Below are 60,948 nucleotides of genomic sequence, written 5' to 3'. Positions count from 1 at the left end.
ACCCGGTTTGATCCCCGTTCTCCCCATCCATTAGTTGCATGTTGAAGTGTCCTTGAGCAAGGCACTGAACCCCCAGTTGCTCCCCGGGCGCTTCGCTGCCGCCCACTGCTCCTTAATAACTAAGGATGGGTTAAATGCAGAGAATTTGGTCACAGGGATAAATAAAGATTTACATTTCTTTCTTTCTTTTACGTGAAACACCAACAAATCTCAGTTGTCAAATTGCTTTTAATCCAATTGACTACATGTGTGTGTAGGAGGCAAATCAAGAATTAAATTGAAGTCTCCTTGCTGGATAAATACAGGTGCTGTTGGCATATTTCTAATTACATATATACACTTAAATATTGACCACCAAAACGTCTCCATTGTTCACATACATTCAGTCAGGAGAAGCTGTTGAAAGAAGCCAAACAGAAGTAAAGGGTAAAGGGAAAAGTGAAGGACTGTGCATGAAATAGTGGACGTTCATGTAAAAATCATGATATATTAATATGTTCTCGTTTGGCTTTTGTCCATTTGAAACCAGAATAAGTTACACATCACGGACTCTGAAGAGGAACGCGTCGTCTACCTCGGCATGAACTGCGTGTCCCTCGGTGCTGATGAGCAAAGACATCCCGAGTCGCGCACGCTCAAGTCCACATTCAGTTTCACGTACGCAAAAAAAATGAAAAAAATAAGAGTTGACACTTTTGAGAAGTTCTTTTTGACGCATCGGACAGACGCGACGCTCGCAACCACCGCGGCAGAAGGTTACAGATGGAAAGCTGTGAGCGGGGTTGGTGTGGACATAGCAGTCCTCCACACCACACACACACACACACACACACACACACACACACTAGACACCATTTTTTAAACATCCTGATTCCGTGTGGGTTACTTCCTAATTCTCTTGTTGGATCTGAAACCCCGAGGATCAAAATCAGTGAGGGTTGTTTTCGGCCTCTGAGCACGTCAGACATTCGTCTCCTCTTCCTCCAGAGGGTATGCGCTGCCCTGCGCTCTCGCCTCCAGGCGCACATCCTGCGTGGCGGTGCTCACGTGAGTCGCGGCGCCTCTGTGTGGCAGGAAAGAGAATTGCAGGGCGTGTCTGCTTTTGGCGGACCCGCCTCTCCCCGTCCCGTTGCTGTAGCAGACGACCAGTCGGCGGTTCTCCTCGGCCGCGGCGGAGCGAGCCGAGTCGTTGCCGCCGCCGGGGTCGCTGGCGTTGTTGTCGTTGTTGTCGCGGTTATCGGGGAGATTTCCGGTGGCGACGCTGCCGCTCCTGATGTGCGGCGTGTGGCTATGGGTGTGGCGGTACTCTTCGTCGATGTCCTTACCCAGCTTCCACCGCTTCCACTTCTTCAGCATCTCCGACTGCACCTGAGGGAGGATGGCAGCGCGGATAGAGATGTACGATGGAGATGAAGTACGCCGCGGAGCACTTCATTCGGTGGACTCGCTCTCTTGCCAACATTTAAAAGTTTGGAGACGATAGACGGACGACGTCGTGTCCGTCTCACTTCGTAGACAAAAGAAGTGGAGCTCGGACAAAAGTGGAGCTTTCAGAGATAGAGAGGGCCGATAAAGGCTGGAAACAGACACACTGATGATGAATAATGTCTCATTTATCGTCTGGACTAAAGAGAAAGGAAGGAACCGTGGCAATAAGAGATTACATGAAGGTTGTGCTTGACATGAGAACACATGTGTCTCACCTCTTTGTTGACGAAGCAGTACAGAATGGCAACCAGCAGGCCCTGAAACAGAAGGAGGCGCTATTACAACTATTATCAACCAATACCGCGATGTCACTGAGACACATGAAAGAGCTGTGTCTCATATCGCACTGTGAAGACACATGTCGAGTTTAGTTAAGCTCTACAACTGAAGAGCCCTGCTCACAGATAACCACGGATGTTATTAACAATGCAGGTTTCTAATTAATTAAAATAAACAGAATCTATTTGTTTACATTTCATTACATGTCACAATAAGTGCATCGACCTAGAGTACAAATTCAGAACAACAAGAATCAAGAAAGTAACATTTCTTCAAGAAAGTCAAACTACAAAAGTACCATGAGTAATACCATGAGTAAAACCATAAGTAAGGGCCATTTCAGTGCCACTGAGTGCTAATCTGCTTTTTAAACCAGATATAGTCGGGAAAGATGTGTTTATAGCTTATATGCCTATATGAGCAGAAATATTTGTATGGGCCCTTTAATTTGAATTAATACATATAAATACTATTTAATTTATTTGATGTGATTATCGCATATTGTAACTTCTAAAATCCTTGAAGTCAGTTTTTTGTCCTTTAAAAAAAAAAAAGACCATAATTCTGAGGGAAAGATGAGAGCTCGTGCAGCGCGGGTGCTCGTGGACCCGTCCTCCAGCTCCAGCCAACAGAACACGGGTATGAGGCGAGGGGCTTTGCAGAGAGGCCTGAAGGGTCTGGGACTTTGGGGATGTTTGGTTTTATTACTTATGAAACATAGTTTACTCTCACTGGCTTCTCCAAAGTTGCCTACCCCAGCGTTAAGCTAATCATGCACAGTACAATTGGTCAATTTAACACTTACGAGTATATTTTAACAGTCAGCCAGTGAACATATGGTCCCTTATCTTTTGAGTGTTAGTTAAAGTAACACTGAACATTGTGTTAGCATTTCAGATTTAACGCAACTCTGTTAAGAGTTATTATTTTACTCTACACTACACTGAGAAGTGTTATTTTGATTAACACTCGTCCGAGTGTCTTTCCAGAGTAACAGTGCACGTTGTCATCACTGGGAGTTTTACTCTGGCTTTAGTTGTAATAACTCAGAGAGACAATTCACTTTAACACTGAATTTTTAAAACCGGGGAATTAACTGTGTGTATTGTAGATGAATCTATCTTCCGTATGTCGGGTTCTGACCTGGAAAGAGTTGAACAGCAGGTCGCAGAAGAGGCGGATGAGGCGCAGCATGGAGCCTTTAGGGACGGACTCATCGATGACGAAGGTGAAGAGGATGGCGTGAATCCCGAGTAAAGGAATTAGAGTCAGAGTGGACTTTGCTAATCTATATCACGAGAAAGCAGAGAGGTTAGCCACCGCAGCATCAGGTCACAGGCCAGAGGTCACACTCAGGTCACACTCACCTGAACTTGTAGTCAGTGTATCTCATCTGATGGGCTCTGAGCTTGGACATCAGGATTTTGATAATTCGTATGAATATGAAGAAGTTAATCTGAAATGAGAAGACACGGGGAGTAAAGCTTATACCAACAAATATGCAAAATATGTTCTTCAGATGTTTAGATGACAAAATGGGAAGGAGAGAGACGCCTGAAAATATCTCCAGCCTCTCTGTGCTCTGAAGGATTTGAACTGTCACACACACACACACACACACACTGTGATCTAGTGCAGACCCTCTCCAATGACAGAGAGCATTAATTATTACGGCACTCAAGTTATAAGCGCTCCAAATTTGGTAACGTGTGTATGTTGTCCTGACGGATGTGGTTGTGTGAATGTGTGTGTGTGTGTGTGTGTGTGTGTGTGTGAACCGGTTGTGTTTGGCATTGCTGGAGGATGAGACGCATCGTTACGCAACCATACGGCAACTATTTAAGAGATTACGATAAAGAGGAACAACTGTGTGACTTTCGCAATGCAGGAAACACAATATTTCAGCGTGTGTGTGTGTGTGTGTGTGTGAGCACACGTACGCTTCTGCATGAGGTCACAAAGGTCGCTACTGTTACTGTACACTTAATATAAGTGTGTCCATCCATACTTGTGTTTGTCTCTATGGGAACAAGAGGCAGGAAACACACAAGAGGGATTCCACAGCTTATTTCTGTGTGTGTGTGTGTGTGTGTGTGTGTGAACACCAAAGAGGCTATATTAGAATAGTCTATGGCTCTGTGCGTTCATCAAAGAAGCCGTTATCAGATTTATCTATGATCTGTGTTTCTATTTCTAATTTCTTTTTTTAACTTTTAATCTTAGACTTTACTGTTTAATAAAACAAAAGAAAAAAAAATCTTTAAATGTGTGCACAAAACTTTCAATAAAACACATACTAAGCACATATTTAAGAGTCTTTGTGTATTTAGAAAAGCGCTATATAAGTTAGAATTATTATTATTACTGTACAAGAAAAAAAATTGTATTGCAATACAAAATAAAAATTACTTTTTGTTCCTTCTATACTTTGTAAATGAACTGCGGCTCTTTAACAGTTTAGCTCCACGCCTTCCTTTTTGTAATAGTTGTTTTCATCCTGTCACACCATCTCGTCAATCCAACTCCCCCCACCTGCCTCTGATCACCTCGTTAGTCCCTCATTCCCTTCACCTGGTCCTCACCTGCAGCCCATCCCCTCATTAGTCCCTCACTATTTAGCTCCCTCACTTCCACTTGTCCTCTGCCAGATTGTCTTGTGTTTTCGTGCCAAGTTCACCAGCGTTATTAGAGTATATTCCTGACCTGCCTGTTCTGACCCTGCCTGCCCTGACCTCTGATTCTCTGCCCTGCCCCTTTTTGGACATGTTTGCTTTTTGGACTGATCTCCCGGTTTTGACCCAGCCTGTTTCCAACCAAAGACAGTAATCTTTGTTACTCCTGTCTGAGTCGTGCTTTTGGGTCCACTCTAATAGCGTCGTGACAGGCTCGTTATTTTTAATGCGGCCGTGGACTCAAACCATGAGTAGGCTATTGTTATATCATTGTGAAGTGCTCTGCAGTAAGAGCCTGACACAGAGTCATGTCATGGCTATTACTCCATAAAGTAGTTATTAGCTGCACTTAACTTCAGCGAGACCTTCTGTCGACACAATCTAAAGTACTCAGCCGGAGAGACCGTGATGTTACGCGTGTTGAGGAGCGGACGCTGGGAAACCAGGTGTCGCTCTTAAGGGCAGAAATGTTTTACTCAACAACTTCTGTGTGATCTGCTTTCAAAGAAGCACACGCACACAAACACAAGGATAGTCGGCGAATGTGAGCTGTGTGTGTGTGTGCATCGGTAGCTCGCGTGCCAGCACACTCTCGACTTGACTTTCCTTCATCACATTGTTCAACTGTGAGACGGAGAATATGAGACTGAGGAATTGAGGATATGAGGATACAAGAATATTTTAAAATGAGAATATGAGGATATGAGCATATGAGGATACAAGAATATTATACAATGAGAATATGAGGATATGAGCATATGAGAATATGAGGATACAAGAATATGATAACATGATAATAGGAGCATATGAGGATATGAGCATATGAGAATATGGGGATATGGGGATATGAGGATATATAAGGATAGAAGAATATGATAAAATGAGGATATGAGCATATGATGTGAGAATATGAGGATATGAGGATACAAGAATATGATAACATGATAATAGGAGCATATGAGGATATGAGCATATGAGAATATGGGGATATGAGAATATGAGGATATATAAGGATAGAAGAATATGATAAAATGAGGATATGAGGATGTGAGAATATGAGGATGTGAGAAAATGAGGATACAAGAATATGGGGATATGATTATTCAATTCAATTAAATTCAGTTTATTTGTATAGCCCAATTTCACAAATTACAAATTTGTCTCGGAGTGCTTTACAATCTGTACACATAGACATCCCTGCCCCAAAACCTCACATCGGACCAGGAAAAACTCCCAAATAATCCTTATGGGGGGAAAAAAAGGGAAGATTATATGAGGATATGAGAATGAGGAAATGAGGAAATGAGGATATGATAATATGAGGATATGAGGAAATTAGGATATGAGGCTATGAAGATATGAGAATATGGGGATATGAGAAAACCAGATTCAGACAGTTTTACCAGATAAGCAAACACGATAGGAGAACGGATGATCCACCAGTATCCCATGTTGATATTCCTCTCCCAGCACCTACACACACACACACACACACACACACACACACACACACACACACACACACACACACACACACACACACACACACATTGTAGTTTATTGTTGTTATTGTTCTGATCTGTTCACGGTCTCCAAAGAGTCATCACATACATTATGAGCATAAACTCTCACAACTCAGCTCTTTAATTTGTTGTCGCCACTTAATTATGAAATGCTAATTCTGAAAAGCAAACTCACTCCTCGTTCTCGTACAGATATTTCACGGTGATCCACGGCAGCACGAAGATGAGCGGTGTGCCTGAGGATGACAAAAATATGAAAGTCAGCCGATAGAGAATCTGCGAGCCAAAGATTAATCTTTAAGAGCACAAAACTAATGTGTATAACAAGTGACAGTTTGCTCTTTATTCATTATGTAAACCAGTTATCAGGCCGACATGGTTTTACCGTGATGTTCAGCGTTTATTTATGATGATGTGTTTAAAATCTCATTATCCATAGACAAGTATTTATATTCTCCTCTGATGATAAAGACCTGAAAGGTCTCTAAATATTAAAATGTCCGCCTGTGTGAAGCTAAAATTAATCTAGCTGGGACATCGTCTGCTCCGCTGGCTGCAAAGACTCACACCGATTGGACGGTCCAGTTATTAATGTAACAAGTCAGTTATTTAGTACCTCCGCTCGGGGAGGACTTTCATAAACATGGAAAAAAATATGTTTTGAATTCTCAAGATAACGATATTAAATTAAATTACCATCTCGGAAGAGCGAGCTGAAAACCTAATATGAACATTATAAAGTATTTATGTACTCAGAGATAATAAGAGAATTGAGTTTTCAAGAAAGCAAATGATGAACCAAAGCTGCCCCGGGGTATACGGATGGCTTTTTATTTTGTATCCTGAGAGATTTTTTGAATAATATACTATTTTAATCACGACAACCACATTTTGAGATGTACTCAAAAGTACACTTTCAGTCTGTTATGATCATGTTTTAAATATATGGGCATCTGCTCGTTTATTTGTCTTTTTACATGTAGCTCAAGCAAAAGTTCAGTCAGGAAGAAACTCTTGACACGCCGGTTCATTCATGCGAAGTCTCTTCGTCTTATTACTCCATCAGCTGATTGGGGGCGGGCACAATGAAAGAACCAATCAGAGGCAGCGCAGTTCTGTAAGCGTCGTTTAATTAATCTTTTAGATATGTTCTCCTCTCTGCTGCTGTCAGTTGTCGTTTCTGCTCAAACCTCCTCCTCCTCCTCGACGACCCCCCCCCCCTCCTCCTCCACCCCGGGCTCCTCCAATCAGCGTTACAGCAACTCATCATCTCCACTCTACCCCGGGCTTATCCGAATTCAGGATGGAGTCCAATCGCCAAAAAGACATTGCACTATTTCAATATGCAACTGTAAATAAATTTAACTCTAAATAGTCTCTCCGGATTGAAATACCTGTTAACCCGTCTGGTACACGACTGACTTCCTGTTGCTGACGACTGTCTGCTACACCTGATCTACCTGAACCGTCTGCTTTGAGGTCAACATCCTGTTTACTCTTGACCAATATTTGTCAATCGGGAAAAAAAACACACCGCACAAACAGCGTCGAATAACCAGAGCAACATTACACTGATTTGTGTTTCTGGATACCGTATCTCATCCATGTGGGCACATTATAATAATGTCCTACTGCCCATAGATCAAATGATGCTGGAATGCCTTTGATCATGTTGACACATTGCTGAAATGATTATGATGATGCAATGATGACGTCAGGGGGCGTTAACTATATGTAGACGTCACCTGAGTGCAGCCAGGTGTGTTTGGCAAGAGAGCGGAAGGGCAAACTATTTCTCAAAGCGAGGATTTTCTGTTTAATATGAGTTTAATTTATGTTTCTGTTGCTCTTCTGCAATAAAAGAAAGTAATGCGCGTTGATTTGACTGACCGCTCCCCCACTCTCAGTCCCCCGTGTCAGAGTTGTGACCTTACCCCAGCCAATGGTCAGATAGATGTGGAAGTACTTCCTCTCGCTGAACACGGTGATGACGAGCAGGCTGTGCAGGTAGATGCCCTCCACCAGCAGCCAATAGTTGTTGGCCATCACGCTGTACTGCATCATCACCATGGCACCGCGGCACCACGTGACAGCCTGACACACACACACACACACACAGGACGGGGGTGGTGTGACTACTCACAGAAAGACACGGTGACATCTTCTTTTTCTTTGACATTACACAAAAGTTGTACGTTTTTAAAAGGCAGCGGCGCAGCACAATGCTCAGCTCTGACGTCTTTCATCACGAACCGCTCGGCTCACAAACGCCATTTGTTCCATTTGACATCAGATGTAGTGGAAATTAAATGTAGCAAGAAAGTGAGCGAGTGGAACTGGAAGAAATTAGTGTGGGCATTTCTTGATTTTATCTCTTCCTCACTGGCATCAAATATTTCAGTTTCACACGTTTGGATGTCTTCTTAATGAACCGATACACAATGTAGTATTAGGAAAGGACATTTATCGCAGAAGATAAATTACTACTGGTCGACGGGCTCAACTAATATGATCTGGAGAACAATAGCTTCTTCCTCCTAATCAGCACTATAAGAACTTATACTATTTTGCCTCATGCTAAACATATTGTTGGATAACTCTGATTAGTACCGTAACGTTGATTGCAAGTCTTGCGTTTATAAAAGTAGGCCAACAAATAATAAATTAACCATTATAACCATGTTTACACTAGCGACAGTCTGATATCCGTTTTTTGTCAATGCTCCATGAGAACGGCTTTTACTTTGGCCAAAGAGGTTTTTAATGTCGTCATTGTCAATCGTCGTTTTGTGATTCTTCTTTTTTTAAAGTATCGGTTGGGTGACCAGATTTGAGTTTGTGAAAAAGAGGACACTTCGTCTCAGGGGGGGGGGGGGGGGGTGCTGAGCGATTAACCCTTGTGTTGCCTTCGGGTCAATTTGACCCGATTCAATGTTTCACCCTCCTGTCGCCTTCGGGTCAATATGACCCGATTCAATGTTTAACCCTCCTTTTACCTTTATATTTACTAACATATTTTACCCTTGAGGTCAATATGACCCCAGCTATTACAATCTCCAGAAAATTATTAGAATTAATATTGTTTCCAAGTTTAAGTGTGAGGTACTTTATGTTTGTTTGTTGACTCCCGAAAGAACACCGACATTAAACATTGAATCGGGTCAAATTGACCCGAAGGCGACAGGAGGGTTAAATATTGAATCGGGTCAAAATGACCCGAAGGCAACACAAGGGTTAAACATCTCTTTTGTTCTGCCTGTTTTGTGATATACATGCCTAAAAGGAGGATAACTTTCGTGTATCTGGCAACACTGAGATCTGTCGACCAATGACTGTTCTCTCTACAGTCAGAGCTCGCGCAAGAAGGTGAAACGTAAGGGAGATACCATTTCCAAAACTTGTAAGGGGTAAATACTAGTTTGTGAAAGACCCAGAGAAACACAAATATCCGACGAAGCAAAATCCCGGACGTTTTTGGAATCTCTGCCAGACGCATTTTTTAGGTCTCAAAAAGAGGACATGTCCGGGGAAAAGAGGTCTGGTCACCCTAGGTTCAGGCACCGTTTAGGCACCGGTAGTTTTAAAAGTAACGGTTTAGCACCAGTATCGAAAAGAAAAAAAACGATACCCATCCCGAGCTAAACGGCGGCACACGAAGAGGAGGCTAGCGGCGCTGCGGTCGCTCTCACCGGTATGTTGACCCACGCTTGTGTCCGGCTGTCGTTGCCGCTCCGGGGGTCCAGCGTGAGGGACAGCAGGGCGTCTTTCACCAGGATGGACATGGCTTTCAGGATGAAGGAGGCAAACAGGTTCATGTGGATGTTGTTCCTCATACAGTGGAGCTTCCTGGAGACACACGGGGGGCAGTGTTGTGTTCACGGGAACACGACTCCCATTACCCAACGCTTTGCTGTCATCTTTTTCTCTTTACATTCCTTCCTTCTTGATTCTCTCATTCCCTCTTTGTGTTTTTTCTTCCCCTCTTCTTTACTTACTTTGTGTCCTTCTTGGTTAAATTTGTTCCCTTTTCCCACATTTCCTCCCACCTTTTATTAATTGCGTCTTTTTCTCTTTCTTTGTTAATTCTCTCACCACCTTGTTTCTTTTCTTCTCCATTTCGTATTCCCTGCCTTCCTTGCTCCCTTCCATTCCTTCTTTTTATTCTTCCTTCCTCGAGCTAACTTTCCTTCATTTCATTCAGCGCCTTCTTCTCTTGTATTTGGTCCCTCTGTCGTCCTCTCTATTCCCATCTTTCTCCGTTCCCTTTCTTCCTGCCCAGCTTTCCTCTTTTCTTGGTTCTCTTTCCCATTTTCTCATTGTCCTTTACCCCTTTTATTGTATAATTCCTTTCCTTCATTTTCTTCCTCTCTCCTTTGTTTCCTCCCGGTCGTGCACGTCGTACCTGAAGGTGATGAGGATTCCCAGGGCCAACAGCAGAGCTCCCAGCGAGAGTGAGTAGCCCACTGTGTACATGACCCGTAACTGACTGAGGATGCGGCCGTACTGCTGCTGCAGAGCCAACAGGAGACACAGAGTCAGAGGCTTCCATGCATTGCCCTCATACCCACACACACACACACACACTGTACACACACCTCACCAGGGTCGTCCTCACACTCGCTGGTATTCTTTTTTGCCCAGTGGCCCTCTTCATTGCAGAATCTGTAGACCAGACCCTGCTGGACTGTTCACACAGAGAGAGATTTTTGTATACGGATGACATGTTTACCCCCCAACGGTTCAAAAACCGCACAATATTTGGTTTATAGGACAATACATTCTATGTGACCTTATCTTGATAATCATGACGGTTCATTGTTCGCCTTCCAAACAATAAGTGAAATAAAAATTCTCCCAGCAGCTCTGGAGGTCACAAATAACACATCACAACAACTTCCTGGATTCTCCACTGGTTGCCTGGCAACTGTTTTTCTACATGAAATAGCCTGACACCATATTAAACTCCAACTTGACTTTTTTACACCTTTTAATAGCCGAGCTGTAGAGGTGCTCCGACTTTATTAGCTTTGAAAAGAGCACATTTCCAGTCTGTGTGCTTAGCAAAGCTAATTGGTTGTGGTGTCATGTTTACAATGCAGACACCAGGGCTGTGTCTACCGGACACTTGAGCACTTGGAGCACTGACTTTCAGTGCTTAGGGCGCCACACTGAAAACACCAGCAGAATTCAGTGCACTGAAAGTACCCGGATGGCGCACTGCAAACGGGCAAAAAATGTAGTGTAAAACGATGGACACTACTGGCCCTAAACGGGCGCCATCTTGGCTACGTAGCGGAAGAGGAGGAGCCCTTTCGCCAGCTTTTCATTTTATTTCTAAAACAATGGCGGACGAGATGGCTACGGTAGCACAAGCGGTAGACCACGGAGGCTCCTGCCGCGATTGTGGAGGTATCGCAGTTTCCACATGGGGTGGAGAAAGGGGTAAACAAGGGACACAAAGAGGGCAAGAAGTGCATTCATTTTGTCAGTTTAAGTTTCGCGGGTATCGCAAGCAGATTTGCGTACGTCACTCCCGGCTTAATTTCGCGGGTGCCGTGAACAGATTTGCGTCCGTCACTTCCGCCAAGTGGTTAACGTAAGTGTTCCATTCGATACAGCACTTATCAGCGACGGAGTGCACTGTATTGCAGTGTACTTCGTAAAGTGTCCGGTAGTAGACACAGCCCAGGTTTCAATCTTCACACCTAGCAAGAACGCTTTTGTTTAATTCTTTTCTTTCATTGTTCTGAAGTTGAAACTGAACACACAAAATCTAAATACCAAACCTTTGTTCGATGTCATTGTGCCAAATGTTTTTAAACGTATAACAGTTTAGCCCCACACTTTCCTTTTATTAGATGTTTTCATCCTGTCTATCATGTCATTCCAGATCCTGCTTCCCATCTCGTTAGTCCAACTCCCTTCACCTGTTCTCTCACCTGCCTCTGATCACTCCCACCTCGTCAATCCCTCATTCCCTTCACCTGGTCCTCATGCCCGTCTCACCTGTTGCCCATTCCCTCGTTAGTCCCTGTCTACTTAGGTCCCCTCACTCTCAGTTGTCCTCTGACAGTTTTTCTTGTGTTTTCCAGCCCTCGTGTGTTACATATTGTGTCCTGATGATACTTTGAGTAAAGATCATTATTTGCAGTTCTATCTCCGTTCGTGTCAATCGGTTAACCCTAATACTCCCGTGACAAAGCGTCTATTTGCTTCAACATTTTGTCCGTAGAACCGTATAAAGTATTGAAAAATGTCCATCACAGATGGCAAGGTGACATCTTCAAATGTTTTTTGTCGAGAAATGCAAAAATATTGACTTCATGACGATGACCCTAAAACAGAAAAAAAGAAGCCCCTGACATAGTGGAGACTAGCTCACTTTCACCTTTCTCCCTGTCTCCAAACCACCTGCAGGAAACCTGAACATGAAGAAATAACCCATTCCACATGTGAAGAGCTGCTATGAGTAATTGCTGTTATGTATTTGGCGCTCCAAGGTAAACTTTCTCAGAAATCTCCACGGGATGTTTGCCTCCCTGGAGACACAGCGTGGAGTCTTGTCACCACTTTCCGGTGCACAGTAGAGTGACATCTGACTACATACGTGGCCCCTACACACCTCTAATGCTTCATTCACTCTGAAACTATTGTACACCATTTTTAAAACGAAGCTTTCATTGATGCTTTCTTTCATCTCGCTGTCTACCAAGGACATGTACTCTGAATGACTTGGGATAAAGAACCCTTTCAACCTCAACCATGCACCTGGACGGACGCTGTATTCTTGCATTCCTCGGATGTTCTGACCTTCTAATTCAATGAGTGGAACAAGGGATATATTATCGGCTAAACACTCTCGCATCCAGTAGCTCTCATGAAGGTATGTTCAAGAGCAGCTCGAGTTTGAAAGCAGGAGTTTCTTCACACAGCTCCAAAAAACTAAACAGATTTTACTTAAATGCACTTTGTGTATTTGCACTCTTTCAATTCAATTCAATTCAGTTTATTTGTATAGCCCAATTTCACAAATTACAAATTTGTCTCGGAGTGCTTTACAATCTGTACACATAGACATCCCTGCCCCAAAACCTCACATCGGATCAGGAAAAACTCCCAAATAACCCTTCAGGGGAAAAAGGAAGAAACCTTCAGGAGAGCAACAGAGGAGGATCCTCTCCAGGATGGACAGATGCAATAGATGTAATGTGTACAGAAGGACAGATTTAGAGTTAAAATACATTCAATGAATATGACAGAGTGTATGAATAGTTCATAGTAGGCATATTCCACGATGGAGACCTCCACGATCCATCAGGCAGATGGAGGTAGAGAGGAGGAGTGGGCGGAGTCTCAACAGTGGGCGGAGTCTCAACAGGGCAGTGGCGTAGTTGGTAGCAGGAATTCCACAACCCAGACCTCGATGATCCATCAGGCAGATAGGATCTATGCCGTCTCCCACTTTGTACTGCGACCCATGCACAACAATTTCCCGTTGGCATAATGAAGTTGATCTGATTTGAGCACTGATACCTTTACGGTACCATGGCAGGAACCACGGGCAGGAGACGTTGACAGTGGTCCCCGGGAGTCCATCAGGCCAGCAGGCGTACAGGTCAAAGGTCCGATTACACGCCAGCCCTGCAGTGGAGAGCAGATCTGTAAAAATGGCTCCTTGGCTCCTGAAGGCATCTCTGTAAGACACGGGCTCCGGCTGGGGCAGAGGGGCTCACCTGTTGTGGGGGGCGTGGCGTTGTGGTAGTTCAGGCACTGGTTCTTGTAGCTGCTCCACTGCTCCTTCACAAGCTCCAGGGAGTTAGTAGAGGAGACCTACAGGAGGACGCCTCGTGTTGAGTTTCAGTTCACAGCTGCCAATCAAAGACGCCGCTGGTTCTGTGTGTGAGAGAGAGAGAGAGAGAGAGACGTACCTTTGTGCAGCTGCAGAGCATAAGCAAGGCCAAGAGGAGACACACCTGGGACATCCCACTGACGCTGGGAGGGTGGGGGTCGGTGGGGGCCAGAACACAGAGGAGGCCCGACACATGAGGCGGCCCCGACCCCGTCTCACCGCCTTGCCTACACGCGATGGGGGAAAGCGTGTTAGTGTGAGTGCGTATGTCTGTGTGTGTGTGTGTCTGCATGTGTGTGTGTGTGTGTGTCTGCATGTGTGTGTTTGTGTGCATGTGTGTGTGTGCACATGTGTGTGTCTCTCTGTGTGTGTGTGTCTGCGTGTGTGTCTGTATTTCTTTCTGTGTGTGTGTCTACATGTGCGTGTGTGTGTGGGGGGGTGTCTGTGTGTGTGTGTCTGTGTGTCTTTATGTGTGTATGTCTCTGTGTGTGTGTCTGCATGTGTGTGTGTGTGGCTGCATGTGCGTGTGTGTGTGTGTGGGGGGGGGGGTCTGTGTATGTCTGTGTGTGTGCGTTATGGGTCGTTTATTCAATCAGTCAAATTAACAGAGATGCTTGAGTCATTAAAAGCTCTTGGTGTTCTTCAACTCAGTATTTGACTTATACAAACAGTGTTTGTGCATCTCGTGCAAATTGTACAACCGTAGTTCTTTTCTTAAATAATTCACTGCAAAATAGCCAGACAAAGGCACCAATCAACAATGCGATTGGCTGGAGACAGCGCCTTCAGGAAGAACAGAGCGTGACACGTGTGTGTACATGCCTACAGTCCCATGTGTTGTATCCCATTTCATTCTTACGGATACCCGTCGAATGAAAGCCACAACATCAAATCCAAAACAAATAGCGTGAACGGTTTCCATCCGCGGGTCGATTTTCGACGGCCGGTGCGTTTCCTGCGGTGCCGGTCGGTCGGTCGGTCGGTCGACCGTCTTCAGCGACGAAGTTGGAGAACAAAACAAAATCTGAAACGTTTCTGCAAAAAACACCTTGACAACGGAAATATTTTTGGCTAAAACGTTTCAAATTCCACTCTGTTCCAGTCTGCGTGCTGCTTCTGTGCACCTGATGATGATGATGATGCATCGGGCCGTGTGTGTGTTTCAGTCTGTGGCTGTATACCTGAAAGAGATCTATAACCGCACATCGATAGCCTGTTGTGTTATCACAGCACTAAGATTAGCGCCTTTATTTTGAAAGGGCCAAAGAGTAAACAACAACGCATGAGCTACGGACCTCGTGTTGTGACGGTAATAACCTTCCTCTCTCCGATCGCACGCAGCTGTTAGGACGAAGCAGTGGGACGGACATCCTGCAGGCGGATTCTCATGGCATCGATGTGTCTGCCGTGTATTCATTTAAGAGATTTATCCATAATAAATGTAGCAAAAAAAATGCGGCGCCGTGTTGTAAGAAAATTTAAGGACACTGAAAAGAAAATAACAGTGGGAAGTAATGTGCCACACACTGGCGGGAGATGTCACATCAGCTCTTATCCTTCCAGATGTTCTCATGAGAGAATGTGTGGAAATAAAGCTTCTGGCTGTAGATGGATCAATAGATTATATTAATGGATCATCAGATACAGACACACAACACATCTAATGGATAACATGTTAAAGAAAACATCTAATGGATAACGTGTTAAAAGAAACATAGAAAGGATAACATATTAAAAGAAACATATAAAGGATAACAAATTAAAAGAAACATATAAAGGATAACATGTGAAAGGATAACATGTTAAAAGAAACATATAAAGGATAACATATTAAAAGAAACATTGAAAGGATAACATGTTAAAGGATAACATGTTAAAGGAAACATATAAAGGATAACATGTTAAAAGAAACATATAAAGGATAACATGTTAAAGGAAACATATAAAGGATAACATGTTAAAATAAACATATAAAGGATAACATGTTAAAGGATAACATGTTAAAGGAAACATATAAAGGATAACATGTTAAAATAAACATATAAAGGATAACATGTTAAAGGAAACATATAAAGGATAACATGTTAAAATAAACATATAAAGGATAACATGTGAAAGGATAACATGTTAAAGGAAACATCTAAAGGATAACATGTTAAAGGTAACATATAAAGGATAACATGTTAAAGGAAACATATAAAGGATAACATGTTAAAATAAACATATAAAGGATAACATGTGAAAGGATAACATGTTAAAGGATAACATGTTAAAGGAAACATATAAAGGATAACATGTTAAAATAAACATATAAAGGATAACATGTTAAAGGAAACATATAAAGGATAACATGTTAAAATAAACATATAAAGGATAACATGTGAAAGGATAACATGTTAAAGGAAACATCTAAAGGCTAACATGTTGAAATAAACATATAAAGGATAACATGTTAAAGGATAACATGTTAAAGGAAACATAAAGGATAACATGTTAAAATAAACATATAAAGGATAACATGTTAAAATAAACATATAAAGGATAACATGTTAAAGGAAACATATAAAGGATAACATGTTAAAATAAACATCTTAAGGATCACATGTTAAAGGTAACATATAAAGGATAACATGTTAAAGGAAACATCTAAAGGCTAACATGTTGAAATAAACATATAAAGGATAACATGTTAAAGGTAACATGTTAAAGGAAACATAAAGGATAACATGTTAAAATAAACATATAAAGGATAACATGTTAAAGGTAACATATAAAGGATAACATGTTAAAATAAACATATAAAGGATAACATGTTAAAGGTAACATATAAAGGATAACATGTTAAAGGAAACATCTAAAGGATAACATGTTAAAATAAACATATAAAGGATAACATGTTAAAGGTAACATCTAAAGGATAACATGTTAAAGGAAACATCTAAAGGATAACATGTTAAAACTAGAATGGGCACTCGGTAGAGCGCATACCTTCGCATATCACAAGATTGGGCATTGAATTATGAACATGTTGGCATTAGTTGCATGGCAATTGGATAAAAATTGACCGTGCTATGGTAAAAAGAAGATGTTGACCTTTTCTTGACCTTGACCTTTGACCCGATCGATCCCAAAGTCTAATCAAATGGTCCCCGGATAATAACCAATCATCTCACCAAATTGCATGCGATTCAAGAAGATGTTGACCTTTTTCATGACCTTGACCTTGACCTTTGACCCGATCAATCCCAAAATCTAATCAAATGGTCCCCGGATAATAACCAATCATCCCACCAAATTTCATGCGATTCGGTTTACAACTTTATATGTTAAAGGAAACCTATAAAGGATAACATGTTAAAGGTAACATCTAAAGGATAACATGTTAAAATAAACATCTTAAGGATAATATGTTAAAATAAACATATAAAGGATAACATGTTAAAGAAAACATTTAAAGGATAACATGTTAAAATGAACATCTTAAGGATAACATGTTAAAGGAAACATATAAAGGATAACATGTTAAAGAAAACATCTAACAGATAACATGTTAAAATAAATATATAAAGGATAACATTTTAAAGGAAACATATAAAGGATAACATGTTAAAATAAACATATAAAGGATAACATGTTAAAGAAAACATCTAACAGATAACATGTTAAAATAAACATCTTAAGGATAACATGTTAAAGGTAACATATAAAGGATAACATATTAAAGGAAACATATAAAGGATAACATGTTAAAATAAATATATAAAGGATAAAATGTTAAAGAAAACATCGAACAGATAACATGTTAAAATAAACATCTTAAGGATAACATGTTAAAGGTAACATATAAAGGATAACATGTTAAAGGTAACATATAAAGGATAACATGTTTAAATAAATATATAAAGGATAACATGTTAAAGGTAACATCTAAAGGATAACATGTTAAAATAAACATATAAAGGATAACATGTTAAAGGATAACATGTTAAAGTGAAAGCACATATTTCCAACATGGTCCCCAGATGTTTAAAGACAAAGAACACATGGAGAAGACACAAGACCTTCAACATTAATGAGTCTGTTTCCTTCTTCAGGTTTCTATTTTCTATTTAGTATTCGTTGTTCTTGATAACACTGCATATGCAGCTTTATGAATAAAAGAATCAATTACACATTTTTTGTATTAACTCTTTGTAATTATCGGTTAATGTAATTTCATCTACGAACCTCCCTCGTATGCACAGACAGCAGCGCTAGTGCACATTTATTAATATTATCGCAATGTTTCTCCTCGTCTTGTTTTAATGATTTCTTATTTTCTGTTAACCCAGGTATCCATTACACCATCAGATAAGAGGCTCATTGTAGTCTGACCGCACCTAAAAAGACTCTTTTAGCCAGACGCCTATTAACGTGTGTGTCTGCAAGTGTGTGTGTGTGTGAACATGTGTCTGTGTGTCTGTTTTTAGTTAACCACAACACTAAGAAAAAGACTTCGGATAATCAGAGGACTTGATAAGCCTTATCGACCTCGAAGGCAGGTTTTATATTACACACTCACTCACTCACACACTCACACACTCTCACACACACACACACTCACTCACACACACACTCACTCACACACACACACACACACACACACACACACACAAACATTCACACTCACACACTCACTCACACACACACACACATACACTCACTCACACACACACTCCCACACACAAACACTCACACACACAATCACACACACACTCTCACATACACACACACACTCACTCACACACTCACACACACTCACTCACACACTCACACACACTCTCACATACAGACACACACACACTCACACACACACTCTCACATACACACTCGCACAGACACACACTCTTACTCCAGCGTGCCGTGGAATGAGGACGTCCTAATCGTTTTCCAAGCCTGTGTGAGTCTCTGTTTCCAGGGTAGTAGCACCTCAGGTAATTAAATCCTCACACAGATTTCATGCTTGTCATTTATTTATTTATACTTAAGACATTTTAAGTCCTCCATATGAGTTTTCTCTGTCTCTTGTTTTCTGTGAGTGAACATCAGATCGAACGTGCTTGAAGTCCATTCTTTGGGGGGTTTGTGTGGCTCAAAAGGCCGTGAGACCTTTTCTTAAAAACAACAAAAATCTTTTGGTGGAAGTAAAAACATAACAATTATTTAAATTGTGGGTATGATTTACCCAACACTAAATAAATATTTAGTCTGAGTGCTTTTTAGGCTCTGAGTTTGAATAATGAATTACTCTCATCTTCATTCGCTCGGCCTCTATTTAAACTTCGGCGGTTATTGAGCTCGTTGATGATCATCACGAGGAACACAGAGCTCAAGAGCTCAGGGGTTTGTTTGTCGTGAAGAAGAAAGAAAGAGCCTGAGATAGAAAGTGTGAAAATATCTGCTCAACAATGCTCACGGATTTGTGTGAGCACAATCATCCTCTGAGTCACAGCTCTCTCCTTTGGAATATGATCCTGAATTATGAATCAGAAAACATGGCCGGCGGACATACAAGCTTCTCTCTCTTCCTGTGTGTGTGTGTGTGTGTGTGTGATCATTATAACAGCTACATGTACTGAAACACACACACACATATGTTTGTTTCCCACCCTTCCTTCTCGAGGGGAAAACACTCGGAATAACTAACGTAACAAATGAGTGGTTTTTTGTTTGAATTCTCAACATTTATCCCGTGTTTTAAAAATCATGACCATAATCTGTGAGGACGTATGTTTCCTTCGAGTGCAGTTTCAGTTGTAGAGGAATGTCATTCTTCCGGAGAGCGGTTTTATCCATCAGTCTCTTTCATCTCTCTCTCTCTCTCTCTCTCTCTCTCACATTTGGTTCCTCGGTCCATATCCGTGAGTCAGAAGGAGGAGCGTGCCTCTCTCCTCTCACGCATCTACATTTACATTATGTTTCGTTTTTTCCTGGCGGAGAAAAAAACATTAAACTCAACCGAAAGGAAAGGCAGAAGTAAGTCGTGGAAATGTGTCACAGCTAATTATTGAGGGGAAAACCCCCGCTACTTATCACACATGGAGGATCTCAAGACGGTCAAATAGCCAAAAATGAAGTCTATGAGGAAAACTGAGCGTTCCACATCATCATGACATTGCATTAGGGTTACGCTTTGCTCCCAATGATGTTGTTTGTGTCAATAAGCCTCTATGCGATGGCTAATTAGGCAGAGTAGGGTCTGTCGAGGTGGCGGTGATGGAGCTAAACGGAGCGCTCATTATGTTCTCTCTGCCTCGGTGAGCCAATACCACGAGCCACGGCCCCCCCCCCCCTTATTTTTTACTACATGTTGTTTGTATATTGTAAAGGGTTGGTTCACCAACATGACACAAATAGACATTTTCTCACTTACCACTTTGTCGTATGTTGTGTAAATGACCTTTAGGTCGGCATGCAGTGGAAACCACGAACAGTAATTACAGCTCGACGGCTCATTTGAATCAAATCCCTCGAGACAGAATCGTTCCTATACATGTTTGTTTCATGAATGTGCTTATTGTGTTGTATATTGCTTCTGTCCATCCTGGAGAGGGATCCTCCTCTGTTGCTCTCCTGAAGGTTTCTGCTCTTTTCTTTCCCCCTGAAAGGGTTTTTTCTATTTTTGGGATTTTTTTCTGATCCCACGTGAAGTCAAAGGTCAGAGATGTCGTAATGTCCTAATTTGTGATATTGGGCTATATAAAATAAACTGAATTTAATTACTGTATTCCACTTACATATTCATTTTGGGTCTTTTCATACATTTCAATGTTTACTATTTCATATATTCTGAGTAAATTTTCTCTTCCAAGTTTATGACAAACTGACAAAAACGAGCCAATGTGATGCAGCAGTGAAACTTGTTGTCCTTCAGGCGACCTTGACCTCGACCGTCTATACTCAAACAACAACAATGGCTGACGACGATAGAGACAGAGAGCGAATGTGCGTGTGTAAAGCGGGTTGGAAGCCGCCCTCGCCTACAAAGGGTTAAACACGCCACCCAATGCACACATTCCATTTGTTATTTAAAACAAACGCACATATTCTATCTTATTGTATTGAGGAACTTTTTTTTATTCCTCTTGATCTTGTACATTGTCTATCTTTGTTGTTTGCTGCTACTGGCTGGCTGTGGGCCAATTACATTCTGTTATATAACAAAAATGACGATAAAAAACTCTTTATCTTTAATAAGCATTTGAAACAGTTTTGCTTCATTTTAAAACCGTCAATAAAGTGTCATATAAATAGCACCGCTATCCGTTTCTTTTTGTGGATATATATGAGAAATAAAGCAAATAAAGCACACAAAAAAGGAAATAAAAAAGAAATGGTTCGAATAATCATCACAACATATATTAAACAATTTGATTCGAGCAGTTTCCACCTCACGATGAACTCGGTGCTTTTCACATTTACTGATTTCATCTGTATTTTCTTCAGGCTGTTGTGACTATTTAATAAGAATAAATAATAATGGATTCCATTTGTAAGGCACTCTTCATCCAAGAATCTCACTATTTGGTACTTAAGTATTAATATTGCCCTTTATTTTGAAGGTGAAATGTCGCCGTGTCTTTTGTTTTAGTTTACCATGAGTCACTTTCATATTGTGTTTACCATGAAGTGAACTGACACACACACACACACGTGTGCTCCACGTTGCCTGAGGAGACTCAGACACTTCTCTGTTTAGCTTCCTGTCCTCAGTGACAGTGGTTTAGACAGATCAGGTGTACTTGGCTTGTGAGATTCCCAAGAGCATGTGTGTGGGGGGGGAGTGTTTGTGCATGCGAGTGTGTGTGAAGCTGTGTGTTATGGATAACCGAGGTGGGTGACGGGGGTGACTCAGAAACTGCTCCTTCAGCAGATGTCATGCTTCACAAACAAAGAATATATTTCTCTTTTTCCTCTCTCTCTCTCTCTTCCTCTCATCACAGCTTCTTCTCGACCTTCCCCCACTCTTCTACTTCGTAACTCTTCAACCATTCGGTAGCAAACACTTGAAGTGGAAAAAAATATATAGAAGAAGCGGAGAACGCAGCCTTCCTCATTAGTTCTTGTGTCCTGCTCTGAGGGAGTTGTGTGACCTCCTCTCTCCCATGGGAGGTCAGGACGATGTGAAACACACACACAGAGACGGCCTGTAGTCCTTTGGCATATTCACACATGTCCCGTACGTCCCTTTACTCACACACACACACACACACACACACAATCGTGGTACTTTCCTTTTCCGCCTGCAACTAAAGTATCTGTACATGTGTTTCCATTGCAAGCAGTTCTCTCCTTTATGGGTTCTCATATCTAAATGGTGGAAGTATTTTTGGCATCTCATGCTCAACAATCATCAACACTTCCACTTCATATCATTCTAAGCGCATAAAAAGAAGAACACGCAGCTTTGAGGCAGTGAAGTGATGACCACTTCAGGTATTCATGAACATATCATGAAACGTGTACGTCTTGTCTTCTGAGACACTTTCTCGTAGAACATCGAGAGAATATGGAGACATCTGCGTAGGAAAGAAGTTTGGATGCTGTCGATGTCCGAGCGGCTTTGAGCTGATTCGCCACCGGGCGACATTTAGGTCTGATTAGACGGCGACGCTGCAGTCTGAAGTGTGTGTGTTGAACACAGCGGCGTCCAGATGAGAGGCGTAAAGGTCGTGTGTGAGTGCAGGGAGGAAGGAGAGAGGGAGATGGAGAGCACATGGGGAAGAGGGAGGCTGAGCCAGTACATACCATTCTCAGTGTCCCGCCGAGAATGCCAAGAGCCAGACCCTAAATCCACAGCCATGTGCTCCCTGGACTCCTCCATAAAAAATGCTTCACAGATAACCACAGATATCCTGTTGGTTATTTATTATGCTTCAGCAGCGCATTGCTCCCACACACACCCTCTCTCCTATGGAAACAACAGCACACTGCCCTGCCCCCACAAACAATACTTACACAACCAGGGGAGTTAATAAGTAGAACATATATTACCTCGTGGAACCTGATGTGTATGTTCATGCAGCTGGAAACAAACACTGAAAGCCGAGGCCCCCCATTGGCCGGCCGGTGCCAGTGAGGGGAACGCCCCTCAGTTATAGCAGCGTTCCCCAACCTTTATAAATATGACGTAACAAATATGACATAACAAATCCGACGTAACAAATATGGCGTAAAATATACGGCGTAACAAATATGCTGGAACAAATCCAACGTAACAAATCCAACGTAACAAATCCGACATAAAAAATATGGCGTAACAAATACGCCGTAAAAAATGCGACGTAACAAATGCGACGTAACAAATCCGACGTAAAAAATATGCCGTAACAAATACGACGTAACGAATACGACGTAACCAATACGACGTAACCAATACGAGGTAACCAATACGACGTAACCAATATGACGTCAAAAAAGTATTCAATCTGCATAAAAGCAAATATAAAGTGCATAAAAATACAACCTTGACATGTGTCAAGAGACTCGAACACACAGACGGTTGTATTCGGTCATTTTTCAAAATAAAACACCTTTCAGACCTTGTTAATCAATAAAAAAACGTTTTATTAATTCTTCCTGTGCGGCCCGGTACCAAGGAACCCACAGACCGGTACCAGGCCACGGCCCGGTGGTTGGGGACCGTTGAGTTATGGGACACCTTTGACATTTTGGGGAAATACACTCTTACGGTTTCTCCAGCGTTAGCTGTTGCCGACTGTCATAGTGTTTAATCCCGAATTCATCTTGTCCACTAATGTGCGGCTGCCGGCGCGGTGTGGAGGTAGATTTGTGTCTTTATTACGCCAACAACAACAAAAAAGGTTTTGAGAGCAAATTTCTGCTTTCAATATAAAAAAATGCTCTCAATATAAAAATGACTATTCTAAAAAAAAATCTCTTTTTGTGAATATTGTTGTTAAAGCAACAAAAGTTAACCCAATAATATCTTTTAAAAATATGAAAGAAATTAATATTCAGGTTTTGGTCAAAGATATTAAAATATTCGCTGTTTTTGGCTGCTTCATATATACGATACAGACTTGAAATCAATCAACTCTCAGCAAGAAAGCAAATAATGGAATTTTCCAAAATATGCGCAATTCAGCATCATTTGACATTGTGTACTTTGACAATGTTGGCCGAATTATTAAAATGTAATCTATTCCTCATTATTTATTGAAAAACAATGACGGCGTGTGTGTCACATCCAAACTAACCACCCGACCTGCCTGTCATGCCTTTGCTATAGAGGTGCGCCTATACTAAACATGTGGCGACACACACTGTCACACCTGTGACAGCCGTAAACATGAGGGACACGAGCTGGGTCGACGGCCGCCTGATGCACGACGAAGAGCAAACGATGGCGGATAAGTCACGTGAACGGTGCACAGAGCCACACACAGGAGGCTCTCTGTGGAGCCTCGGTAGAGCACACAAGCTAACGCAAAAATATATAAGCGCAAGCAGAAAGAAGCTAACGGTCCCGTAGCGCTGGTCCCGTTACGTGGGCTGCTCTCTGACTCCATTACTCAACTAAGCATGGGTGCATGCATGCATGAGTGCCATTTAAAGGAACGGCAGCAATATTTTGACCACGGTAGCCTACAATGAAACACATACAAGATCATGTCTGGTGGGCAAACACACGGCTGCCTGGTAGCTACATTGACCAAGAGACAGAAAGTGGAAAATGCTGCGTAAACATCTGATAAAGTTGATTATAATAACATATATATATATATACACACATATATATGTTATTATAATCAACTGTGATGTATATGATATATGCATACAGATCAACACAAATGATACAATAAAGTTTGAATAAACTGAAAAGTGCTGTGTAAACATCTGATAATGTTGTTTAGAATAACACATATATACATATATTAATAAATACATGTGATATGTGATATACATACAAATCAACAACACAAATTATACAATAAAGTTTTTAATATACTGAACAATTACTGTATGTGTAAACATCTGCTAAAGTTTATTCTAATAACATATATAGTGTATGTGATATATATACAGGACTGTCTCAGAAAATTAGAATATTGTGATAAAGTTCTTTATTTTCTGTAATGCAATTAAAAAAACAAAAATGTCATGCATTCTGGATTCATTACAAATCAACTGAAATATTGCAAGCCTTTTATTCTTTTAATATTGCTGATTATGGCTTACAGCTTAAGAAAACACTAAAATCCTATCTCATAAAATTTTAATATTTCCTCAGACCAAGTAAAAAAAAAGATTTATAACAGCTGAGTGTTTGTCAAGGCTCAGGAAACCCTTGCAGGTGTTTCGAGTTAATTAGACAATTCAAGTGATTTGTTTAATACCCTACTAGTATACTTTTTCATGATATTCTAATATTTAGAGATAGGATATTTGAGTTTTCTTAAGCTGTAAGCCATAATCAGCAATATTAAAAGAATAAAAGGCTTGCAATATTTCAGTTGATTTGTAATGAATCCAGAATGCATGACATTTTTGTTTTTTTAATTGCATTACAGAAAATAAAGAACTTCATCACAATATTCTAATTTTCTGAGACAGTCCTGTATATGTATATCTGAGCCCATAAAGAAGATGATTTCAAGGGAACGGCAGCTGAACAACGTTCTTCAGAGCCTCACTGCCATCGTTACCTTTGAAAACCACGGCTTTTGTTGATGGGCGGATTTCAGCTGAATGCATTAAAATACAGGATACGTAACGGGAAAAAAATAAAGAAATATAATTGTGTTATCCAAGGTTAATCTGGATAACATCACTGTGGTTACCATGGCAGCAGTGTGAGATCCCCTCACACCTACGAGGTGTCTTGATGGGATTAAAAAACCTTTGTGGATGACTCTGAATCATGAAACCTGGATCTACTTTCAATTAAACAGTATATATTTTTCCAGTGTTTTCTTCTTATATTTTTCTGTTACTTGTACAAAACACATATATAGTTGTTGTACTATTATTTTTCAGAACATTATTATTACTACAATAAACAAACTAACATTCCACGTGTGAGCATCCGGATGACTATGGTACTTTTTAATAATAAGAACAGGGGTTAAGGTCAGGGCATCTTTTTGTGTCATTGTTACATAATCAAGTAGTTAGGGAAGAAAGAAATCGATGTTGGCTGTTGGAGGGAAACAGAAAAATAAATATAAGCCAAATAAATAAATAAGACTAGTGCATACTTCCTGTGTCTGTAAAAGGCCTTCGGGCTGAGGCCGTCTGAGAATAAACCTGAATAATGTGCTGATTACTGGAGCACAATAGATAAGCCAACACCATCTGTGTGTCGCCAGCTCCGCTCACTGCACTTCACTCCACTGGCAGTCCGTGACCTTTATTCTTCTCTAACCTATCATCACGGCTATAAATCAGTGCAGAACTCTGACTGATGCTGGGACACAAGACAGATGATGTCATCTGCCCCAAATATGTGCTTCCCGTCCTGTGCACCACATCAGTATCACAAACGGCGCCATATTTGGATTAAACCAGGCAAACTGCATATCGGTGACTATTAATTATTTAGATGGCATCCAAAACATGTTCTGAGTGCCTGAGGTTTGAGAGAGTTTGAGAGTCGGAGCGATCCGATTCGGGCCGGACAGCCAGATATTTTGGTATTTCTTGGTTTCAAACACTGCTGCATCAGCAAAATATATTATAGACCGTAATGGCAAGGTGAGGGATGGAGGGTACTAGTTTTCATCGGAGCTGTTGAATATAAATAATTTATTTACATGCTGTTGCACTTTTGTAAGATTTCTCTTCACGATAAATAACATTTTCCTTTCAAAATAAAATAGCATTCCATCGCCCTTCATCTCGGTAAACGCATTTCTAAACACATTCAGAAGATGAATATTAACTTATTACAAATAGATCTGGGTTTGGTTTCTATTGGGAGAATGTGTGCAAGCATACGAAGCGAGCCGAGTGAAAGGAATACATTCTTTGCTGTCAGATGAAATACATTTCAGATTTAGTGAACAAACCAAATTGGAGAATTATTTCAAAGCTAAATGGACCCATATGTGTTTGATGCCTCTTGAGACTCAGAGCTTGATCTCTCTCTCTTTGTGAAAGAGAGAGAGAGACGCACAAAGACAGAGTGTGTGGTGCATTGGTATCCCGCTCATGACTGCAGATGTACTTCTTTTAAATCATATTACAGATAATTACATTCATAAAGTTTTCTTCAGTGAAGCTCAAAGAGGTAAAAGCTAAACAACAACAAACTCAACTACATCTCTTTTTTAAATTCAAGCCACTCAAAAACATGCCTCCAAGTGTCATCAATTACCTGCTGACATGTCTACAGGATGTTTTGAAGGGTCAGAGGTCAAAATGTGGAGTTGGCATGAAGAAGAAACAACCTGAGCTTTGTGGATGTGACTTCTAATCAATATTATTTCACAGAGGGGTAATTAAATTTTTTCGAATTGGCTGCAATGCAATTTCAAAAGGCGCATTACGTTAAAAGCAATGCGTAACGCAAAAGAATAAAGGGCTATATTTATTTAATATGCAGTCGAGGGCTCCAGTGATCCAGTGAAGACAAACAAGAAGCCTTCTCAGTTTACCCGGCTTGTGGAATCCTGCAGGGAGTCCTACGTTTACAACTGCACTGCGGTGACGGTGTCTTTTCAGGCCTTCAGGCCAGAATGGAGTCAAATGTTAAAAATCGTTAAAGTTCCTGCACTTCCCTCACGAGTGTTTTCAATGATTCCGGCTGATTAAAGCTGTGTTTGCCGAGCTCATGTGTAGGAAGAGACCTCTTTCTCACAACACTCATTTTCTTGTGTCATCACATGAAGCCACAGTGTGGTACCAATAATATCAACGACGGCTCTTTTCTGTTCGAGTGCCATTAGCCTGAGACTGAAGCAGCTAAATGGACTTCAGCCATTGTTTGTGTTAATAGCTTCAGACATTTTGAAGCGCAGGTGTAACAAATACTATGATGTTGACTGTCAACTGCAGCCATATCTTATTCTGAGTCTAAATGTCATTACGGTGTCCAGGCGGGGTCATAAATATTCACTCCTTCCCCCATTCACTTCAATCAAAGCCAACTGAACACATTTAAGTAGGCAGTTGCTGTATTAGTATTATATTTTGGCCAATATGACACTCGGGTCACCTTTATTACATTTTGCCTCGTGAATTTGCAAATGAAACATTGATGCACTGTGTGTGGAAATCAATATTCCAGCGTGGTGTGTTATCGCCTTGTTTTCTTACACTAGCACACGAGCGGACTGCAAACAGCAGCGCCCGGTCTCCGGTCCGCGGTTTGCTCGGCTCAATTTGTATTCATTATCAACGTTGAAAGCGTCTTTGTTAACGTGTGTGTTTTAACCACGGATATGTGGGCTTCAATTAAAACCAGGATGTATTTTATTGGAGAAAACTGTCACCCTGCAGTGCTGCATTAATCACACGGTTGCAATTGCTTGCAAGTTAATGCTCAGGGACTCTGTCGTAGAAAACCATTCAAGAGGCAACGCTGAAGGACATTCATGTGGCACGCTATTCACTTCTACCACACACCACTGCTGCATGGTGACACACAGGACAGAGCAGTATCATCACATCCACAAGTTCAATTTAGAGCACCCATGAGTGCCTCTTGTCTCTATTGTTGGAATAGACCAAACCCTTAAAAACACATATTCCTATATAAATGAAGATGTTCTTACATTTTGTGAATGTGATGCAGTTTCCACTATCAGTGATCTAAATCTCCATTTTGAACCTGATGGTTGCTGTGACACAACTGTTCTGATCTCACGTCTTTCTTCTAAAAGTGGAAGTTCATAATTAGCGAGTTAATTTGAATTTCAAACCAGCGTCTTTTTAAACCCACCGGCCAAATCCTCCACTATGAGACGTGTGACGAAATGAAGTCATGTCACCAAAGGCAGTCACAGGGTTCATGTTGTGCAGCCAACTGTTCATATTTGTTCAGAGGGGTTTAATTGTCTCCCTCATCAACATCGGTAATGCAATCATCACAAGCCGAGGCCACGCAGCCACGCTCTCACTTAATTTCCTGGAAGATCCTCTCGACATGTCCTCTCGATAAACACGTAACGGTGAATTAACAACCCTGCACACACACAAGGAAACCCCACAGCGTATCTGTAGTAGCATAGTAATACAGCACACACGCTGCAGTGTATATACCGAAATGGGACTGAGAGGAGAGCTAGAAGACAGGGAGATGTGAGTCCACCCGTATGTAGAAACCCCCCCAGAGGAAGCAGGAGGAGAGGGCCGGAGGTGTTCTGTCATCTGAAGGAAATCGGCTCTGCGAAAGCATGTCCATTAAATGAAAACCAAAAATGACAACCAGTTAAGGAATGGCTGGGAGCCACGGGGGGCAGGACTCAAACGCGGATTGCCGAGACGAGGTCGTGGGATTCAAAAATAATGTATTTACTCGGCAAAACATTTAGAGACGAACTGACACAGAACAAGAGGTTGGCTAAATACACAGCAGAACGAGGCACAGGTGGAAACAATGAGGGCGGGGCTAGCAATCACACAGGTGGAAACAATGAGGGCGGGGCTAGCAATCACACAGGTGGAAACAACCAGGAGGTGGGCAGACAATCACAGGGACAGGAAGTGCAGGGAAACAGAGGACACAAGCAGGGACTTCAAAATAAGACACACAAACGCTTGAAAGACATATGATCACCTTTAAAAAAAAAGAAATCTAAGAAAAATATCCTGTGCTTTTATTTTGAAGGTTTCAAATAAAATGGATGCATGTTATAATATGAGAGAAACGTTCTTACGTACAATATTTCTACACTCAAATAAACAATAATCAAATGCAGAGAGAGTTATTTTACGATATGTTCGTGAGTAGTTTATATAACTGGCCCTTTGAGGGCAGCCATGAAGCTGATGGGGCTCACAGTGAAAATGAGTTTGAGCCTCCCTGATCTACACAAAAAGGGATTGAAAGTGTGTTAAACCCCTCCCCCGACAAGCGATTCTCCGATCAGAGCTTTGCAACCGTAACTATAAGCTCCTTCCCCACCAGGCGTTTCATTTAGCGATGAACTGTGGTTGAACATTGGTTTTGCACGTGGCCGTTTTGAAGTCTTGAGTTTGGTGTTTTTTTTGGCGTGAAGATGTTTCAAGGAGAAGTGACGAGGAGACATCCCTATACGGCGCCGGTAGAGTAGCGACCTGTCAATCAAAAGATATGCCCCCCCCCCTAAGGCATACGCCGCTTTATGGTCTCCTTTACTTAAAAATGGGAGACCATCGCGATGTGTAGAAGAAGACTTTAAACTAGAGACTGAGATCGTAAACTTCATTTCCTCAAAGACACTTCCGCATCACTCTTCAGAACCGAACGGTTCCTCCTGGGTTCAACGCAAACTGAAGGCGTGAGCATGGAGCTCGAGTAAGAGAACAATACTCATATACAAGGAGTTTGGGGTCTTTTTTTTTCATGAATTTAAAAACAACGGGTTTATTTATTATTAATAATATGCTAACTCGTCTGTATACACTCAACACTCGGCGATCTCGGCAATCCCAGCCAACTTCAATACACAAGCATTCAATGTATTTGCCAAACGCAAGGTTTAGTCATCGTCCTCGAAATACGAACAAACAACGCAATAAATCTAACCGCCTAAAGGCTCGTCCAACTATGTTTTTTTCTGATTAAGAGGCTGAATATTAGCCTCAGTCATTTAGCATGATGTCACGTATGCGTTTTTATGAATCACCGGGTAGCAGGAAGCTGATTTGATTAGTTTCTCTGCCGTGGCCAATCAGCTGTCCTGACCCTAACACCTCAAGGCCAACATCCAACCGAAAACAAATTGTCTCTGCCTCAGCTCCGCAGTGGGATTCCAATTCTGCGTCATGTGTGCAGAAAACAAGTAAACTAGAAAACTACCATTACTATATTTACTCACGGACGGTTTTCACCGGCCCTGGAAATGAAATCCCTGTCCTCGTCCACCTCGTCTCTCATATTTGCAGAATGGAAAGTTTTAAAAAACAGTCGACGGTCTCCCATGGGCCTCAGTGTTTTGCAGCGAATGCATGTCCAGTCACCAGTTTGTGTTTACAGTCACATGATCAACAAATCCTAATCCCCACACTGTCAATGTAACCTTTGTGTCAGAGCCGGTTCAATCTGACCGTTGCTTCCATAATCCCCCGATGTGGCTCACTGCTGTCCACGCTGCCTTCGCCCCACTCACCACTGGGGATGGAGTGGAGCCTGCGGAGGCTGCAGTGATGACACACCTGCTGCTACACACACATGTACACACTCAACAGGCCTCGTGATCTGCACGAGTCTGCCCCAAACGCCTGAAAAAGCAGGACTTTGTGTGTCTGTGTGTGTGTGTTTTATCTCCATGTGCGCACGCAGAGAAGAGCATTGATACGTGACTCAGCAGGAGTATTGCTTTGTCAACACTACCAATCAGGGTGGATCGAAAACTGCTCTGACACCTATCACACAAGTTTACTGTGTGTGTGTGTGTGTGTGTGTGTGTGTGTGTGTGTGTGTGTGTGTGTGTGTGTGTGTGTGTGTGTGTGTGTGTGTGTGTGTGTGTGTGTGTTATGTCCTGTGTGCATGCAGAGAAGATAATTGAAACGTGACAAAAAACTCAGCAGGAGTATTGCTTTGTCAACAATACCAATCAGGGTGGATCAAAAACTGTTGTGACACCTGTCACACAAGTTTACTGTGTGTGTGTGTGTGTGGGGGGGGGTGTGGGTGTGTATGTGCGTGTGTGTGCGTCTGTAGGAGACGTAAGACAAAGATGTATTAGAGACAGAATGAGATGTGAATGACGGCATTGTCTCTCTCTCTGCGTCTTTATGCCAACGTAAAGCAAAAATCACACCGGAAATTGGAGAAGAAACACTCATGAAAATGTGATTACAACTTCACAGGAATCAACGAGCCGACTGCGGCTCTCTGCGAGAACCGGGTCGCACAGCAACCAATCAATGTCAGTCCCAATTGTCGCAGCATCAGTGTCATAACAGACAGAAGATTCAAATACAGATATCAACTTGACGCCTCGGCCATCTTTCCAAGCGGCCTCGGGCGCTTTGTGTCAGCGGATTGAGCAGCAAGAAGATGTGAATGAAATCAATGTGGCGGTAAAGAGGGAGGGGCTTCACAGAGGAGGCCGGTTGATGCTCAGTGTGCACATGAGATGCCCGACAACGTGTTTACTCGTGTCGTACGCGGTGACGTTCCGGTCTGACTTTGCCCTTCGAACACATGAAGTACGAGATCGTTGCTGTTATTTCACTATTTCATCATCATAGGAGACACGGACCTCGGACCTGCCGATGAGATGATGCCTCACCTTCACCACTTTCCCTTGTGTTAATATAATATATTAACTTCAATCACAAAGGTCCATCTACATTTCTGTTTGCATTTTGAGATGTCATCATGTTTCACACTGCTGCCTGTAAACACACGGCGCTCTAATGAGCCGACTGGGAGTCTGGGAGCGGGCATGTGTTTGTGCATTTTAATGTTCAATGTTATCATCTGACATCAAGATTTTAAAATTCATTATCCTGTGATTTATAGATGTATAAAACTACTAATAAGTATACAAACAGGATGCGGTTTTAATACCAAATTGTTTCATGTCACTGATCTCAATCGTAAATAATCACCACGAGACACAAATGTAACACAAATAAATAATGTATTTCCAAAACAAAAAGAGACTGAAAGTGTGTGTGTGTGTGTTTGTGTGTGTGTGTCAGATGTGAGTCAAAGTCCCACTCATGGCTGTGTGACTAACAATCCAACTTATATATATATATAAAAGTATATATATCTATATATATAGATATATATATGTATATATATAAAAATATATATTTACATATATATATATATATATGTATATATCTATATATAAACATATATTATATATCTATATCTATATATATACATATATTATATATATATATATATATATTCTTTCCTTTTTTAATTCCAAATAAGGTGTCATCTTGCTAAAAAAGTCCCCATAAAGCTCCACCTCCACAGCGCTGGGTCAAAAGTTGCGACTTCACACACACAAAAACCCTCTGGCTCATTTATATTTCTTCGACAACAATGGTCTTGACACGTTAAGCTCAGGACATCAAATAAATAGATGATATAGATAGCTTATGGATAGCCTGACGAATCAAGACTGAGCCGTCATTTATTGTTTTGTATTAGTTGATGACATGTATTGTGTGTTGATGTTTGAATCCACAGGACCATGTAGGACAAGGAACTTGTTTATCGTGTCTTGTGTATGATTCACCCCGTTTCACTTTATACTTGTTTATTACTTTAGTTGAGAACCTTATATAAGCTCTTTGGGTTTCTTTTCTCACCTGCACTCATTTCTGGGTCTTTTACTAATGTTACATTTGTGCTGTTTTTCTTTTATTGTGCAAATAAATAAATAAATATACCGTCACGAAAGGGGAGAAAAATGCCACAGGAAATATGCGGCCAATGGCAGACTTATAGTCAGAGCAGCTGCAACACAACGCCATGTTGTCTGGAAAATAGTCAAATAGCTGTAACTGCTTATTCACGATGATTAATCTGTCACAGCAAACTAAAACCTTGTGACTGCTGTCTGTGTGTGATAACTTTAAAGTTGTAAAAATCTTTCTTCGCAGCATTACAAAGCGCCCTGCGGCGTGCAGGCGTCTGATATCGATTACTCAAACCAGCCTCTCCTGAAGCAACCGGAGCCTCTTTAGTCTCCTTCACGCGTGGAACCGGCTCGACTCCTTCTCGCTTAAAACATCCGTGTATGGCAGCGGTTTGTTCACGTCCAGAAGACAGAAGACAGACGCGCACACGCTGTGAAGTAGAAGAATGGCAGTGAGCTGGAAAGCAATAAGACCCAAGACAAAGAGGGCTTTTACTTTTTTTTCCCAGCTCGATGTTGCGGCTTCAGATTCTAAGATGATCCTCACGCTGCGTTCTTCACTCAGTGTTTTCACTGACCGTGTTTACATGCATTCGAATAACTGGCTTAGTCGGACTGAAATCGAATGATCCGTTTCATGTAAACACCTTTGTTCGACTATGTGCGGTCCGACTACAATCCGATTAACACCCCTGGATAACTCGATCCGATCCGGCTGATAATTCGACTATCGCGGCATGTAACGGTGAATTGGATTAGGAACTGGACTTTGCGTCTTTGCGCATACTTGAGATCCCGCCGCCCTCCGCCCTCCCTCCCATGTCGTGACCCGGAAGTCGAAAGAGTCGAAAGAGACGATAATGTCACTATTAACATCATGCAAGAATAGTAGAGGGATGGAGCTTCGCCTCGCTCTCTGTTCGCCATCTTTCTCCAAATGTTGTTGTTGGTGGTGGTGAAGAGTTCAAGCGGAAATAGCTGTATCACCACGAGTTGTAATGAAAACAGCGCCGCCTATCGTATCGGATATGACATGCTTTCGGCCAATGATTCGAATTACTCACTGCCATGTATATTGGGATAACAGATGATCCCCCAAAAGATAGCATAGTCCGACTAAAGCAAGATTCGAATTATACCATCATGTAAACGCACTGACTGTCGTTGCAGAGGCGGAGCCGACGGCTTTAGGTTCAAACAGACCGCTCTCAACCGGTCTTGTCAGATGCGTGCCGAGCAAACGGAAATAATTGATCGTCTTGTTTGTATTCGTCACGCTCTCGCTGTGGAGAAGTGCCCGAGCACTTCATGAACGTCATCTTCCCATTCGATGTTATATTGAATCGGGAGCGCTAATGAAGTCTTCCATGTGCGCGCATTAATAAATCAGGAGCGCGGATTTTATTTCTCCACAACATCTGCGAAGGCTTTTGAATTCACCTTCGGAGGAGGGTGTCGCCGGTTTGATCTCGTGTTTTGTCGACATTTAGCGGGGGCGTTAACTGCGACGGTCGTCGTGACAGCAGGGGTCAATGCACGACGCCGTGGTGGCACCGCAAGGTCAAACATGCAGAAGGCTCGATCGCCATCGGCCTCTTAATCCGCCGTGTTTAAATTCGACGGCGTATTGATCCGAGCTGATGACGGCGGTCGGCGGTGTGAGATTGTTCTCTAGGTTGTGAGCCAGCAGGTTAAAACCAACACGAGCAGTTCACACGAGTGTAACCAAGGTGACTTGTTCAGATCAGATCGATATCCTCGCTGCGGTCCCTGAATGCATCCTCGCCGCTGACCAGGATCTGTGACCTGAGTCTGTTCTTTATTCATATTCAATTAAAAAAACGACCTCAGCATAAAGCAGCAGCGGAAAGGATGAGAGTTTAATCCGCTTAAGTTATCAAGCTCCTCTTTTATGGAACCAGCTTCCAATTTCAGTCCGGGAGGCAGACACAGTCACCTCGTTTAAGAGTCAACTGAAGACTTTCCTCTTTGACAGAGCTTATAGTTAGGGCTGAATCAGGTTCACCTGGTCCAGCCCCTTGATATGCTGCTATAGGCTTATAGCTGCCGGGGGGCGTTTTAGGATGCACTGAGCACCTATCTCCTCTTTTTTCTCTCCTTAAGGATGAATTTTCATCTCTCAATCACACGTTACTAACTCTGCTTTCTCCCTGGAGTCCTTTTGACTTCACGTCTCATGGGGTCATCGGACCCTATGAGACGGCATAGATCCTATCTGACTGATGGATCATCGAGGTCTGGGTCGTGGAATTCCTGCTCCTGACTATGCCACTGTCCTGTTGAGACTCCGCCCACTGTTGAGACTCCGTCCACTCCGCCTCCCCACCGCCATCTGCCTGATGGATCGTGGAGGTCTCCATCGTGGAATATGCCTACTATGAACTATTCATACACTCTGTCATATTCATTGAATGTATTTTAACTCTAAATCTGTCCTTCTGTACACATTACATCTATTGCACCTGTTCATCCTGGAGAGGGATCCTCCTCTGTTGCTCTCCTGCAGGTTTCTTCCCTTTTTTTCCCCCCTGAAGGGTTATTTGGGAGTTTTACCTGGTCCGATGTGAGGTTTTGGGGCAGGGATGTCTATGTGTACAGATTGTAAAGCACTCCGAGACAAATTTGTAATTTGTGAAATTGGGCTATACAAATAAACTGAATTGAATTGAATTGAATTAATTCTGTCAAGCTGTTGGTAGAATAACCATTCAAAGAATTCCCCTGTGTCATTAATTGCCCGTCTCGCTTTGCACTTGATCCTCAAATACATCAGACACTGAATATAATCCTCTGACGGAGGGTTCTTCCCTTTTTCCAATTTCCTGTTTTTTTGTTTTGTTGGCCACAGTAGATCAAGAATAGATCAGGAATAGTACTTGAATTATAAAAGACAATCGTCTATATTTAAATGAACGACTGCGATGTGTCGAACGTAGACAGCAGCGATCATGCAAAATACGCGTGTGGAAGTCTTTTCATTTTAATGAGTGTTTTTGGTCCATAATCTTTTTTGAGAACTTTACTGGTCTAGAGATTCACTCCTCTTGCATCTATTGCGTCAGTGTTGAACGACTCAAAACGGATGCAGCAGCGTTTTAATCCACACAAATTCTCATCTCTGCATTACCCACAATGCAACTCGACCGACCACAGTTCATTTGGAGATGTTGTTGTGTTATGCTAGTGTAGCCTCAAGCTGCGAGCTCATGGATATATGACACCTGGATACGACAGAGCCATATATATTAATATATATATATATATATATATACATATGTATATATTAATATATATATATATATTTATATATATTTATATATATTAATATATATATATATATATATATATTCTAATATTGCAGGGCTATTTGAATCCAAAGACAGAGTTAAGTTCTGAAATTGAAAGACCGCACTTCTGAATGAAGACATTAAAAAAAAGCTCCATACTAAACCAGAATGAAACTGAGACGACAGAAATCTCTTTAATAATCTCCGAAGGCTATCAGTGTTCACTCGGTTACATATTCACTAGAGATGCACCGATCAGGTTTTTGGTGCCGATCACTGAAATCAGTATCTGCCGATCCGATAATACCGATCACCGATCACGGTGTCGATTGAAGCATTCTATTTATTGTGTAGCATTATTGCCTAGGACTATGAGGAAATACATATATAAAGCACCTCAAACATTAAAGAAAATACAGATTTCTTTAAACATTTAGGACTTTTACTTTGAAAAATGTCCTAATTGATACATTAAAATAGTTTGATTGCTATTGTAGGGGATTTCAGATATGTATGGAACACATCTACATTATTCATTTCCTTGAACTCTTGGGGAAATCTATATACAGGACTTTTTTTAACATACAAAAGTCTGACTTATTTTTATAAACTCTTCCTTGGTACAGTAAAAATGTTTTAATGTTAGCATAATTTAAGCTAAATCTCAGAAACGATCTATAAAGATACAAAATCAGTTCATTGTTTACTTGTGTATGATTTGTCGACATCTTATTTTGAAAAACGGATGTTGTTTCACGTGGTTCTTTCCGCTAACTTTGCAAAACCGGATGTTGTCACTTAAATCCTTCCGCTAACTTTATCAAAACCCTCGCGCGCTCCCGATGGAATGTGTTTACCGTGAGCATCAGTCTCTAGGGGCAGACATGTGAGAGTCGGCTGAGTTGACCCAGAGATTCAACTCGGGGGACGGGGACGCCGCTCGGTGCGTGAGGATCCCCTCGTGGACCTCTCACTCTGCGGCCCTCGCCGGGCGCATCGTCTCTGTTGCGATGCGCTGCGATTGAAACGTCTGATAGTTCTCGCAGATGTTACGTCATCTGATCGGCCGTTTTGATCGGCCGTTTTGAGAACGCCGATCAAAACCGATAATGGGAATATCGGCCGATATGGATCGGCGCCGATCAGATCGGTGCATTCCTAATTTTCACGATTCAACAGTCCGTAACAGAGAAATCATTCATAGATATCCTGGAGTGCCACAAGCCTGCAGCCGCTCTGCTTTGTGTCACACTCACCGCTGAAGGAATTCCTTCTGTATTCAACAACCTGCGCGTTCTTCAATCAGAGGATTAGGAGCATAAATGAGCCAAAACTGGTGAAAATATCCGGCGATGAAACAGAACAGTCAGCAACCGGAAATTATTTCATCAAAAGATCTGGGTAAAAAAATTAGAAATAATGGTGGTTGGTGAAACTTGCTTTTAAATATTTTGCCACAAATCTCACAGAAAATTTCTTCTTTACCTTCGCATTGAAAATGCGGAAGGTTATGTTTTGATCGACGTGTATTTATTTCTTTATTTATTATTTATTTATTCATTTATTTGTATGCGTGTTATTCGCATAAGAAAAAAAGTATTAAACCGAATCGCATGAAATTTGGTGGGATGATTGGTTATTATCCGGGGACCATTTGATTAGATTTTGGGATCGATCGGGTCAAAGGTCAAGGTCATGAAAAGGTCAAAATCTTCTTGAATCGCATGAAATTTGGTGGGATGATTGGTTATTATCCGGGGACCATTTGATTAGATTTTGGGATTGATCGGGTCAAAGGTCAAGGTCATGAAAAGGTCAAAATCTTCTTGAATCGCATGAAATTTGGTGGGATGATTGGTTATTATCCGGGGACCATTTGATTAGATTTTGGGATCAATCGGGACAAAGACAATTTTATTTTATTAAAGGAAAAAGGTTCTCTGTTCTTAACCCATCCTTAGTTATTATTTTAGTGGGCAGCCGTGTGGCGCCGAGGGAAGCAACTGGGGGTGCCTGCCTTGCTTCAGGGACACTTGACTTGCAACTAAACGGGAGGCGGGGCGCGAGAACACACCCTCCCGTTGGTTGCAGGCCTCCCCTCCCACTGAGCTAAAGCCGCCCCCAAGGTCAAGGTCAAGGTCGTGTATAGGTCAAATTTGGCAACTAATGCCAAAATGTTCATAATTCAATGCCCAATCTTGTGATATGCGAAGGTATGCGCTCTACCGAGTGCCCATTCTAGTTACCTTTGCATTGAAAATGCGGAAGGTTATGTTTTGATCGCCGTGTATTTGTATGCGTGCGTGTTATTCGCATAAGTCAAAAAGTATTAAACCGAATCGCATGAAATTTGGTGGGATTATTGGTTATTATCCGGGGACCATTTGATTCGATTTTGGGATCGATCAGGTCAAAGGTCAAGGTCAAGAAAAGGTAAAAATCTTCTTTTTACCATAGCACGGTCAAATATCCAATTGGCATGCAACTATTGCCAACATTTTCATAATTCAATGCCCAATCTTGTGATATGCGAAGGTATGCACTCTACCGAGTGCCCATTCTAGTTTATTTATTTATTTGTATGCGTGTTATTCGCGTAACAAAAAAAGTTTTAAACCGAATCGCATGAAATTTGGTGGGATGATTGGTTATTATCCGGGGACCATTTGATTAGATTTTGGGATTGATCGGGTCAAAGGTCAAGGTCATGAAAAAGGTCAATATCTTCTTGAATCGCATGAAATTTGGTGGGATGATTGGTTATTATCCGGGGACCATTCGATTAGATTGTGGGATCGATCGGGTCAAAGGTCAAGGTCAAGGTCATGAAAAGGTCAAAATCTTCTTTTTACCATAGCTCGGTCAAATATCCAATTGGCATGCAACTAATGCCAACATTTTCATAATTCAATGCCCAATCTTGTGATATGCGAAGGTATGCGCTCTACCGAGTGCCCGTTCTAGTTTTTTAAATGTAAAAGGAGGATCCATCAAAAAAGTTTTTTTCTACGGTGAAAAAGTGAAAAAGTCACATGATCCCATCTCTCACACAAAAGGATGTCTCTTGATACAATTCAAAACAAAAGAATTCATTCAAATGTTCATAATAAAAAAGTCCATTAGTTGCATTTCCATATAATAAGTCAATATGATGATGAAAACAAAAACCTTACCCAACCAAACATACTGTTTGTTGATGTCATTATGGACGACAGTTACAAATGTTTTTTTGCTATTAACGTTGGAGTTCTCCCAGAACTCCATGTTGTCTTCCTGTGATCGATGAGTGCAAGTATTAATATGATTCATGCCCGTCTCAAGGACAATCTGGAGAGAAAAAATGGTGTTGTGTTTTAATTGAAGTGCTTAGAAGAGTCAACGCTCAAGCTCTGAGCAATGACAACGTCGATGTTCAGCTGGTGTAATGTGATGATGGTGCGAGAAAAGTCATTTTAATTCATCTTGAGAGGCTCTGCATGCAGCCTGTGAAGCTGCGGCGTGTGGCGTTCAATGTTTGGCTCCAGAAAGTCTGTAAATAAATGATTCCTTGTCGGCAGAATCGATAGCGCTCGTATAGGAAGTCATCATCATGTGATGAGAACTCGCTCCCGATGAAACGCTAGTCTGCACCCGGAAATTATTGAACTAATTAATATCTCCTTCATCAACAGGATCTCTGAGGAAGGGAGCTGCCATTTTCTTCAGGGGGCGTGGCCAGTTTATCTAGCTAGTTTTGAATTAGCCTGCGCTGGAGCAGGTTAACATTTTTCCTTGTGTTGCTATGGTGATTTAGCCAAACTTGCTTCATGGAACTGATAAGCCTGACTTATGTAATGTTATCCTGAAAATTATCCAGCTAATTACGTTAGCCGGGTACGAGAAATAAGGGCCCTGGTCTTAAATAATAAAGTTAGGGGATCACTTTAGGATTCATCCTCAGTCATGTGATTTGGCTAAAAATGCAAAAGTAATAAACGATTGTGCGATTGTTTAAGCTCCCTGTTGGGTTGTCAAATTGTTTTACGATAAAAGAACATCTCATCATCTCTAAAAACTCAGCAAAATGCATCGAAATTAAATCGTAATAGTTTTAAACTATTTTGCCACGTCATTCCTTCGTTGTTGTTCTGAATGTTGTTGAACGTGAAACTTTATAACTTTAGAATGAATTGCCAACATTAGCTCATTGACTTGACATCCGGATAAACTTTGGCTGTCCCGTAGTGAGCTGGAATGAGGGTTGTCCCAACAACGGGAGTCATGACGACCGCGGAGCAGCATGACTAAAACATTAGTTGGGAATCGGTGAAAGACATCAAAGGGTAAGTGATATCCTAGAGGAGTACATGTTCACCTGTCTAATTATAGATACTGTCTCCACAAGCACTACTGACTTCCACATGACAGCACACACACACACACACACACACACACACACACACACACACACACACACACACACACACACACACACACACACACACACACACACACACACACACACACACACACACTCATTCAGTAAAGCCAAAAAGGACATCACTGCTCTCTGCGCTCAGGACACGTCCTCAGTAATTAATATATTGTGTCATGTGTGTGTCTGTATTTGAGAGTGCACATCTTCCCTGCCAGCTGTGTGCAGTAGATCACATTCTATGTTAGCGCCTCATGTATAATGGATCGGCTCAGGGGGGCGGATTGCTCGCCAGCTTCAAGTTGCATTTGCTGCACTTAGTAAAAACCTTTAGTGCTGTGAAAAATGCTTTCCTGCACACACACACACACACACACACACACACACGCACACACACACACACACACTCAGCAGGTGAACCACTTTCGCCCCCCTTAAATACAACCATTAGGCGCCTTAAAGGAACAGTGCGTGACATTTAAGGGGCATTCGTTTGCAGAAATGGAATAAAGTATGCCTAACGTTTTAATCAGTGTGTAATGATCCTGATACTAAAAATCCATTAATATCCACTTAATGTCAATTCGTCCGCCATGTTTCTACGGCAGCCCAGGTCGGACAAACACTAAAGAATATCGGCTCCAGCCTTTTCTCATTTGAACATGACCTGATGGGTAGAGATGGCTACCAAAACTCAGTATTAAAACAAGTGCATGGAAATGAAAGTGAAACCTGATTCCACCACCGCTGTGCTTACACCAGCACGTGATGCATGACGTATCGTTTCTACAAACAAGCTGAACAGAAGCAGAAAACAGGAGGAACGACTGATGCTATCTGATCAGCCGAGTTCTTATCTTATGATTCTTATCCTTCATAAACTTCACTCGTGAATGTTGTTTAATTTTATTGACATTTAAGTTTTGTTTCCAGTGAGTTATCAATGACTTCATATGAAGTTATATGTAAATAATAAATAACTTTTAATCCTGTTCTCAATGTATTAGTTTTTAAAATTCCATATATGTCTTCAAAAGTGATCAATTAGTAATGAAATATATTGATTGCATATTGGATATTGATAAAACAAGCTCTTTGTACTAATAATATCTAAACATAACTATAACTACATCGTTATCATTTGTCACTAAATCTCACATCCTGTTTCTTAAAAGAGCAAATAAATAAATAAAAGAAAGCCCCGTTTCTCAACTGCATTTCATTCGGTCCTGTAATGTATTTGCCAACGCCAGGAAGAAAAAAGAAAAAGAGTTTAAAAAAAGAGGAGGGTCCAGGAAAGTGTCGTTATCAAATGTCATGGCAATCAATGCAAAACAGACCGAGATATTTTACTAAAAAACAAAAGTGTCAATCTGATGACAAGCCTGTGGTTATTTTGACTTCAATTACTTTTGATTAATTAATAATAATAATAATAATACATTCATTTTATAAGGTGCCTTTCAAGGCACTCAAGGTCGCCGTACAACACATAAAAAATGGACACAATTAAAAAGCAGAACAGTTAAAAGCAAAACAGTTAAAAAGCAGAACAGTCTGCAGCAGAGCAACCAAGAGGGGAACAGGTCAGCCATAGGCCTGCCTGAAAAGGTGAGTTTTGAGGTGAGTTTTGAATAAAGTGATAGAGTCAATGTTTCTGATGTCAGGGGGGAGGGAGTTCCATAGGCGAGGGGCAGAGCGGCTGAAGGCTCGTGACCCCATGGTGGACAAACGAGCTGGGGGGACGGTCAGGTTGATGGAGGAAGCAGACCTGAGAGACCGGGTGGGGATGTTGATTTGGAGGAGGAGAGACAGGTATGGAGGGGCGAGGTTGTGGATGGCCTTGAATGCGTGGAGGAGGATCTTAAAGTCAATGCGGTGTTTGATGGGAAGCCAGTGGAGTTGTTGTAGAACAGGGGCGATGTGACAGATTGAAGGGGTTTTGGTGGTGATGCGGGCAGCAGCGTTCTGGACCAGTTGGAGCTTATGGAGGAGTTTCTGGGGAGACCAAATAGGAGGGAATTGCAATAATCCAAGCGGGAGGTGACAAGAGAGTGGACCAGGATTGCGGCGCTGTTGGGTGTGAGTGAAGGGCGGAGGCGGTTGATATTTCGGAGGTGGAAGTAGGCAGACCGGATGGTGGTGTTGATGTGAGTGTGGATTATTTATTATCACTGCTATTAACATATTTGTGTTCGTTTGACGCGTTTTCACTTTTACATTGTGAAAATAAGACTTAATATAAAGGTCTTCTTCACTTGAATTCAATTCGATTCAATTCAGTTTATTTTGTATTGCCCAATATCACAAATAAAAAAAACTTCTCAGAGGGCTTTACAATCGGTACACATACAACATCCCTGACCTTTGACCTCACATCGGATCAAGAAAAAACACCCAAGAAATATAAAAAAAATATTCACAGGGGAAAAAAAGTGAAGAAACCTTGAGGAGAGCAACAGAGGAGGATCCCTCTCCAGGATGGACAGAAGCAGTAGATGTCATGTGACCAGATGAACAGTGCATTTTCCTTTTTGCCCGTATAAAATACAAATCAATCTTCCACTCGGCAGCTGCAGACAGCTCCCAGAAGGCTGTGCCAAAACATTTGGATCGCCCCCTGGGCTCTCAGTGTAGGAAGTGTTTGATTTGATATGCAGCGGAGATTTATATGAGAGGAGGAAACGTTTATTATGTCAATAATACCGTGGATCATGTTTTTGTGGGGCAAGTCGAATCGTGATTGTGATGAATATTCAAATAATGCTGCAGCCTCAAGGTAAGGGATCACCAGAGGGAACGTCTGCACAACATGTCATGGCAAAAAGCACGTTAGGATATTTCAGACTGGACCTCAAAAAGATCATCCAACATCCATAGAGCCTCTCGATGGAGGAACTGGAGAGCTTAAGCTTCAACTGGTGGTCAAATCAAATCATCAATAGTTTTTTTTCTCGTGGTTAACTGTCCGGACCAGCACCTGCCCCACTTGTCTATATATTAGTTTTTTCTTCTCTTTTTCTGTTTTACAATTCTCCTCTCTCCTTAAATAAAGGGTGCAGACACAGGGCAGAATGAATTGAGCTGATCACACGTCTCGCGGAGGTGGGAGAGGTTCAATTTTACGCTTCAACAAGGAGAGCGAAAAAAATACGAAGCGATCCAGAGAGGGCCATTTGAGAGCGAGTGTGCAGAAGGAATGTGAGAGTGTGTGTGTGGGGGGGGGAATAGATGTAGTGGTAGACACAGGGATTAATGTACAGTGTGAGGAGACGGTGAAATATAAAAGGGAAGGGGAGGTAGACATACAGCAGAAGAAGAAAAATAGGGTGTATAACGGAAGTATTATTCACATTAATGGTGGGAAATGGCTACGATAACAGATCTAGATGCAGGCCAGCAACACTGAGAAGTCAGACGGAGGAATCGGGAGTGGTGGAGAGAGGGATGACGCACACACGTAATGAATGTGATGGGAGTCATTCATGGTTTTGAGTTTCACCGCCATGAGAACCTCCCAGAGCAGATGAGATTCATCCAGATAGTCGGGGGTGAGAACACACAGAGGAATTACAGGCAGTAGCATGTATTTAAGATAACAGGTATAGGTGATAGTAACGGTTTTAACAGCCATATTAGACATTTCCTTCCCATGTTTGCTCCATGTTCTGTTGCCTGAACCCTAACTTTACCCTCAATCAGGGTAGGAAATTAACATATTTTTTTAGGTGGCAATTTTTGCCCACATTGACTGAAATCCAGCGGCATTTAAAAATAAATTGGGGGCACTTTTTTTAAACTGGTGACAGTCAAAACATGATATGGCAACTGGACTGGGTCATATAGGCTGCGATGCTTTTGACAAGTTCATATTTATTAGAGGAAATTATGGGGCCATTTTTTGCCCCTCTCCTTGTGATATCGGGGGCAAAATTATATTTCTTGTGGGCAGTTTTGCCCTTTGACCTCATGTATTTCTATCACTGGACAATGTGATGATCCTACAGGACATGAGGCAGCTCCCATTGGCTGTACCGAGCGTCAAAGTCGTGAATCCAACCATTCCCAAAAAAAATCTAAGCGAGTACATTACATTATACTATATTACATGTCATTTACCATGAGTACAAACTCAGAACAACAAGAATCAAGAAAGTAAGATTTCTTCTTCAAGAAAGCCAAAGTACAAGGCAACACTGGGGAACGAGACAAGGGTTTAAATACACAGGTGCAGGTGATTAGACACAGGTGGAAACAATCAGGGACAGGGCAGCCAATCACAGGGACAGGAAGTGAAGGGAAACCGAGGACACGAGAGACGGGGACTTCAAAATAAAACAGGACACAACACACAAAAACTCCAGATCCTGGCAATAAGTAACTGCCATTCAAGAACAACTTTCATTGCTTTTATTCAGCAAGAACTGATCCCCAGCTCTATGATGCAACGATCATTGAGCTTCACAGTCAAAAAAATCATCTTAAAGATTTTAGTTTTTTGTGTTTTTCATTTGGGGGGCATTTACCCTTTATTTGATATCAGACAGCAGGCAGATATGAAATAAAAGAGAGGGAAGTGGTTGAAATGCAACTAAGGTGCTAAACACTCGGCAATCACAGTAATCCAGCCTAAAGCATAGCCGGCTTTATCTCCTATTTGACTCTAAATGGGACCATCATTTAGTGAATGAATATAAATAAATGATCTCAATGATAATGCTCTATTGAAGAGGACTTGAGACGAGCGATTGAGACCACCAAGTTGGGTCATTTTCGCAAAGATTTCTAAACAATGAGACTTATTATTGCAACCAGAGGCGTCGCCCCCTGGTGGCCAGGAGAGAAAATGCAACTTTATGGCACTTCCGCATTAGCTTCACTCTTCACCGTCTGATTTCCCTGTGTGTGTGTGTGTGTGTGTGAGTACAGGATTTTGTGTCACAACTGCATGCTGTCGACCAAATTGACAACGCCTTTTTTTCCGTAGAAGGAAGAACAGCAATTTAAAACACCTGAAAGATCCGCGGTCACATCCTGGATTAATGAGCCACATGAGGATCACACGTTGATGACATCAGCATCATGTCATTTTTCGCTGACACATCAAATGTCTCTATTTGACCAGGCAGGGGCAATCGGCTCCAAATGTCCTCAGAATATGTGTGTGTGTGTGTGTGTGTGTGTGTTTGTGTGTGCGTGTGACCGCAGCATGCGTGAGACACCAGCCTAGGTCCATGTTGATTAAATAAACAATTGTGTTTATAGAGCAGACCTTTTCTGAACACGCATGCTGAGAAAAGAACACACACACACACACACATTGACGCGGCGCAACTTTCCACTGGCAAACCACTTTGTTTTTAACGGTGGTGAAAAAAGGGGAGAATAATGTGGTTTCACGGAGTGGAATCACGGTAGTGGATCAACCGCGTGGCCGAGATAGAGACTATTGTGAGGCCCGAGCCTCAGTCCTCCCCCATGAATAAATAAGGGAGCAATCAGATAGAGGCAGGGTACACCCTGGACAGGTCGCCAGACCAATGCAGGGCCGATTTAAATATATAGACCAACCACAACAACCACAACAACAACAACAACAAAGGCACTTTCTTCCATAAATGCCCCCTACACTTCCCATATATAGTGCTGCTGGATGGGACTCTCCTTCTTTGTTTGTTTATTGATTGAACTTTTCTTTTCTTTTTTGCAGTGGTACCTCAAGTTTTTTTGTCAACAGCGTCAAGAGGAGAGAGTTAATGGATAAAAAAAGAAGATGGCTCACTTCACCTGCTTTCATGTTTGAAGACCGACGTCCGAGAATAAATATCTGCTCTTTTGTGAATGTTCCCCGTATGTGCAAGCAAATCAAATCTCTGGCCATCATACCGTTACAAAAGAGTGGTCTGAAGAAACCAGAGCCCTCGGGCGGCACAACTTAGGATATTAGTTTCTTGGAGAGTGGAAGAAGCCACAGAAGGGCAAAAGGACACGGAAAGGAAGAGAAAGAGCTCTCGTGCAAAAGTGGAATGAGAACCGATGGGATGAATACACTGTTGGGGAGACAGGCTTCACTAATGGCCAATCACATCAAGACCATTTTCAAATGGCTCTGAACAAAGGTCAACTCCTCCGAGTTTGGTTCACGAAAGAACATATAAAAATATAAAGACCACAAATTAACTGCCCGACATTACAGTGAGCCATAGAGAGGGCAAGTGTGTAACAGTTATATATATATATATATTCATTCATATATATATATTTATATGTATATTTATTTATTTATATATATTTATATATATATATATTTATATATATTTTTATATATATATATATATATTTCTATACAGGCCTCTGTATATACAGTATGCTGATTTTCTTCCTCGATTATTTGTTTTCCTCGGCCCGGGTGATCTGTTCATTTTTATCATTATATATTACAAAGCCTCAAATCAGCACATTTGCAAAGCATCCTTGCATTAAAAATCGACATAAATGATTAATTGGTTTTACAAATAGTTTCAAATTAATGTTCTGCATGATCAACTAACAAGAGTAATTAGATCTTATATCCAGCAGCAGCCCAATACACATACATACTCCCTTACATAACATTAATGTATGTGGTATGTGGCCTCTATACAGTGTGATGATGACTGCAGGGCCATCCTCAGCCCATCAAGGCATAATACGGGGACTCCGGTTGCAGCTGCATTAGTCTATAATAATCTTTCTGTCCAGATGTCAAATGTAAGCAGAAAAATAACAGGCAGAGATGTCTGCTGATTCCAGCTGATTACCCAGCGCAGTCTAATGCAACTTCATGCGTTGAGAACAAGACATGGAGGATAAAGAATGGAAGATTTATTTGTTGGGGATGAAAAATATCTCCTCCAGTCTCCAGTTTCAGACGGAAAACCCGTGCCTGTTGTCTGATGACGACAAAAACAGTCCTTCAGAAATCAAACAGAATTACAGAATCCTGAAAGCAGCTTTCTGCAGCTCTTCGTATACCACTATATGTTAGAAGCTACTACCAATGTGATATTCATCAATCAAAAGCTGTATTTGCATTCACATGAAGGACATGAAATAAACAAAGAGAGAGAGAAATGATGGATACAAGGGACAAGTAGAAGATATATTGATACTCCAACATTTTCAGAATTACATTTCAGACATTACGTGCCTCGTTCCCCATGAGCAAAGAAGCTGTGAGACATACACCATCTTTATATTATATTCTGTCTTTCTTATCAGTGCTTACAATGTCTCAAACAACCTAATTGTTTCTGTCCGTCATCAACGAGCACAAATATCAAACCAAATAATATTTACTCGTCAAATACACACAACCATACCAACATAGTGGAAGTATGTCGCTCCAGAAAGAAAAATATATAAGTATATATATATATATATATAATATATATATATAATATAATATATATGTATAATATATATGTATACTTTTTTATATTTACTTTATATATATATATATTTATATATTACTGCAGAAAAAAAGAATGTTTCAACAATTTTAAACACATTACATTACACACATAGTTTAACATTGAATAGGTTTAGGAAAAGGAAAACAACATCAGCAGTGCCTATGCAATGTATGGCAGGTGGATGAATCATATTGGTGGATTATGAAGTATATGTGCCATGGGTTATGAATCATGATGGATCACTATGTGTCTACAGGGGGGAGCAGATGATGAAATACCTCAGTGAACTCGGTGTGCTGGTTAGGCAGTTTAAAATACGACGGACAGTTGATTGTTGAAAGAGGAAACTGTTTGTTTTATTTCGTCTCTCTAATTCCCTTTTAGCGATAAGACAATCGCGCGCTCATGAGAGAGCGCACACACACACGGGCGCGCACGCGCTACAGCTTCAACAGCATCTCAAAAAGTTGAGGCTGCGCTCTCCCCCAGAAGTAAAACGTTGTTTGGCCCCCAGGGACCACGACCCCTTCTTACCTTAAGCCTCCAGACCCGCTCGCGCGCCCCCGGCACCCCCACGCCTCATCTCGATGCCCGACCCATCACCGCAGGTCGTCTTCAGTCCGCAGAGCCCCACCGGCGCGCATCCCGGTGTCCAACCGGAGAGGGGAACTAATGTTGCTTTAAACTCAGGTAACTTAGGATGAAAAGAAAATGTTTAAAAAAGAAAGAATGAGCTCTCAACGTTTCCTCTGTACAGTTGGGCTCACTTTCATGTCTCTGTAAATCACTTTTCTAAAGAAGTCTCGCTCGCGCTACAGCGGAGTGAAGCGCGCCGCACTGGGAGAGGCTGAGTGGTCCGCTGTCGGTGCCGCGCGCTCCAGGTCCACTCAAACCAGTCACACAATATGGAGGGGAGACTTCCGGTGGAAACTTTCAAAATAAAACTCAGGGGCGAACGTGTTTCGAGTCTGTACTGAAGATGAAGCACAGTGTGTGTGTGTGTGTGTGTGTGTGTGTGTGTGTGTGTGTGTGTGTGTGTGTGTGTGTGTGTGTGTGTGTGTGTGTGTGTGTGTGTGTGTGTGTGTGTGTGTGTGTGTGTGTGTGTGTGTGTGTGTGTGTGTGTAATGATTGTTAACATTGAACATATTGTGATCACTGACCATGTGAAATTAAGTTATTGTATTCAAAATAACGCCGCCTACGACACAAACAAACATTTATTTGTAGTAGGCCTATGCCTATTGTGGGTCTAATATTGAATTTGAATGTAACATTAGAAGGCTTATGTGATGTGAAGGTGAATAATTGCTTTAAAAAGCAGCAGAAGATGGTGTGTACTTCAAAGAAAAGGTAAAATACCTTCAACTTTTGAATGAGAACATTAGAGTAAAAATTCGAAATATAACTTAGACCCAGCCTAATATAGTGCAATGTCATGTATGCCTGATTCATTTTGAAAGCTGCAGTCTTCTGTGTGTTGAGTTGAGATGAAACACATTACTCATTATACCATTGTTATAGTAGATGAGGAAAACTATAACAAGATATTAAACAATCCTAAAGAGGACAGAAACAACACGGATGCTGGGTCTCTTTGCTGAATCTCAATGAGGGATGAGGCAGAGGAGGGTTTGTTTCAAGGCTGCGTGTCTATTCCCCCTGAAGGGGTTAAACGTCACATCATGATGTCATACAAATAGCATGTAAAGCACCTTGTATCTTAAATTGACCTTCAATTCAGGAAGTTTGAGTTCTCAGCTCCTGGACAGCGCTGGAAGAATAAAACATCTTATCGTGTTTATCATGTTTTTTGTGTGGCACCGTGCTTTATACCTTTATTTTGAAATACCACTCGTTGAACTTCCGGTAAGATGACTAAGTGCAGATAGTTTTATAAAGCCGGTGTTCATAATTGAATGTGGATCAGTCATTATTAAGCATTTTAGCAAGTGTCCTCCCCACAATTCAAATGAATATAACAGGAAGTGATTTTAGTAGATTTATTTTGGATATTTCGTTACTTTTTAGAGGAAATAGACTGCCATGATGGACAAGGAGAATGTTGTTCCCTCCTGAGGTTCCCGATGCCGTCATCGTGTTCATACTGTCTGGCTCCTCTGGATGGGTTTGCTTGTGTGGACCACTTTCTGGCCGGAAGCCATGACACAAACAGACATATTTAGTTTTGTGAAGTTTCTTTTCAGCGACCTGTTCGATTTCAGAATCTGCATTTCAATTAAATTCAATTTATTGTATAGCCTAGTATCACACATTACGCATGTGCCTCAGTGGGCTTTATACTCCGTACACATAGGACATCCCTGTCCCAGGACCTCACAACTTAGGACATGTGGGTCCCAAGTCCTCGGACACACCCGTGACCTGCTGATAAAGAAATGAGACAAAGAGTGAGACCATGCTTGTTATCTGTTCCCTGACTTCAGTCCCATGACTTTCAAAACACAGCTGGGAAATAAGCTCACAAATATGGAAGTTCAGAGATGCAATATTAAAATATCCTGAAGGGTTTTTCCCTTTTTTCCCCCGTGAAAGGGTTTTTTCTATTTCTTGGGAGTTTTTCCTGATCCGATGTGAGGTCAAAGGTCACGGATGTCGTATGTGTACAGATTGTAAAGCCCTCTGAGGAAAATGTGTAATGTGTGATAATGGGCTCTACAAAATGAACTGAATTGAATTGAAAAAATCTAAACCAAAGTCAAATAAACATTTTACTGCAACATAATATTCAAACTTAAATGCATCGTTTTTTAAATTTTCAACACTATAATGGCTAATTTAAACCTCAATGTGAGATACTCTTGAAAAGGAATATGACAAGTGGACTTTTTTTATATTGTTTTTTATATTTATAATTTTTTTGTCACGCATGATTTTCACATACATTACAAATAATGTTCACATTTGACAGCATTTGTTCATTTTATCTATTTTTCTGATTGTACAAGAACACCGATTACCATACCGTGCTTTATCATATTTATGTGTGTGCTACATATTTTAGAAGATAGTGGATGCGTTCTGTAAAACATGTGTGTCTTGTCTGTTGTCAGTTTTCATTTTGAAGGAGAAGTTCAGTTCTTTTATTATTTAACACGCATCCTCATCGAATCTCCATTCGTGGATGCTTCTCTGCATTAATAACAACTCCGTCGCTCAGAGAGATTTTATGCTCTGTAATTAGCGGCATAACCTCAGTGATCACCGGTGATCTGAGTTGAAATGGTAAAGGTGAGGAGGGCATGCTGAGAGCATAAATATAAGTATGCAGGATGGATAGGAGCACAGCTTGACTTGAGAATGAAGAACTGAGTGAACCTTTTCAAAATAAAATCATTATGCGAATCCAGTAAATCATCTTTTACACGTTTACAGATTTACGTGGTTCTACTCTCTAGCAGTAAGTGGTAATAACCTTCGTCTTCACACGCAAATAAGTGGCTCTCATACTACTGTTAAACGTGGTGTATGTCAGACTGTAAAGGTGCATAACTGGAACAAAAAGCGGTTGAAAAAAACCATAATTTTTATTTGTTAGACCTTTTTTAATTTCGGGGTGAAACTGGTGCCTCATAAATAAAATAACTCCAGTCCAAAAAACACTTCATGATTTTTTTCCTTTTTTCTTCTTCTTGTAGCTTGTGATTAAGACTTGCTTGATTAGATTTGAAGAGACTTTAGTGAAAATATCATCATAAAATCCTTTAAATTAAAAATAAAACTCACTGCACCATAATCATCATTCAGAGTGTGAACCAGAGAGGAGTTTATGTTACACAGGATTCTCTGAATCTCCTTCGAGACCTAAATGAGAATCTATTAATGTGCAATTCCTATATTAAATCGTCAGATGCTGGACATTAACTCGTAATCACTTGGTATTGCAGGTGGTCTGTATGACAAATACAATTCAATATTAGAGTGACCTCTGACCTCGAGCTGCCGCAGCTTGGTCTGTGCAGACCGGAGCCTTAAAGGATGATCCTCATTGTCCTCATGGCAACAGCAATCAGAAGACGTGTCCACACATACACACACACACACACATGCATCTTTGTGGAGTTATTTTCCACGTACTTTTAATAACTGGACAAACTGCGATTGTGCTTTAAGATGTGAAACCATATTAAATGTCAAGGTTCAGGGAGAGTTGGAAGCTTAAAGCATCAACTGACAGTATTTCATGGAATGAACAAAGGAGCTATTTACTTAAGACTCTCCATCTCTCTCACACACACACAGACACACACACACACACACACACACACACACACAGTTTACATATTTATAAGGTTACAAAGCATGTTGTGTCACGCATTATTATACAAACGATTCTTAAGTGAATGTATTTCATAAGCCAGGATGAGGAGAAAAAGAAAAGGCCCACAGAGTCATTGACTGACAGCTCTGCAGTAATGCTTTGAGTTCATAAAGATATATTTGGGCAATTAATGTGTAAACATTGTGCAGATGGCAACAGCAGATCTTCATAATGATAAGTTCCATTCAATTAATGTCTTTGTAATTTCCCTCAAGAATTGGAATGAAACCTCCTTAAAGTTTCTCCTATTCTGTGAATAGGTGCGTAACAAAACAAAAATTACTGCCATCTTAGTCAAAGTCCCAGTACTGTTCTTTCAATAAACACTTTTTTTATTATTATTAACAGCAATTTGATCAAAACTATGCAAAATACAAATAGATTTGTGACATTTTTCTCTGAAAATGCTTTAAAACTTCTTCAGCGTTTTCTACAGTGTATTGTGTCGTGATATTCCCAAAACACGCAATGCAACGTTGTGAGTGTGCGTCCCTGTAGCCGCTGTATTATGTTCAAAAGCTTCACCATTTCAAGGATTTCTTGTCCATTACAGCAGAAAAAACATAAAATACACTCCAATGGTTATTATTAGCTTCACCTTGATGTCTCTCCTTCCTCAGCACACAAAATATGTTTTATTTATCTCCATTGATGTATTTTTTCACTCCCTGGCAGTGACATTAACATAAAACCATTTCATATCAATAAAGCCGCGGGTTGTTTATTGCAGACTGTGCATCCCCAAACTCTCTCCATCCGTATATTAATAAGAGATAATTATTCGGACCCTACAAGTGAAAATATAAATAAGAATTGAGACAATCTTGATAACCCCTCTGTGCGTCTCAAGCTGGGACTCTGGAAGTGGATCCTGTATGTGTAGATGTCTTTTCTTCTAGTGTTTCTTATTTCATACCTATGAGGAAAAACATTTCTTAAATATGAACGTGAAGTAGAAGAAAATAGTTATTGAACTCCAGGACACAATCCATTAGCTACTAACTTCAGACAATTGAATTTCAGGTACAGTGCTTCTTTTAAGTGGAATACACAAAAAAATGCCATGAAACTTTACTCTCAACTTGATGTCTTTTGTTCTTCTTGTGATGGTTTTCATGAATCCCTTTTGTCTCTTGTCTGAAGGTTGTCTGGCTTTAAACTCATGTTCTGTTGTTTTGTGGTTGCTTGAACACAATTGTCCATTGTTCTTAAGTCTTTCTCCAAAAAGTGCTCGATCTCAATTCCCTGATTTACTAAAGTTACTAAATATACTTTACTCTACTTTAGGCAAACATAGCATGATTCCAATGAGGTAGCACTTCAATTGTATTAAGAAATACAGTAATCATTTCTCAGTAAAGCAGCGAGAGGAAGACGGCCAATGTCCACCGATGTCTTATGTCCAGAAGAACTATAAGAGAACGTGAAAATGTTGCACATTTGTTATATTTTGTGAAGAAAACAGAGCTAAAATATGCAGATATTTCAGGTTATGCAGACGTAAATGTGTTAGAAACTTATATATATGCTGCAATGACGATTACAGACTATTCATTGTTACATGGGTGATAATTAATACAGTAAAAAAGTGTCGGGGGACCAATGAGGATGTATGAGCTGCTGCAGGATGTGCTCTGTGGGAGGGAGGGAGGGAGGGAGGGAGGCGAGCAACAGAAACAAAATAATTCAAGGGCAACTGGTCTGCAGAATCCTCGTCCGGATGTGTAGATCAATATTCTTGAAAAGAGCAATGCCTCATACGACCCAGGCCTCTCCCCCCCCATGGGATGTTTATTTAAACCATCGTTTCAGGCTCTTGCCAATTATTTATTTTGCCTTAAATGTAAAGCAAAAAAGCAAAAAACATGAAATACATATTATGCAAATGTTCTGGGCTGGCGTATAATTTCCCCCTCTCCACACATTTCCAAGAAATATGTTTTTAATTGCACCGTCCTGTGTCGCTTTAACGCCCCGTGAGATGCGTGGCAACCACCTTTAAGTCCACATCTCCCCCGAACACACGTTGCTTTACTACACGGACAATAAAATAATCACGAGTGTAAATGTATAGTAGACAGAGAAGTGAAAAGCGGAGAAACAACAGCGTGTTCAGCATCCACTTATTGAAGGAGGTTTCCCAGACACACATCACTTCAATAACACTTAAGAGGAAAACCTAATTAATGTCAGCTTGCACTCATAAATCAGGCCTGGATATCGTTTCCCATATGGAGGTATGTATGCACACACATGTAGACATGGACCGGCCCGCCAAGACATAAGCACGCTCTCTTCTTCTTTTCGGCCAATCCCTCTCATCCTCCTGACACTCACCCACACCTAAAACCCACAAATTCACAATACACACACACACACACACACACACGGTCGGTTGCTCTGGAGCAGGAGAGCGATGGGTGTGAGGCTGCGGGGTCAAGAGGGATTGCCTCTCGAGTCTTAAACCACAACGCCTGATATTCATCCGAATACCACTGATCAGAGGAGAACTCATTGTGATCCACACACACACACACGCACACACACACACAGTGCAGGCAAACACGTATTCCTCCCAGCAGAAATGCAACGCAGTGTGTCAGAGAGCAACTCTTCTCTCTGTCGTACACACAATTTATAACGCAGTTTCTTTGGCAGAAGCATCAGTCTTATTGGTTGTGATGAAGTCAGGAAAGTGTGGTGTGAATTATGGGTTCTGGTTTTGTGTGCATGAGAGAAAGAAACAACTCAGTTTCACACTGCCCTCGGGTATGTATCGTACTCTTTAGCAGCAATAAATAAGTTTGATGCACCCCCTATGACACCCCCCTTCTGCAGTTATGTTATTTATTTTCTTCCTCTACATGTAAACCTGTCTGATCCTTAACGTCCTACACACTTAAAGAAGGGAAATCACACATGAAGGTAATGTAGTCATCTTAAATATGTTTATTCACAAATGTATAATTACATTGAGGGTTTTAATTCACTCCAATTGTATTAGAAGTTATCTTCTTAGCTATTTCCAACCGGTGATCAATAAAGTATTTCTGACGCAGAAGTCAATTGCAAAGCGTTGACGTCAAAATCCTCTTTATCTTCATTTACACCTAAATCTATAACCTATTCAGAGCATTACAATGACAGCAAGCAACTTTTTGCCATGTAAATATATCATGGAGAAATCTCGACCTGAGTAGAGAATGAAGTCTCTCCCTCTCCCTCTCCCCCCCCCCACTTTTTTTCTAATACATATCTTTTTTTCTGAGCACCTTTAAAAATTAAAATTCACAATTTTATTTTTTTCATTCATAATTTTTTTAAACGAAAGCGCTTCCAACCTAATGCTACTGCAACGCTTCATACACAACACAGTGAATCTATTCCTATAATATAACATTAAACTAAAAAAAGCTTTTAAAAAGTAAAGAGGATAAATTAACCGCCAATAGCTTGAACCCGAATACAACGTTTCCAGGTCGCTTAAGAGTTCCTGGTTACTGATGCGTCTGCTCGCCCGGGACATGCAAAGCGTCTTCATCAACCATCTCACCGACGTGGAAAGACATCCGCCCAACGAGTCGTAATACCTCCGTCGTGAAGTCCATTGATCACTGTGTGTGGGGGAGTCACGGCCTGGTGAGCAGAATGGGAACTGACAGCAGGCACTGAACACTGTCCGTCTTCAACAGGCTGTTACGTGTGTGTGTGTGTGTGTGTGTGTGTGTGTGTGTGTGTGTGTGTGTGTGTGTGTGTGTGTGTGTGTGTGTGTGTGTGTGTGTGTGTGTGTGTGTGTGTGTGTGTGTACAAATATACAAAGACATCTAGGTGATTTACAACACACTTTCTAAGTAAAAAAGATAAAAAATGTTTTCAAAGGAAATTAAAAAGATAAAAAAGGAACTTATAGAAGAAGGTTCAAGGTGTAAGCACAAAAGTGTAACCCCCCCCCCCCCCCCTCTAGGTAGCCAGCGGACTCGGCCGTATTGCGGCTGTGTTCCGGCTTGATGCGGCCAAATGTGAGTCAGCTTTGGCCCATTTCCATTTTTGCCATATATGGCTCACAGATTTAGCTCGTGACGAACACGAGGCCTAAACTGAGACGTGGGAGCTGGGCGGCAAACACTCGAATGGGTTCTTCTGGCCCGTTGATGGTTGCTGCAGTCTGGCAATCAGACACTGCGGTGGCGAAGAAAGAGGTTGCGGCAATCCGATGATGAATGAAGTGCCTGGCTGACGGAGATTGGAGGTGGAGGAGGGTTGCAACTGTTCTGAGCCGAATTGACAAATGAGGAGAACTCATTTAAAAGCTTGACAACAATGATGTGACTGGCTTCAGGAAACTGTGCGGAATCGGATTGGTTGATTTCAAGCATTTTTCTTCTCGGCTTCTACGGTTTCACACCCGCTGATGTTTTTCTTCATTTTTTTCCTTGACCAAAACACTGACATCATCCCCTTTTTTAGTTGCTTCGCCGTAGCTATATGCTTAAGTTTCCTATTTACACATCAGGTAGACACGGAGCAACATCATCCTTCATCTGGAGTATTGTTTCAGGTGATGGGAAGAATGTAAGTCCAATATATTCTCTCCTAGCTCAGGGGTGGACTGATTTTTTGGCTCAGGGTCCATATTGACTTTTTAAAACTTGACAGATGGGCCGGGCCAGTATCAGATGGATAGAGTGTTTGTGTGACGACAAAATATTTAGCAGTCCACTCCTCATTAAACACTTGGTACTCACTGTCGACTTTTCTTTTCTTTGGTCCACTCATTGTTACAGAAGGGCTCAATGCATGAGCGCAGGCAGGGGCGTCTGTAGGAAGAGAGAGAGGGGGGGGGGGGGGCTAAGCCCCAAGGAGAGGGACATGATTGTGTTTGTGGAAAAAAAAAAAAATCAGGAACATAGTGATATTTTACGCTCATTTGGAGACTATCACTGAGATAAAGATGAACTAGTTCAGATTCAAATATACCATTCAGTGGAAAAATATAATATAATAATATATATTAACGCAAAGAGCTGCGTCAATAGTTATTTCTTGTATTTCTAATTCGCTCATTCACACTCTCGCTCACTGGAGACAGTTTCTAACAAAATAACAAACAGCTAGTTAGACAATTTGTATCATTTTATTATTATTTTTAAATGTTGTGGCTCAAGGTGGGGGGGGGGGGCGGAGCCACCACTGACAATGACGGCAACAGACCATCATCTATGTTTCTTAATGCTTATTTATTTCTCAGCGCTCTTTTAGGCTCTTTGTGTTGCTCTCCTGTGATAAACAGTTAAATGTATGTTTCTAACACTACTCCTACATGTTGGACTTTCTCATAGTTTGAAGCTAACTATGTCTTCCTGCTGGTGGTCCGAAGTCGATTATTACCTTCGCATTGAAAATGCGGAAGGTAATTGTGGCAGCGGGGGGTGTGTAGGCTCGGCTGCAGAGTGGGTGGAGCGGGGGTGTGGTTCAGGGAACGATGTCTGATTGTCATCAGCTGGACTGATTGGTAATCAGATTGGTAATCAGTCCAGCTGATGACAATCTGTGTTTGTGTATCCGAGTCTGTCTCCATAAAGGAGCTGGGCAGAAGGAAGATCGGGAGCCATGAGCAGAGACACAGTCGGCGGTCAGAGCGCTCAAATAAAGCTTGTTACCAAAGTTCCCTCTAGTTGCGCATTCCTTGGTGCTTAGGGGGGGGGAACCTACTGGTGACGGCCACAATACTGTCACACTGGAGCCAAACGTGGGACCCCTTTAAAAAAGAAGAAATTTTTTTTCTCCTCAAATGGAGAGCATCGAACAGCACCCAGATCTGCCAACCCAGCACGTGATGGCTCTGGGGCAGATGCTGGGTTGGATGGCAGCAACGCTGAAGGACCGGGCGGAGGCAGACCAGCAGATACGGTGGAGGCTCCTGGCCCAGGCAGAGGAGCAGACTCGCACCCTGGAACTGCTCGCCGCTCAGATGGCTGCAGCTACACCTATCCCTTCCCCCTGGGCGGGGTGGCGCTTCAAAAAATGACGGCGGGGGACGACGTGCAGTCAATTCTGGAGACTTTCGAGACGGTGGTGGAGACATGCGGCTGGCCAGCGGTGGAGTGGGCGTTTCGCCTCCTGCCCCTGCTCACCGGGGAGGCGCAGACTGCGGCCCTGGGGCTTCCCCCAGCTGCACGCCACAGTTACGCGGACGTGCGGAAGGCGGTGATAGATCGGCTGGGGCTGACTACTGAGGATCACCGGCGGCGGTTCCGCGAGACTACGATGGGGCCCGACGACCGGCCATTTCCATATGCGCAACGGCTGAGGGACGCCGCGACGAGGTGGCTGCAGCCCGGGAGCACAGGAGAGGCGCAGGCGGTGGCAGAACGGGCGATCCTGGAGCAGTTCGTTGGAGGGTTTCCGGCTGAAATGTCGACGTGGGTCTGCTGCCACCACCCAACATCGCTGGAGGCCACTGTCACTTTGGCAGAGGATCACCTGGCGGTTTATCCCGGCGGTCAGATGGACAGCGGCGGTGCACTGGCTCCAGCCAGGCCGACGCAGCTCCTGACGCGACCCACACCGGCCCCAGCAAACACCGGCACCCTTCCCAACCCACAGGTAGTCCCTCAAACACCAGGGCAGGAGTGTTGGAGGTGCGGGCAGCCCGGACACGTCCGGTGGGAGTGTCCGCTGATGGAGGAGGGCCAGGTGATCCGGGTTGCCGGCTCTCCAATGCCCTCCCCAGGTCCGGGAGCGACGTACCGCGTACCGGTAAGAATCCAGGGGGGTATACATCAGGCAATGGTGGATTCCGGCTGTACACAGTCTATGATCCACCAGAGCCTGGTTCGACCAGGGGCATTGTGGGTGAAGATAAGGTGTGTGCATGGGGACATTCACGAGTATCCCATAGTGTCAGCGGAAATTAGACACGGGGGGGGAAAGCATAACGTGAAGGTTGCGGTTAGCTCCCGCCTTACGCACCCCGTAATCTTGGGAACCGATTGGCCAGGGTTTGAGAAATTAATGGGGAAGGCTGCGGGGGTGCGTTCACGGCAGACAGGGTCATGCGGTATGTGCGCCGTGCTCAGCGGCGACGCGAGGTTGTCCGACATTGCAAACGGGGAGGGGGAACTGGCGGAGCCTCCTATGGAGACTCCTCCGGCTCCCGAGTTTCACTTCATGGAAGATTTTCCACTCGAGCAGTCTCGGGACGATACTCTACGCTCAGCCTTTGACCAAGTGATATGAATTGATGGTCAGCTGGTGCGCCCTGACGCTGCACAGACATATTCGCACTTCACATTGATCAGGGACAGACTGTACAGAGTGAGCCGTGACACTCACACTGGGCAGGAAAGCACCCAGTTGCTGGTGCCGAAGAGCCGCCGGGAAATGGTTTTCCAGGCGGCTCACTATAACCCGATGGCTGGTCACATGGGGTATGATAAAACTCTGGACCGGATAATGACCCGATTTTATTGGCCGGGCATCCGGGCGGATGTGCGCCGTTGGTGCGCCCTGCCCGGAGTGTCAATTGGTAAACCCTCCGCCATTCCGAGGGCACCTTTGCGCCTCTGCCATTACTGGAGGTTCCGTTCGAGCGAATCGCTATGGACCTCATCGGGCCATTTCACCAGAGTGCACGCGGATATCGCTTTGTGTTAGTCTTCGTGGATTACGCAACACGATACCCGGAGGCGGTGCCCTTGCGCAACATTTCTGCAAAGAGTGTCGCGCAGGCGCTGTTTCAGGTCACCTCCCGAGTCGGAAGCCCAAAAGATTCTGACTGACTTGGGCACCCAGTTCATGTCAAGAACACAGAGAACTTTACGGGTTACTGGGCATCAAGTCTATTCGGACCAGTGTGTACCACCCACAGACCGACGGTCTGGTGGAGCGTCTGAATAAGACTTTGAAGTCCATGATCCGTAAATTTATTAATGACGATGAACGTAATTGGGATAAATGGCTTGACTCTCTGTTGTTTGCAGTACGGGAGGTTCCCCAGGCCTCCACGGGATTTTCTCCCTTTGAACTGTTTTTCGGCAGGACTCCACGGGGGGTGCGCGACCTCATTAAAGAAAACTGGGAGGAGG

At 42.0% G+C, this 60,948-nt stretch overlaps 1 protein-coding gene across 2 annotated transcripts; it reads right to left on the bottom strand.

Moving 5' to 3' along the window:
- Positions 1-212: 212 nt before the first annotated feature.
- gcgrb (glucagon receptor b) lies at positions 213-49,352 on the bottom strand. Of its 2 annotated transcripts, XM_056410288.1 has the most exons (15): positions 49,290-49,352; positions 49,057-49,216; positions 13,891-14,038; positions 13,696-13,792; positions 13,496-13,603; positions 10,558-10,646; positions 10,365-10,471; positions 9,652-9,808; positions 7,897-8,056; positions 6,138-6,198; positions 5,843-5,912; positions 3,135-3,223; positions 2,911-3,055; positions 1,704-1,745; positions 213-1,368 (listed from the first exon to the last, which is right to left on the bottom strand). In XM_056410288.1, the coding sequence occupies exons 3-15, from the start codon at positions 13,942-13,944 to the stop codon at positions 961-963; spliced, it is 1,587 nt and encodes a 528-aa protein (XP_056266263.1). In that variant the 5' UTR covers positions 13,945-14,038; positions 49,057-49,216; positions 49,290-49,352; the 3' UTR covers positions 213-960. The 2 variants fall into 2 exon arrangements, with proteins under 2 accessions (XP_056266263.1, XP_056266264.1); XM_056410289.1 differs by having other exon boundaries at positions 9,652-9,746; positions 13,696-14,038; positions 49,057-49,344.
- Between the last annotated feature and the right edge of the window lie 11,596 nt (positions 49,353-60,948).

This window comes from Pseudoliparis swirei, chromosome 24, assembly GCF_029220125.1.
Source record: "Pseudoliparis swirei isolate HS2019 ecotype Mariana Trench chromosome 24, NWPU_hadal_v1, whole genome shotgun sequence".
In the NCBI taxonomy this organism is placed as follows: Eukaryota; Metazoa; Chordata; class Actinopteri; order Perciformes; family Liparidae; genus Pseudoliparis; species Pseudoliparis swirei.
Note: the sequence above shows the minus strand (reverse complement) of the source record. Positions and strands in the feature narration are given on the sequence as shown.

Bases quoted from the DNA above. Each gene is read 5' to 3' on its own strand.
- gcgrb (XM_056410288.1), bottom strand. From the start codon at position 13,944: ATGTCCCAGGTGTGTCTCCTCTTGGCCTTGCTTATGCTCTGCAGCTGC. The intron at 5,913-6,137 runs GTGAGTTTGCTT...GTGTGTGTGTAG, and splicing joins TATCTGTACGAGAACGAGGA to GTGCTGGGAGAGGAATATCA. The intron at 1,746-2,910 runs GTCAGAACCCGA...CTTCTGTTTCAG, and splicing joins TGCTGTTCAACTCTTTCCAG to GGCCTGCTGGTTGCCATTCT.